General features: G+C 37.0%; 1 protein-coding gene across 1 annotated transcript; it reads left to right on the forward strand.

The window, feature by feature from the left end:
* The first annotated feature begins 298 nt into the window (after nucleotides 1-298).
* vap (RAS p21 protein activator vap) lies at nucleotides 299-46,378 on the forward strand. Its single transcript, XM_083140919.1, has 18 exons — nucleotides 299-549; nucleotides 10,014-10,163; nucleotides 11,500-11,706; nucleotides 12,590-12,792; nucleotides 14,247-14,467; nucleotides 15,464-15,575; nucleotides 16,175-16,296; nucleotides 22,789-22,950; nucleotides 23,373-23,485; nucleotides 24,107-24,226; nucleotides 24,800-24,920; nucleotides 33,110-33,330; nucleotides 33,605-33,809; nucleotides 34,583-34,698; nucleotides 35,516-35,670; nucleotides 36,503-36,669; nucleotides 37,411-37,536; nucleotides 45,243-46,378. Exons 1-18 carry the CDS (start codon nucleotides 362-364, stop codon nucleotides 45,318-45,320), a joined length of 2,787 nt encoding a protein of 928 aa, XP_082997045.1. The 5' UTR covers nucleotides 299-361; the 3' UTR covers nucleotides 45,321-46,378.
* Nucleotides 46,379-60,377: the final 13,999 nt, after the last annotated feature.

Genomic DNA, 60,377 nt, shown 5'->3' on the forward strand with positions numbered 1-60,377 from the left:
TGAACTTTGTGGCCCCTGTCCCTGTTAAATAATACAGCAGTTGGATTATCTGTTATCTTAATATAGTGTCATAGCTAAATCGTTGTGTCTGTGTCCTAATTCCTAGTCCTAGCCATCCTAGCTATTTCATTCATAAACAGAATAAGCTCGTTCATTTATTAATCACTATCAGTCATTCATAAAAATAAATATTGTGAATTATTTCCACGTGTGAAGACGAGTCCATCTTACATTTTCTAAATTCGACTGCAAGTTTGCTTGAAGTTACGTTTGCGCTGTATCAATATTCTGAAGTACTAGTTGACTCAAGCGTTTCAACTGGTTGCTGCTAAGATGGCATTAGTGAGAGGTTGAGGCCAACATGGCTGAATTTGTGCGGGGCGGTGCGGGTGTTATATTACCGAAGGAGAAACTTCAGGGTTCTCCTAGTACTGGAAGCGAAGAAGGACACGATGGAGCTGTTGGAGAGGAATTTGACCCATTTTTAGCGGATCCAGAAGAAGGAGAAGGAGCAAATGTTTCATTGTTGACAGCTCCTCCAGAAAGCCAGTGAGTTGTTTCCATTCATGTAAATCTTTAATGGAAAATAGTCACCTCATTGAGAGTTGCAAATAATTTTTCGCTTCATTAAAATTAAATATAAGGAGTTACTCTGTACTTCTTTTATGAAGAAATACATTTTGCATGACATCAGATCAGATAGAAAATCTACTATATCCTGTGCAAAAGCAATTCCTTAAGAAATGCGTGAGTCATTCAGTTGTGTCGACAGTTGTAAAAAAAAACTCTCATAGGGATTTTACTTTCGATAGTTTTTATTTGTGTAACCCTATCTTCATGGAACGACGAAAGACTTTTTGTTTCCATTCGGACGACATGCAAGTTATTTTCAGTTCATATTCGAATAGAGTAATTAGCTGTGAATTTCTCACGCAAGTAACGGAGACAGCCGTAAAGTTAAAAATAATAAATTTCAGTAGGTACTTTGTTTCCCCCCCCCCCATTTTTTTAAAATTTAATTGTACAATCAAGGTGTTATTAAGGGTCTTATATTATGCTAAGAACTTTATACATTCGGGTATTTATATGTATTGAATCAAGGCAATTCATTGCTGTACAAGATTTCCTTTTACTTCGTTTGACACTTGAAATTTTTTCCTCGATGAGGTTGAAAATGTATTCACATTAAATTGGTCTCACTGCAGAACATGGGCTGCTTTTTTCGTATACATAGACGAACAAAATGTATATCCCCTGAAAGTACGTACATTCTGCTTCTATTTTCCGGTGTTATTTTTTCGATTATATTTTTTTGCGAAAAAATGTTTTTCCTCCTACTATAAGCAATGCATTTCTCGGCTCATTTCTTCATTCGTTTGCGTCCATATTGTTTATGCCTGTTAGGTTAGATTCCAATAGCATAAATACAATGAAATATGTTTTCATGCTACTAAAAGCTATGCATTTTTCCATTCGTTTGCATCCGTATTGTTTACGTACAGTTTCTTTCATTATTTCAATGAGGAATGCCTACAAGGTTAATTAGGCCTGTTAGGTTAGGTTTCATTAGCATAAATACAATGACAAATTATTATTTAGGCTAAGAGAACGAAACCTAGCTACCTAACAACGTAGGCATTTTTTTGCTTTCACTAGATTTGTGCAGTGCCACGATTTCGAGAGCGCCCATCCTGAACTCTATTTCTCCTAACCTGAACTTGTATTTCTCGTTTTTTTTTGAAAATTACACATTTCCGCACCTTGAAAGTTACTTTTCCCGATTACTAACTTCAAACCATTACCATAAAATTAGGAATCACGTTCCTCCTAAGCAGCCCATATTCTGCATCTTACCTACTTACCAATTGTGTATTGCGAAACATAATTCAAGGTGCCATTATGCTTTTTACACGAAAACAAACAATTTTTCACATAGATAGTAATTTTTGTTATTCCTTTTTTCACTTCCTTGGCACACAATATGGCGAGCAAAACTTGACTACCCTAGTGGGTATGCAGTGTTTCCAACCTTCTTCACCGAAAAATACCTACTATCGTGTTCGTCACATGTGCAAATTGTACATTATGCATGGGTAGCTGACGGATAGCTCCACGAACCATTCCGATAAGGTTAGGTTAGACAAGCATAGTTAAAAAAAAAAAAAAGTTGGAAAAACTGACAGGGGATTACGTTATCAAACATATGCAGCATCCGGTTCACATAGGGAAAGCAATGGCAATTGTGCGTTGGTGAGATATTTTGGAACAACTTAAGATGACCGGACCCATCTCCCATTTTCTTCATATTTGGCATACCCACTAATTGAGGCCTCTTAATCACGAACCTGAAGTTAAAAGTTGTCGGAAATGTCTAGAAATTGCAAAATAAGTTAAAATACGGCGTTTAGTTTTCGAAATGGAAACAGTCGATTTTCGCAATTTTTTTTTTGTTTCGCAAGGGGTTCACCCGCCTGCAACTGCTATCTAACACTTGCAACGGTGCCGTGGGAACTTTAGCAGGCACTTTGAAGGAAGGAAGTATGAAGGGGTGCTTGTTTTTTCTCTACTTTTTTCCCCTCCTCAAGTGGAAAGAGGAAGCAAATATCTACTCGAAGAAGGACTCCTGATACTACCACGACACCAAATTGTAACTATATTTGCCTAACCTAACCGAAACTAACCTAACCACACATCAATAGTTTGTAGGGCTAGCATCAATGGTTCACAATTATTTTGCAATTTCTAGACGTTTCCGACAAATTTTAACTTCAGATTCGTCATTAGCAGGCCTCAATTAGTAAGTAAGTCAAATATAAAGAAAATCGGAGAGGGGTCCGGTCGTCTTAAGTCATACCGATATTTCTCTTGAAAAAATATGATTTCCCGGTCATGTGATTCCACGATGAAAGCAATGCATAACAGTGTTCATATTAAATTTATGGCATAACATTTAATAAATATTTTAAATAATTATTTGACATAATATTTAATGTAGTTGTGTAAACTAAAAGGAGGAAATGTGAGAGATTACAACAGCCCTAAAGAGATAGAGTGGTTAGTGTGAGTGTGGATAAGACATCACTGTTTACTTCATCGACATTTCTTAATATGTTTCATCAAATTGCCATTTACCTTGTGATTATGTGTACGATGCGTGTCGGCAACTGAAAAAAAAAAATGTGTAGGCTCAGCATCATGACAACAAGATGTGTGGCAGATATTGGGACTATTGTACCATGCCAGTTCCATCTAAAAAACGCTTAGGTACCCTTTACACTCTGTACCCCCTAGAGAAAGTTAAATATCTTGCATTGTTTATGAAGATTTTGTTGTTTATGAACGTTTTCAGCTGATTTTAGCTCTCGGAAATGTGTTATTGTGTAGTAAAGTACGTTACCTTAGCATGTTACTTTACTGTGAAGCAGAACAGCCTGAAAGCTTTCAACAAATCAATATAGCACCCAAAACGACATTTCACAACAGCAGCTATAATTTTACTTGGTTGGGTTAGGGTTGCTAGATTTGGTACTGATAGTTGTTTTCGACCTGTTCTTTCGCTCTTTTAGTGTGCATACAAAGAGTCTTTATTAACAAAAAGCAGCGAACATACTCTGATAATGCAAGTTTTTACTCTCACATACTTTGGGGTCAAATATATCCATTATTTGTGTTTTCCTAATGCTGGAACCAATTTTATATTAAGTAAAACATCGAAATCTGTAGATTAAACAGAAATTCGATGTAATTCTCGAGGGGTACAGTGGGTCAACGGCCCCAACACTTCTTGTGTGTGTTGAAAAGTTCTGCATTTTGTTATTATTTATTTATATTTTCTGTAATTAAAGTAACATTGTATTTATACTGCAATCTTAATTTTATTTTCTGCATGAAAAAAATACTTCCAATCATAATCTTGCTTCTTACTGCCTTATTTGTACTCTGTTGCAAGTGTATACATGCATCCATACAAGAAATGTGTTGGGTAGAAGCAACTTAAGAGTTTGGTCACTTGCCCAATTTACTTTTCATCACATAAATTATCATAAAATAATACTTCGTCAAATTTCAATTGTGCAATTAGTTTCTCCGAATGCTTTCACACTCACCTGCAGTATTCTAAAATATCATTATCCTCCTGTACAACTTCTGAAAAATCATTAAACAAACTGAACTTTGCTTCTCTAGAGTAAATTCCTGAGGGAGATGGGGACTGTAGAGACTCTCTCAGTGAACCTATCTCTGCATGAAGTGAACAGGCCCCCTTCCCCCCCACACACTTACTCACTCACTCACTCATGCTCTATCTCCCCTCATTATGCAGGCACTCACTAATATTTAACCAACTGCAAGTTAGATTTTTCTTCCTGTCAGAAAATAAAAAACATTGTTCTAATAAGAGAAAAAAATATATCCCTTTTTACCTTCATCTTGATAAGGCAGTAACTTAGTTAGGGAACTTGATTGCTTAAGTCAACTATATTCACAGAAAGGCTATTAAGGGCTAGGCATACAGTTTTAAGTGGGATCCGAACCACTGTGCAATGTGCCTCCACCGGGTATCGAACTTCCAGTGCCTAGACTGCACAATCGACCCTTGTGTTTTACTGTTTGAAAGTAAAAAAAAATATTGTTCGCTAATAGTATATATTTAACACTTCGAATTGCCACTGTGCATTTCTCAATTTGAAGTTACATTTCTATAAAATAAAAAGAATACTACTACATTACTTGCCATAGTTTCCTTGAACCTAATCCATGTTGTAAACACACAGTATTGCCAGGTCGAACTTTGGTTTTCAACGGGAATATATATGTGAATTTGCACTAGAATTCAACTTTTTTTAAATCATGTTTTCATTCGTGTTTTTTCATGTTTTCATTCAAAGGGACTATAGAAAAAGGCAGGGTAACGGTAGGGGGTGGTAGGTAAATTACCCCAGGGGCGGAGCCCGGAATCAGGGGGCAATTAATACTACTTTTTTTTTCCACTTACAATTGTTTCCTCACCTTAAACTTTACATTTCTGGAATCCTTGATTCATACTCTTTTCAGTGATGTATCATACATATTTCTATTAAGAAGGGTCGATTCGACGTCCTTACCCTTTCAGTTTTTGTAATTGTGTTAAAATGAGAATGTTGTTTATTCCAAACAGTAGTTTTGGAAAGTTGTGCGAGGGTGTGAAAATGAAAATTTGACAGTTTTGTCCACAACTATTTCCATTATTAACAGCTTTTCAAAAACTGAGATCTTGTCCACTCGACACAGCCACAGTGATCACAGTTTATTCAAAGGCACTGATATTTTGATCAATGGGCACGTAGCATGAAGTAAAAGATCTGTCTACTCAGCGAGCATCACTCGGATACTAGACACACCCCTGATAACAGCATAAATAACTATGAAGTACAGTCTAATATATGGCCATCTCTACTATATTGCTGCAGATTTTAAAATTTGGCTAGCAACAGTGCAAAAATTTATAATTGCATCTTTATTATTCTCATTGCATGTGATACAGAAAACACATGAACATTAAAAAAAAAAAAACATACTGTACTCATTATTAAGAAAGTGTAATGGATTTAAAAATTCAGTTGCCAGGTGAAAATTTTCAAGTGCCATGGCAAGATGTGTTTGGAGCTATTTTACAATACCGGACACTTCCCCAATTTTTTTTCATATTTCACATACTCATTAATTTAGGCCTCTTAATCACGAATCTGCAGTTAAAATTTGGTGCTCAAATCTAGAACTTGCAAAAGAAGCATGTCCGTGATCGCAACCAAAAACCTCGATTTATGAAGAAAACCATTGTTTATCGCAAGATTTTGTGTTTCGAATACCTAAATAAAGAAATATATATACCTAAGTAATGAAATATGTATTCCTGATATTACTGCGACCCTAAATTTTAACTATGTTAGCCTAACCTAACCGTGCATAGTTTGTGGGGCTACCTGTGCATTGTTCGAGGAGTGTAAGGCTAATTGTGACCACGGACCATCAAAATCTTCTGATAAACATTGTTTTTCTGAGAAATCGAGGGTGTCTGTTGCGATCACGGATCCCCTTGTTTTGCAAGTTCTGCACGTGAGCACCGAATTTTAACTGCAGATTCCTTATTAGGAGGCCTAAATTAATGAGTATGCGAAATATGAAAGAAATTGGGGAAGTGTCCGGTATTGTAAAATCATACCCTGTATTTTTCCACCCTTGGTCATATTACACTTTAATGTGAGATTTTAAAATTTTTATATAAGTGTATGCAATTCAGAGGTGTATGTGTCTTTTTGTACTTCCTGAGAATGTATGTCTTTGAAGACAAAGTTAATTACTTGAATTAATATAGTTCATTGTTGTGCTGTAGTGAAGTTCGAAGTTTACTTTGGAGATGTTTATAGAAAAAAACGATGGAAATAACCAAATGGAAGTAATCAGTCCTTCACTGAACACCTCTCCATCGTCCCACATATCGCTATACACAGTTCAATAATTGCCTCAAAAATCCAGATTCTGGATATTAAATAATTTGACCACTCCTGCCCGAAATGGATGTTATTGCATTGCTTGCATTTGATGTGGCATCACGTAGTTTATGATATTTTAGAAGAGAGCTTTTAGGTTCATTTGACACAGATTGGCTACTCTGGACCAGACCTACTGTTTAAAGTGAGACCTGAACTACTATGTGCCTTCACTGGGTATTGAACCTGGAACCCCTTGATTACAAGGCAACAACATTATGACTAAATACAGTTAAAGTAAAGTACATAAGGATGAAAATAGGTGTAATGTCAATAAAAGAGATGCAAGTTCTAGTAAGTAATTTTTTCTAATTCAGAATGGATGTGTAATTTTGATTTGATTTGATTTAGTTTATTTTACTTCGCGTTTTGTGCCTCTTGGCTAATTTGCGAAGATGGGGATAAGTGATGAAATGATGAAATTGATGAATGGACATTCACAAACAACCAAGCCCGACCGGGATTCGAACCCGGGACCCTTGGCATTGCAGCGCGATGTGCTAACCAGAATGGATGTGTAATGAGAGATGAAGTAAGTATCTTACATATCTTACCATTACAAAAAGACTATAATCTTATTTTCTATCTAGAAAAAAAACTAACTGAAAATTGTAACACAGCAACCATTTGAGGTCCAAGCAGCTTGTTGCATAGAATTCTACGATGCCAGGGCTCCCAGGTTTGAATTCTAGCGGTGGTCTTTGTGAGTGTTCCTTCATCAATTTCATATCATCTCACTCCTCATCTTCGCAATTAGTCAAAAATGGCAGAAAGGTGAAGTGAAATAAATCAGATCCAAGTGGCTTGTCATCCTATGATTGCTCATAATATCAAAACCTATCATCCCTGTTTTTTGGCTCTCCAGCGTGGTCATTTCGAAAGCCAAATTACAAATTTATATTTTGTGACATACAGATCAGATTCATGGCTAATGACGACAGCTGAGGAAAATGCTTTCCGTGCCATTGAAAGGAAAGTAGTTAGGATGTTTGGATAAGCAGAAGAAGAGAATACGTGGATAGTAATGAGGAGATTGTAGGAAAGCGTAGAGTAAGGTTAAGAAGTCATTAGTCATGTTGGATTATATATCTGAAGAACAATGGATAACGAAGTGTTATGTATGAGAATGCAAGGCAAGAGAAATGTGGAGGGAAAGATAGATGGGGATAGAAAAATAGTAGAGAATTATTTATGAGCCATGCCTTACAGCTTGCATTTTGTAGTTGTAGTTTCTAACACTTTGTAAGTGTTGTTTACATTTTAAACAAGTAGTAAATGGGAAAAATAAAAGAGGTTCTCTCCTGTTCATTATACAATACCATGAAGGCAGATTAGAGGCATGGAGGTAGGGCATCTCACATTCTCAGTCGTAGTCAAAGTGGATGTGATGTGTTCAGCACCATGCTCCAGTTGCTTTTCTCCTCCCCCCTCCCCATCCCAGTGAGCCCTAGTAAGATCAATAAAGACAATGTTGGTTCCACTACTAAAAGTGTAGAATCCAAGTCCTGCAATGTACTTGCTTTTTCTGTGTTAGGCTTACACTTATCAGGGCTTAATGCAAGACTTCTTATCAAGTACAACAGGAAGATGAAGCTGTGGTCAAGAGATAAAGCTTATTTTGCAGACCAGCTGTGGTGTTCCTTCTGTGCGTTGCATTATCTGCTTTGCCAAGGATGTTTGTTAATGAAGGGTTACACGTTCTTAAATATAGGTACCTCATTTACCAATTCTATATTATGTATTTTTTAGTACGCCTTCTTGCTATGCTAAATTGCATCAGTGAATTCTCTCTTTAGTTATGTTGCTGACAATCGGGGAAAACGTCTCATTTTCCTTGAGGATCTAGCAACAAAGCATTGTTTGCAACTTGTATTTGTCTTTGTGGCCTGTTCAAAAAGTATAAGGACTGTTTCTTCTCCTGCAATTCAGATGAGTAAGGGTTTCCTGATATAGGTCACCCCTTTGAATTTCTCTATCTCATGTATTTATATATTATAAATGTGAAGTGAGTGTTGTCATCACCAGGGTGTGAAATCATTGAAGACTGTTGAGGGGGAGAAGATCTTAATTTATACACACACACACAAATATACATATATGAATTATTACTTAGCACACATATTTATTATGTTATTACATATAAAAGTAAATTATACAAAATATTTAAATATATCTATTATTAAATATATGTAAAATAATTCATTTGTTACTTCTACAAGTTTCAGATATTTATACAGTAGTAAACCAATTGCTTTACCAGTTGTTTAAAACTGCTAAAGTTACAAAATAGTTGGAATGGTTTTAGTCTTATTGTGCATAAGTTTTCATTTAGTTTTTGCTTCTCTTAATATAAATGTATGTGATTTAATATTTATATTTGTCTTGCATTCTTGTTTTACTTTTATTGTGCATAAATAATGTTATTGTTGTGGATCGCTTAATGGTGTTTTTAATGAGAGAGAGAGAAAGAGAAAGCATGCATCACACAGAGATCCATACATTATCCTTAGTTGAGTATATGTAAAGTTAAAACTAATTTCTTATCTTTTGTTGTTTTAACAAGAACTCTCCCTCCCGGAAATTTTTGGAGGAGTTTTTTTTTTAAGATAAGATTATTGTTGGGGGAAATCCTCTTCCCCCAGGATTTTTCACCTTGATCATCACCTAAATCAGTTAGCAAATGTACAGGAAGGAAAGTAGATGATTTTTTTTTTTTGTATAAATTTACAATACCGGAAGTATCGCCGATTGCTTTCAAATTTTGCATACTCATTAATTTTGGCCTCGTGATCACGAATCTGCAGTTAAAAATTGGCAGTCACATCTAGAAATTGCAAAATTACGTGCAAATATTACCGCTATGATTGTCGATACACTAATATGGTAGCCATTTTTGATGATGTGAACAAGTGAAGTTCGCTATTAGGTACGCTGTCTGAGAAAATGGCATCTTGCATAAGGTGGGAAAAATGTTCGCCCCACGAACCATTCACGGTAAGGATAGGTTAGGTAAGCATTGTTAAAATTCAGGGTCACCATAAACATAGTTTTGGAACGCTAGTAATTGCAAAAAATAGTTGTTTTCTCATAAATCAAGGGTGTTGACTCCGTTCATGGACCCACTTATTTTGGCTTATTTTGCCAAATTTTAACTTTAGATTCGTGATTACGAGGCCAAAATTAGTGAGTATGCTGAATTTGAATGCAATTGAAGATACTTCCGGGATTGTAAATTCGCTTCTTTTTTTGTCTCTTTTTCTGCCACTTTGGGTTCATTGTGGTGATAAGATTGAATAATTTCATGAAATTAATGAAGGGACACAAAAGAGCACCTATGTCCAGGCCAGGACTTGAACCAGAAAACCTTCAGAGATGAGATCGTGAGGCAGTTGGTAAAAATAAATGCATAAATATACTAAATTAAGGAGCTGTGTGTGGTATGCTAAGTGTGACATGGCTAATCAAGTGTCTTGTTTCTTCTTGTAGGTGGTATCATGGTCGTCTTGATCGCTATACTGCAGAAGAGCGACTGTCTAAAGCAGCCAAGATGGGAAGTTACCTGGTTAGGGAGAGCGACAGAAAGCCAGGATCCTATGTATTATCGTACTTAGGCAGAACAGGAATAAACCATTTCAGGTAAAACACTTTTACTTCATAATAATTGATGAACTGAACTGTGTGAAAATTCAGAAGGTTAATTGTTTTCCTTGTGGAATTGCATTGCCAGCTGCCAGAACTTGATATTGATCTCTCTTCCATTTAGTGTACACTTGAAACTGCATCATTGCAGGCTATTCAGCTCTCCTGTTTCCTGCTTTTCTTTCCCATCAAAACCAATTCTATCCTCGCATTGCTTGTGTAGTGCCTCAGGTGATCAGCACCATGACTAACCAACCCAGTTTGTTCCCAAGCAATGATCAGTTAGAAGTGGCGAGTGAAACGTAGGTCTCCAAATATGGCTTGTGCATCCATTGTATTTAACTTGTGGGGACTGTTATGAGCACTGCCTTCTATGCATGTACCATGAGAATAAATTTCATGCAGAGACTATTCTTTTTATGAATATATATATATTATAATTTTAAATATAAATAGTGAGTAAACTCACAAATCCAGTATGTTTATGAATATAGTGTGAACTCTCTTAGTTTCAAGATTTGCCACACTTCCATATTCAGATATTTATTTTAAAAAGCAGAAATATCGAAATTGCAGTTGTAACATTATTACAGTGTACGTTGTGACAACTGCAATTTCTATATTTATGGGCCAGCCTCCATGGTGGAGTGGTTAGCACATCACTCTACGATGCCAGGGGTCTCTGGTCGGAATCCTAGCCTGTGCATGGATTTTTGTTAGTGTCCATTCATTTATATCATCACTCATCTCCATCTTCGTAAATTAGCCAAAAGTGGCACAAAATAAAAGTAAAATAAATCAATCAAGCTATATTTATGATTTAGAAAAAAATTCTGAAAAGGTGAAAATATATTTTCAGTAACCACAACAAAAGCTTAATATAGCAAGCAAGGCGAAACAACAACAAGAGGCATTCCCAACATTCATCATCAATGTTGAGAGGAGATGACAGTGTTTTAGCAAATGTTTTCTCTCTCTTTGAGAAGAGCAGCTCTCTTACACTGTCTGTGAGAAAGTATGTTTTGTGTATCTTACCCTTTTTTTAGTGTGTTATGTTTGTCCTGTGCAGGTCACTTTACAACTTTGCACTTTTTTTCTCAAGGGGCTCTTTACACCCCTTTTTTTAACTTTAAGATAAGGGCTTTTAGATTTTTTCTTGTATACTTAGAAGAGTGCAAAATGGCCATACGTGGAGATGCACCCAAAAATTTTAATTAATTCATTCTTCTTTTGACATTCCTCTTAGATATCTCTTGTTCTTTGCTTCCTTTCAAAACAGCCTGTAAACTCCAACACATTGTTCATGTGTTCATGCATTTATATATGATTTCAGGATAACTGCTGTGTGTGGTGACTTCTACATTGGAGGCAGACAGTTTGACTCGTTGTCAGATCTAATTGCATATTACACAAACTGTTCTGACCTGTTGAAACGAGAACGTCTAGTACATCCTGTGCCACCACCAGAACCTGTTAATGACAAGAAGCGGATTGTTGCTATTTTGCCCTACACCAAGATGCCAGACACAGATGAACTGAGGTAATTTTGCTGCAGTTGCTATTCTTAAGACTTTGCTGGACCTTTGACTCACACCAGCCAAGATGTTTTTGAAAATTCCCCTCCTTTCAAAAACTGCCATGATATTCTAAATTTTGAAAAATTTCATGTGCTTAGAATTCTTTGGAGAGCACTTGTATGATTTTTGTATTGCTTGCTTTTGCTGTTGTGTAGTTATCCATGATGAAAAATAGATTTACACAGCTACAAAAGTATTGTGAATACCTAGATAGTGAAAGCAAACCATGCTAAGGTTTATGTGAATAATGTACAATGAATTTTAAGCAGGTGGCAATTTTCGAAGGGGAGAATTTTTTTTAAAAAATAAAAAAAAAACAATATAAAAAACTGCTTGGCAAATGTGGACCAAATATTCAGTGCAGCCTTAATAAAAGGAGTGCTTAGTTAATGTTCAAAACTAAAAGTATATATATATTTTTTCTAAGTGTAACTTTTTGGTCTGTGTTGTCAAAAAAATTGATGTATGCTTAATGTAATTTTTTCTGTTTGAAAATGTTTCTGGAAATAAATAGTAATTTGGAATCAAACACTAATGTAAGAAAATGATTATTTTTTGTGCATATTTATTTGTTCAATATTTCAACACAGATACGCATGTGTCTTTGTCAAGCAAAGCATGATTTAAAAATGTAACAATGTACAAGAAATTACAAAACTTTGAGATAAAACAATAGATGAAATATATCCAATAAACAGTGGAAGCTTGTAGATCAATTGGAACATACATGTAAATTGCTGATTCTATTCTGATTACTGTAATCTTTCACCTTATGGATATTATTATTTCTCTTTATTTCTTGCAAATTGAGTATGAATATTTATTGTAATTCATTTCTGTTCTCAGTTTTCAGAAAGGTGACATATTTTTTGTTCACAATGACATGGGAGATGGCTGGCTTTGGGTTACAGCACATAGAACAGGGGAGCAAGGAATGATTTTCCGTGACTTGGTAGAAGATTTAGATGAAAACATTGATCCCAACACAGTTTTTACATGGTTTCACCCAAATGTTACTAAAAGTGAAGCAGTAGATATGCTAGTGAAAGGTAAGTTCCAAAACTGACTAATGCTGCTTGTATTTTCATTGTATAAATTTGTTTGAGAATTTAAATAGAGATGATATATTTTTTTTTTATTGAACAAGGAATAATAGAGACAAACATTACAAGCTTATGCTATCTAATGAGACAATCTTATTGACCGACAGTAAGGAAATAGCTGGATATGGCTTAATGGTGTCTAGTAAGTTTTAAGTTTTTCAGCCGTTTAACACATTTATCTCTTTTTACCCAATGTAATGTTATTTCATTCTCAATATTTAACCTTTAGATGCCAGACCTCTCGCTCACCTAAATTTTGAAGGAAGCTGGTGCCTTTTCAAGCGTGCATGCGTGCTTTTCAAACTTTCCATGAAATACAAAAAAAAAGAAATCATAACTCGAGAACTACTTACCGTGACAAAAATATTGAGCCCTCTGTTTACGTGCTTGTAAAATTGTATGTAGGTGGAAAAAAGTCAAATATACCTCATTGGAAAGCTTCAAGTGTCTATTTTTTAATAAGCGTCATCTGAAAATTATTCCTCGTTGTATTTTCTTATTATAATGAAAAATTTACTAAAAAGTGTAGTTTTTTCTTTCATTTTGCAAGAACAAGGAACTTAACAGAACTTAACATCATACAGTTCAACTATTGATATAAAATTGAGATTTTTTGTACTTAAAGGCTGATTATTTTGGCACCTCTGTCGAAAAAGTCAAATGAAGATCTTCACTAGATTCTTCAAAAATTGAAATTTTAGGCAAACTTGCAATCTTGAAATGCATAATTGCAAATTCAACAAAATTTTAAAAAACAGTTCATATGACATATTTGGTGCAAATCCAGAAAGAAATCTGTGTGGAGAGGAATCAGAATATTTTGAAGCTGATTAGGTAAATTTCAGTTTGAAATTCTCATACATTTAACATTTTTTTTAGTAGATTTGTATATCCCTTGACGTTTGTGACTTGTGTTTGTAGATGTATGTTGAGTCTCTGTGTGTGAAATGGCAAATGCAAACTCCGCACCTTAAATATGTATACCGTTTAATTGAATTAGACTTTTTGGATACATTGGAATCGCACAAATCCTTTGTATTGTTAATATATTTGTGTGTGAGTGGTGAGAGGCGGTAGTACATAAGGTTGAAATAGAGAAAACATCTACTTTTACTATTGAATTTTTGGAATTTTTGCCTTGAAAACCGGGAATACCTGAATTTTATCATGGTCGTAGAGTAGCTAGCCATCCTGAAAGATATTTCCAGGTATGCAATTAAAAGATGATGTGTGGCCCAAAAAAAGACAAAACGTGTACAGGGACATAGACAAGAAATATTTCTGAAGTTGCTCACTCAACCTGAAAGTACACCTTGATTTCCTACATGGCAGTCGAATGATGTAAAGTTTACACCCCTTATTCAGCATTATGCATACATATGTTATTTTTCCTGTTCCAGCTGGCCCAGGAAGTTTCCTTGTTCGTCCCAGTGATAATTCTCCAGGAGATTATTCGCTGTTTTTCCACATCAACAATCAAATACAACGCTTCAGGATTGAGAAGAAGGGTGTCCGTTATCTGATGGGAGGACGGACGTTTGAGTGCCTAGATGCTGTAATAAATCGTTACAGGAAGGAACAGATTGTGGAGGGACATACCCTGTCTCAACCTGTTTGTCGTGTAAGTAAATTATGTTTTATATTATAATTTCGAATAGCTTCTAACATCTGTTTTTAAGCAGCACTGCAGTAAACCATTAGCAGAATTCTTTGTAAATCAAGGATAATATAAAATTTATTGGCAGTTGATAAAAGTATGTAACTAGATGGTTCATGTAGGTGTTGCATATTTGGAAATGTATTTTTAAAAATCATGAGGTTTACAGCAAAAAGAAAGAATTATGTCAATAAGTTTAAGAATATTAGAAAAATTATTGGCAGTTTTACAGATAAACTAATATACCGTTATTGACCGATACTGTGATTCTATCCCTTGTTTATTCTACTGCAATACAGCGCTTTGCATTTCTATTTCATAATAGTTCATTGCAATTTTCACAACTTAATAGTGCATTTTTCACAACCTAAATAGTGGATCTAACATTTTGGACCTTGTTTTGTTACTTGATGCCCAAAAATGCAAAACTTGTCCCTTCCTCTACAATAATTGCATTCATGCATATTGTCATTGACCATGAAACATTTCAGGCTTAGGATTTTCTTTGAAAGATAATCATTTAAATATCTCCATATTTCTGTAATTATGTCAATAGTAGGGCTGTACCTGTTTTTGATACCTTCTTTACTGTTGCCAATCTCTGACTGTATCCAGCACTCCTAGTGCAGTGTGTGTGCGCTCACTGGTAGTTTTCCTGGCCTCTTCCTCTTCTTACATCTAAACCACCTCAACTGTCCCTGTTCTGTTCAGTCTTGCAGCTTCATTACCCCCAACGTTTGTCAATTCCCCTGTTCTGTCTCACAATCTTCTTACTTTCTAAGAATTTCATCTCCACTGCCTGCATGGTACTTCCATCTCTCCCCCTCCCCTCTTTGTCCAAGCCTTTTGTATGTCAATGCATTTCAAGAGTTGCATTGAATGCAATTCAAGAGTTACATTGAATTAGTGTGAATAATTATGTACAGTAACTTGAATTACATTTATTTTGTTCCGTTTTAGACATTAACTGAAAACGATGGTGGTGTGAAGTCGAAGGAAGTTCAACATGCAGAAAAAATATATGCAACATTAAGAGAATGTAGAGAACAATCAGGCTTGAAGAAAAATAAAGGTTTGTATCTACTCTCTCCCCTTGTTTTTCGTGTTTGTATGATGATGTACTTTATGAAGTAACATAACATATTGTTACCTATATTAAGAACAGGATAAAAACTACAAGTTCCAATGTTGATAATAATATGTTTCTCTGTATCACTTTCATTATAATTAACTTTCTTCATGGAGTGGACTGGTTCTGGTTCAGTGGAAAATGCAGGTTCCACAAGGACTCTACTGAACCATATGTGGTTTCGACTGATTTTTCACCGGTCGCTCTCTTGCCTGTGTGGAATTGTTTACAAAGTACATTCCTTGTGTGTTCCAGATTGTAGAGTAACATGTTTGTGAATTGTCTGTAGTTTAGTGTTTTTATGCTGTGTTATACATATACACAGCACTTTTTTTTTCTGGGAAGGAAAGTTTGCGGTACCCTTCAAGTTGCTTTGTTGTTTTTCTTGCATTGGTTTGTTATTTTTTATAATAAGAACTACTCAAAATATTGTGGTACGTTCTTGAATGATCATCTATGAAAAGGTGCCAGTATGGTGTATGTAACCTTGTCTAGTATTTGTCTGCTCTCATTTATCTAATCAAATAAAAATATTTTTTCAGGCATCAAAATGCAAGGTTACCTCAACAAGAAGAGTGAGAAAAATAAGAAATGGAAGTCCATGTATTTTGTTTTGCTAGTTGATGCTACTGATACCCATTTATACTTTTACGACAATCCTAAGGTAAGGTACAATGTTAATTTGATTATAGCCAAGTTTCTAATTCTAAGAGGTTTCTCTAAATCTAATCTGAAACTGATTCATGTAATTGTTTTCAAATTTTGATTCTGTTTCAGGTATCCTTTCTTGTTTCTTGCACACACGTGTGTTTTTTCAATGGAAATTCAAAAATGATTTTTTTTAAATGGAAAGTTTAGTCAAAACAGGAATAAATATATGCCTGTATTCATTTACAAAAATAGAGGAATCTTTTATTTTTTTAAAGAACTGAGATTAATGTTGATACGATACACCTCCTGACAAAATATGTAAATTTGAACCCACATTCTCAAATGCTAATACAATTACGTTTTTATTTTTAAAAAGATAACTGAAACTGTCAATCCTGTGCAATGTAATTATGTGCTAAAAATTTGTGAACTATTCCAAACTAAATGTCTTACCGTGAAGTGTATATTATTGTTTCATGTTGTATGTATTTACTTTGTGAATATGTAGTGAAAGTCCTGTCAAATCATTGTCTTGTCTGGAATATTTAATATCATAAAATATAGCATTGCTTTGGCAACACTTCCTATATGAAATGCAATTATTAGTTTAACTTAAATTTTTTGAGGTAATTTCATTTTTATAGAGCCAGGCATATTATTGTTTACAGTTACATGGGCATCATTACTAGGGACATGGGGGATGAAACCCTCCAATAATCTGGAAAAATGTGTAGGGTTGAACTGATGCCTATACTTTTTCCAGTTCACTCCAATACCAAACCTTGTAAAATGTAACAGTTAAAAAGTTGTTGCACTCCAATTATAAAAGTCAGTGTACCAGAATTTTTGCTTCAAAATATTCAACATTTAAAGCAGAATGTTGAAATACCTGTTATGTAATAACAAAATCCCTTTTTCACACAATATTGATACAAAATAAATGGAAGTTTTGAATTTTGCATCATTTTCAGGATAATTCTTCTTCTTATGGTGCTACAGTCCACTGATGAACTTTGGCCTCCTCTGTGATTTGTCTCCATCTATCTCTACCTTTTGCCACAACTTTCCAATTTCTATGCTGGAGCTTCCGAACATCCTCATCCACTCCATCCACCCATCTTAATTTAGGCCTTCCTTGCTTCCTTTGTCCACCTGGGCTATCCAACATCACTCTCTTTGTAGGGTCACTATCACTCGTGCGCATCACATGACCTGCCCATCTTAATCTTGCCGCCTTTATTGCACCAATAACTGTTGGTTCTTGATATAAGTCATAGAGCTCCTTATTAAATTGCTTTCTCAATTTTCCATTCTCACATACTCGTCCCAACATTCTTCTTAATATCTTTCTTTCAAAGGCCTCTACCAGCTGTTCATCTTTCCATGAACTGGTCCAAGTTTCCGCAGCATAGGTCAATACAGGTCTTATCAGTGTCTTGCAAAGTGTTAACTTAGTTGTTCTGGACAATATGGTGCTCTTGAAATGTCTCTGTAGTCCATAATAGGCCCTATTCGCTGCTATAAGTCCTCCTGTGAATCATTTTCATATGTCACAACAGAACCCAGGTAGATAAAGGCATCCACTCTATCAAAGGTATAATTAGCCATTGTTATGGTCGGTGATGCATTATATCCGTGTGCTTTACCTGCTGCCATGTACTTAGTCTTCCCTTCATTCACCACCAATCCCATCTTCTTTCCTTCCCTTTCTATGGCTAGAAATGCTTCTTCTACTGCATGTAGAGATCTTCCTACTATGTCCACATCATCCGCATATGCTAGTATCTGGATTGACTTATAATATATGGTACCCCTAATTTGCACCCGAGCTTCCCGTATAACCTTCTCTAAGGCAATGTTAAACAACAAACAGGACAGCACATCGCCTTGTCTTAGTCCATTTTCTATTTCAACAGGTTCTGAGAGTTGTCCTCCTACTCTTATCTTACTATTAGAGCCCTCCATGGTTATCCTCACCATTCTTAGTAATCCTATTGGAATTCCAAGATCTTTCGTTGCCAGATATAGTTGGGCCCTGTTTATACTATTGTATGCAGATTTAAAATCAAGAAATAGATGGTGCGTTCCTATCCCAAACTCCAGAGTTTTCTCCAGTATTTGCCTTAAGGTGAATATCTGGTTAATTGTAGATTTTCCTGGCCTGAACCCACATTGATATGGTCCAATGCACTTTTCTACATATGGTAGTAGGCTTTTATATATAATTCTTTCAAATACTTTATATGCAACGTTCAACAATGTAATTCCACGATAGTTTGCACACTCCATCATGTCCCCTTTCTTGTGGATAGGTACTATGATACCCGTCCTCCATTCACTTGGCATCTGTCCCTTTTTCCAGATTATGTTTATTATTTCCTTTAAGCCTCTAATGACACTCTCGCCTCCATGCTTAAGCAGCTCTGCTTGCAAGTTATCTATACCAGGTGCTTTACTATTTTTCAATATCTTGACTGCCTCCCATACTTCATCTAACTTTGGACTTGCTATGCTCTCTTCTCCTTCCTCTTCTTCATTTAATCTTTCTTCCAGCATACCTGCTACATCTGCACTGCCATTCAATACATCATTAAAATGCCTTCTCCATCGTTCTAAAATTTCATTACTGTCACTAATTATATCGCCTGTTTCATTTCTACAGACTGTTGTCCTTGGCTTAAAAACATATTTTGTATTATTTACCAGCATATAGATCTGTCTTACATTCCTCTGCTCATACAGGCTTTCCAACTGCTTCATCTCCTGCTTCATCCATTCCCTTTTTTCTTCCTATGGACTCTCTTCTCAATCCTTCTTTTCTCTTGATATTCATCCCTAACTCTCCTTGTTGCACTTCTTTGCTGCATCCTCTTATATACATCATTCTTTTCTTTGGTTACATTTTGACATTCCTCATCGAACCACGTTTCTTTCTTTACTGGCTTTTGTGTTTCAAGTATTTCCTTTGCTACATTACTGATCCTCAGCTTATATCTATCCCACCTCTCATCTACATTTTCCACTTCTGCTGGTTTCATCCCGACGAATCCCTCTTGTAGTTTACTTCTGTACCTCTCAACCACCATTGGATTTCATAACTTCGTGACATTAAATTTAATCATTTTTCGACTATTAGATATTTTTGCTCTAATCCTTCCCATAATCAAATAATGGTCGGAATCAATATTAGCCCCTCTAAAAGATCTAACATCAATGATATCTGATCTATGTCTACGTTGTTGGTTGATACACGTCTTCAATGCCTATCTGGGCATTAAAGTCTCCAATTACTACTTTTATGTCATTTTTTGGGCAATCATCAAATGCTTTCTCTAACGCATCATAGAAATCTTCTTTTACATCATCTGTGGATACTTCCGTGGGTGCATGTGCATTGATTATACTGTAATTAAAGAACTCTCCTTTAACTCTTAATGTCGATAATCTTGAACTTATAGCTTTAAATCCTATCACTAGATGTTTTAGTTGTTTATGTATTATAAACCCAGTTCCTAGCATATGCAACCTTTCATCACAGCTATAGAAGACAGTTTCTTCTCTCTTTTCCAAAACTCCTTTTCCGATCCAACGTACTTCTTGCAATGCCACTATCGCAGGCTTATAATTATTTAGTTGATCCAGCAACGTCCTCAATGCACCTGCCCTATACAAAGATAGCACATTCCAGTTCCCTACATATAGATCCCTTCCCTTTCCATAATTTGCTTGTCCATCGTCGGTAGATCTTTGAGGTCTCGTAACGTGGTTCCTTTTGTGGGATGGGGTTGTTGGCCCCATGCCCAACCCCATTCTTGGAGGACCAGGATTTGTTTAGGGTTTACTTCCGTAGTCCAGCTGGCTTCACTATGCCTTACGAATCTGCCCCACCCTTGGTTTTCTGTTAGGGTATCCTTCCCTTAGCCTTTGGGGATCCCTCCCCTCCCTGCAAGGCAGCAGGGGCTGAGCTTAGTTACTGGCGGCTCTCCTCACCACATCGCAGGATTTTCATCAGAGCCTTGCAGTATTTACCGAGATGCAGTTACCACTCCACATCTTGCTACCTCCTCCAATCTTGCTGCTGCTTGTCTGCAACTTTCCAGCTAGCCAACATATCTGCTGGCCGTTCCCCTATCCGCAACCTGGGGTTGCGGCTGGTGGCATACAGCTCTGCCTCTGGGAAGATAACCCAGCCGAAAATACCTCAAAAAATTTAAGTTTAATAATTGCTGGGGAATAACAAAATCCATTTTTCACACAATATTGATACAAAATAAATGGAAGTTTTGAATTTTGCATCATTTTCAGGATAATTACACTCTGCAAAAGTGTCACGTGGCATTTTTGCCGACCTTGCAATAGACCAAAATGGCAGAAAAATATTGGCCAATATTGGTAAATCAGGGTTGCTACGTGACTGGAAAACCTGGAAAACAGGGAAAAGTCAGGGAATTTGGTTGGTCAGGGAATAGTCAGGGAATTTTGCATATTTTCTGGAATTTACGTGCATTTTGGAGTTGCAGGAGAACCAGTTACAAAATGAACGAACGGTTCATTTCCACTTCCGAATTCGGTTCTTGTGATTCCAGTCCCCCCAAAAGATTCAATTCAGAAACTTGTTCCTCTCATCATTATGACTTCTGGTCTGTTACGTACAAAATTATGATTCATTCGCATTTTAATTCTATATTTATTTACTCTCGGGTCTAGGTTCTTGGATCCGTTCATTTTGCGACTCGTTCTTGTGAACCTGTTCAAGACCGGAATTTGGAGTGGCGTGAAATTTTTCCTTAGAGAACAAGCTACTCAAGACGAAATCTACGCACCAGCCATCCTCAGAATTTCTTGCGGAAAAAATGTTGCTTTAGCTTTGTGTGTGGTGAGGAAATTTCCTTTCTTCAAGAACACACCTGTTCGGAACCCGTTCTCTTTTGATACGTGAAGTGGGGCAGGTCTGTGTTCGGACAGTTCATTGGTTTTGGATCTGCAATAAAGCTTGAAGAGCAGAATTTCACTTAACTGGCTGTGGTTGACGTCACACTGGATGGGTGCGAACGCCGAGTAAAAACAAAGGGACTCACTACTTCGTCCCCCCCCCCCCCATGAACCTGTTCTGTGAATTTGAGTCCTTTGTTTGCGACCCGTTCAGAAGCAACCTGATCAACTAGTTCATTTGCTCGTTGTCGTAGTTTTTACATTGCAGAGATGTGTTACACCCGAGAAATTTGTGATTTTATGCAGTATCATTTATGTCTATTATTCGAATATGCACGTGTTTTGTGCATGTAGAACGAATTTATTTTTTTAAAACTGTGTGAAATAGAGGAATTAAACTTACGCTGGTCACACATCATTGTTAGGTTAGGAATGTTGGTTTGATGCCTATAGTAATTTTATGTATTGTTTGCGTGTAGAAAGAAATTATGCTAAAAAGTGGTGAAAATGAGCCCAAGTTCCTTTTGTTTTATAAAGATTTCATCATGCTACAAATGCAACTTTTACATGGTTCGATTTCGATTTATGTCTGTTAACACATACTGCAGAGTTTTAGCAATTACTTAAGATTTTGTGAATATATGCTTTTGTGGTTTGGTTGTCTTAGAATTAAAATAAAGACCGGCCCCATTCAAGTTCTGAATTTCCGTAATATGTACTATTTTCAATAAATTAAAAAATATAATCATTAAACTTATTGCATATTTTCTAAAGGTACATGACTTAATTTTATGTTGTTTCTCATTTGTATTGATATAGGCTAAATGAGGTTGTAAACAGGTTACATTGTAAAGCTTCGATATATGCCACTTTTTTTATTGATTTTTTACACCACCTTAATTGTAATGACTTAGCGAAAATGTTGCAGTACAATAGTTATTTGTTTTTTCATTGAATAGCATTATATTTAAACAAAGTCGTAAATAAATAAATAAATATTAATCACTTGGTAAATTTTCAGCTAATAACTGTGTATATTCATATTCATAATAATTAACGTGCCTGCATATTTAATTGAAAAACATGAGGTTCAAAAGCAAAAATCATGACGACAAACATGTCTGGAAAAATATCATTTCTGGTCTGGAAAACCTGGAAAAGTCAGGGAATTTCATAATCAAAAAATCGTAGCTACCCTGTAAATAAAATGCTTTCTGTTATCAATACTGACCAATACTGCATATGTAAGTTATTGACTTATTATATGCTAATATGTTCTATTAACTCAAAGGTAACAATATCAGTATACAGTTGGAAGTATATATATTACCAGATGTCCATCACTGTTTCCATTCATTTATGTTTTTCATTCTACAAGATTTTTTTAAAAATGGAATTCTACTGATGTGGAATGCACCTGTCTATGTTGTTATTATTTATTAATTATTTCAAAACAAACTTAATGAATATGGCAATGAACAGTTTGTTCCACACTACGTGATCATAGGCATTAGAGTTCCTCATCCTTTAAATTTTGTCTGCATTCTCTTATTATTCATATTTTATCTTTCAGAGAACAAAACCAAAAGGACTTATAGATTTAAGTTGTGCCTACCTTTACCAAGTTCATGACAGTGTGTTTGATAGGCCTCACTGTTTCCAGTTAGTAGAACGAGCTTTACCCTGCCTAGCAACTATTACTTACCTCTGTGCCAATTCAGCTGATTCTGCCCAGGTTTGTATGATGTTCATTTTATTTTTCCACATATGATGGGAGATATTCTATATATATATATATATTTTTTTTTTTGCTTCTGTTAATTTATTTTGAACATTGTTGAATAAATTTCAATTCTCTTGAATAGAAAGTGCAGTTTATCACTTACAACATAGTTATCAACATGCTGAAGATCCACAGAATGGAAAAGTCAGTACCTGTTTTGCCAAAACAATTGCGAACCGTTTCTTCAATTATTGCTGAACCCACTGCTCATCCTGGTCCATTTCACTGTAGACTAGTATTGTATGCATTATTGAATTGGAAGTGGCATTTGCAAGTAAGTTTCGCGGATATATCTTTAGTAACTCGCTTATGTCTTATATTATCAACCACGTTGTTTATTCCCCGTAACATGAACTTATCTTTGTTTGTTTCAGGATTGGATATCAGCCTTGAAACCTCTCTGTGTTACTCAAATGACTAGATCTCCTAAAGTACAACGATTAAGGGAATTGCGGTGTCTTCAGCTCAATGTTTTAGAGGCTCATAGGTAAGCAGTCAGAGTAACAAGACATTTCTAGTTATGCTACTTCCTGTTTTATCTAGCGAATATGTTCATTTATGCTAATGTTTCAAAGCTCTCTACATATTTTGTACTTTTCATTGTCTTGCTAATTGTATATGATTACAACATCTGCAGTGTTTGAATTGAACAAAAAAGGGTGTAAGCTATGGAAGTTCTTTATACCTTGAAAAATTAAAAATATGCTGAATATGATCCAAAAGATTGTTAAAATATGCCCTATCGAGTAGAAAATAAGTCAATCAAATTCATTTGTCCTACCAAAGTACCTTAATTGAACTAGGTTTTGTCATAATATGAAGTACTATAAATTTCAGAAACAAAATATGCAAAGTCCTAGATTTGGATTTTGTTTTCCCACTAAAATAAGATTCTAAACACTACTCCCACACCCACCCTTCAATTTGAACAATGCATCTGTATGATATTGTCATCTATTGAGATTCAATTTCATTAGTCATATTGTGAAGTTCATGGCAATTTTGGAACGCAAAAATGATTTTTAAGTTCTATCCAGTGTATATTGATTTTCTTACTGAGTATGACAGTGTCATATTCTTTCTTTTTATTTTTAATCTTTTTTTCTAGACTGCCATACAAATTGGTGCCAAACCCTTTTTGTATAATATCACTAAACCAAGTAAAAGTAGCTAGAACAAAGGTAAAGACAGGTCCAGATCCTGTGTGGGATGAGGAGTTTATATTAGAGTAAGTAGCATCATCACTAATTTCTGTAATATTCCCATGTAATTGTTCTATTATCTGGTCATGTTGGAATATAAAATCCTATGCAACTTTAAACATATTCTTACTGCTGCTAGTATCCTGTGAATGTTCCTGTTAAGTTTCTGTTGAACTTTTCAATGACTTTGTCAGAAATTCCTTGATATTCTAAATTCTGATTTGGTTAGAATTCCTTGTTATCACTCGTGAGTTTACATGCATATTGAATTCACTGTTGCTTAGATATTTGAAATAGTTACGTAGCACCATACACATTACACAATATCTAGATAACAATGAATTCAATCCACATGAAGATTTTCAACAAAGCTGTGGATTCAATTCTAAGATAGATGGGACTTTTGCTGATTTTAGAATATTGGCATGTAATATTGTACTACATAAAATAAAGACCTTGTTTTTAATAGCAAATTTATGTAGTTATCGGAGTATTAAGAGTTTTCCTGTGTAAAGAAGTCCATTTTTCCTTCTCAAATTTTTAATGTGAAAATAATATAATCTATAAAACATATTAAATGGTGGTAATATTAATTTCAGTGACATTCCACCAGATGTTTTGACATTCACTGTCACTGTGTACAATAAAGGGAAGAGATCAAAAGATACAGAAGTAGCAGAATTAACCGTTGAGCTATCCTCGCTTACAAATGGTGATGAGGTAAGATCATGTTAAATTTTAAGAAGCCATAATTCAAACCTGATACTGCATGTTAACTTTTAAGCCATTATTCAAACGAACTAAACTGGAAATAAGAAGTTTTATTTCTCTCCTCTTCTAGGCCACAGGACAATCTAAACGTAACAAAAAATTGCTTCACAGAATATATCACATTATGAAAAATTTACATGAACATATTTGGGTATGAGAATCTTTTGAATCAAAACATTTTAACACTTCCCCTTACTCAAATATGTATACTTTACATACATGTGACTATAATTATTTCATACCTAACTGTGATACATAATTTTCATGCACAATTTTAGATACAGGTTTTGTTAACAAATCTGCTATCATATCATTTGTTGGTTGATAAACCAAATGAAAATCTCCTTGTTGAACAGCATCCCTAATATAATGATGTCGTACATCAATGTGCTTTGTACGCCTATGGTGCTGAGAATTTTCAACAATTTTATGAGCACTTAAATTATCATTAAAAATTGTAATTGTCACCTTAATATCAATTATCTCTGATAACAAATTTTTCATGAATTGTGCCTCTTTGGCAGCATCACCCAAACTATAATACTCTGCCTCGGTACTTGAGTATGCAACTGTTCGTTGCTTCCTTGATTCCCAATTTACAATTGAGCCTCCAAATTTTACAACTAAACCACTGTATGACTTACGATCTACCAAATCATTAGCCCAGTCAGCATCTGTGTACACTTTTACTTCATTTCCACCTTTTTGAAATTTAAGTTTATAATCTAGTGTACCTGCCAAATATCTTAAGACTCTTTTTGCTGCAACCCAATGTCTTACATCATAACAAGTATTGAATTGACTGAGTTTACTACAAGCAAAAGCAATATCTGGTCGCGTACAAACTGCTAGATACATGAGACTACCTACCAATTGCTGATAGGGAAATTTGGTTTCACATTTCTCAGCTTTTTCTAATTTTACATTTAGCTCCATGGGAGTTGAAACAGTTTTGCAATTATTCATACCAAAACGTGTAAGTAACTGTTTAGTATACTGCTTTTGAGATAAAGTTAGAGTATTCAATTTCTTATTCCTGTCAACCTCCATTCCTAGACAATGTCTTACTGGTCCCAATAGTTTAACATCAAAATGTTCTTTCAGTACATGGATCAACATTTGTTTTTCACATGCATCTTCACTAAATACAAAAATATCATCAACATACAATGCTACAATCATCTTTTTACCCTTTATACATTTTGTATAAACACAAGGTTCACATTTTGATTGATCATATTTCATTTTGATTAATACATCATGTATTTTCTGATTCCAAGCTCTACTTGCTTGTTTTAGACCATACAAACTCTTTTTGAGTAGACACACTTTATTATCAACCTGATAACCTTGTGGTTGTTCCATATGAATTGTCTCATTTAAATCACCATTCAGGAATGCAGTACTTATATCAATATGATCTATGTCCATATTGTATTCCACACCAATAGCAAACAAAAGTCTGAGAGTAGAGTGTCTTACAACAGGTGCAAACGTCTCTTCATAATCGATACCGTATCGTTGCGTAAAGCCCCGTGCTACTAATCTAGCTTTGTATCTATCTACATCCCCATTTACATCTTGTTTTACTTTATATACCCATTTACATTTAACTACACTCTGGTCTTTTGGACGATCTACTAATTCCCAAACTTCATTCTTCAAGAGTGATTTATATTCATCATCCATCGCTCTCTTCCATTTGGAATTTTCTTTGCATGTTGTGGCATCTTCAAAACTTACAGGTTCCTCAAAACTCATAAAGGATGTGTCGGATAAATCATAATCACCCATCCAAATTGGTAATTGCTTATTTCTAACAGGTCTACCATTTTCTTGTTCTACATTTTGAGAAAAATCACTACCTACATTAGAACATTCAGCAGTTTCTGAATTTGTTACTTCTGATAATTCGCCGACATTACTATCAACACATAAAGTGTCACTTGACTTTTCTTCAGATTTCTGTCTAGCACCTACAATATTTTGACTGTCATTGTTTTTAACTTGTGATCCACTAAATGGTATCTGTACAGTCAGAGGTAAAATTACATCAGAAGACATGTCAGTGTTGACATCTGTCTTATCGACACATGACCCTGCAACATTTTCCAGGAATATAACACTTCTTGCTTTAATAACCTTACCAGAATTAGAAGTATCAGCTAATCTATAACCTTTTGTAAACTCACAGTAACCTACCATAATGTATGGCTTTGACTTACTATCCATCTTTTTTCGTTTATAGTCTGGTGTCAAAACATATGCTGTACAACCAAATACACGAAGATGACTTAGATTAACTTTATGTCCTGTCCACATTTCCTCTGGAGTTGCATCTTTAATTGCAACTGTAGGACAAACATTCTTCAGGTATACACCTGTTGAAATTGCTTCAGCCCAATATCTCTTACTGAGATTAGCATCATGAAGCATGGTTCTAGCCTTTTCTACAACTGTTCTGTTTAGTCTCTCGGCAACTCCATTTTGTTGCGGAGTATATGGAACACTTGTCTCATGGATTATACCATGTTCACTGAGAAATGCAGAAAATTTCTTGTTACAGTATTCTGTACCATTATCTGATCTAAGTTTCTTAATTTTTAAATTACACTGATTTTCTACAAAAGCTTTGAACTCTACAAATTTTTCAAATACTTCATGCTTAAATTTAAGAAAATATACAAAACTCTTGCGAGTATAATCATCAGTAAAAGTAACAAAATATCGTGCACCACCCCAACTTGATTCGGACATTGGTCCACAAACATCAGAATGTATTAACTCTAGTTTTTCTTTAGCTCTTTTTGCCACTCCCTTGGGAAAGGATGCAGTTTTCTGCTTCCCCTCAATGCAAGGGATACATTGTTTTGGGGTGTCATCATGAAAACATACTCCATCAGCTAAATTATCTCTCAAAGATATCATTCCTTTTAGATTCAAGTGACCTAAACGTTTATGCCATACATCTTGTGAAGCATTAACTGACAACATAGCTACTGTCTCTTCACAATTTTCAAGAGAATTTACAGTAGTACTGTTTAAATTCATCATGGACAAATTTTCAGCCTGGTCTAACTTATAAATGCCACCTACCTTTGTTGCTGTAAATTTTGGAGTAGCCTTTATCTCAATATCAGATACATTGTAACCACTACACCGTTTGTCATCGAAAAGCATAACATAACCTTTTTCAGTAACTTTGTTAACAGACAACAAATTAGCAGTAATATCTGGAACATACATCACTTTAGATATTAACTTCTGCACATTATTTTTGAGTTTTACTTTCACATCACCAATTCCATTACTGATCACCTTTTGATTATTTGCAATGGTAATTTCAGATGATTTAGAATTTGAATAATTATCAAACCAATCTTTACGTTTACTCATGTGTGAAGTACACCCTGAATCTAGTAACCAGTCATCATCATTAAATATTTTACTGGCATAAGCACTGTGGGTAGTCAACAAAAACGAATTATTGTGTTGCGAAGAACTTGGTCCTTGCTTCGTAACTGTAGGTTTCTTCATCCGCTTCTTAGACTTCTGTAGTTGAGGACATCTAGGCTTTATGTGGCCTTCCTTCTTGCAATGATGGCAAATAGGTACAAATGGACCCTTCTTCTTATCTGAAGCTAAATATGCAGAATCCTTGGAAACATTTTCACTTCGTCGAAAATCACCCTGCATGAGCCGTGACTTCACAAACTCGCTGGTAAGTTTCGTCTGTGTTCCTTCAATACCCATTACCAAAGGATTAAACTCTTCAGGCAATCCAATCAACATAATTTCGGCGATTTCTTCATCATCGACACTGCAACCCACGTCCGCCAACTCTTGTTGTAATGAGATTATTTCACCAAGGTACAAGTCCATTGAAGGAAAATCTTCATAACGCACTCTGGTCAGTCTTCTTTTAATTGCTAAGCGCATACTTATACCTTGATTTTCGTAAGCTGCCTTCAAATTTTTCCATGCTGCCTTTGCACTTGCAGCATTTCTAACATGTGGGTAGCAAGAAGAATGCACGCACAAACAAATCTTGGCATACGCTTTCTGGTCTCGAACTGGATCCACTGGAGTAGCTGCTTCGATACAGTCCCATAAACCACTATCGATCAGAGTTAATTTCATTACGAACTTCCACGTGGCGTAATTCTTAACACCTTCCAGTTTTTCAACGTTTGGCTGTCCACTATTAATCACGATTGGAGTCGTCATTGTAGTATCGAATTTGTTTCAATTTTCATGACACCGTAATTTTCGTACAAAAAAAAAATTACATTGCACAAATTTCGATTCAAAGCTTCACAAGCACTACATCCTATCATGTGATCAGTCATGAGTACATCACAAAAAATTTACGATAAAATTTTTCACTGTGATGAAGTAACTCCAAAGTACATTGCAGCACAGTTCATGAACACCTGGGCTGGGCCCATAACCTGTTAAATTTTAAGAAGCCATAATTCAAACCTGATACTGCATGTTAACTTTTAAGCCATTATTCAAACGAACTAAACTGGAAATAAGAAGTTTTATTTCTCTCCTCTTCTAGGCCACAGGACAATCTAAACGTAACAAAAAATTGCTTCACAGAATATATCACATTATGAAAAATTTACATGAACATATTTGGGTATGAGAATCTTTTGAATCAAAACATTTTAACAGATCATAAATAAAGTATAGTTGAGTTACTGCAAGCATATTTTACAAGAACAATAATAAACAACAATACTATAGTCAATTAAGCTTTCTGAATGGTTTTTGGTAAAATATGCATAATGTATAACTTGTGGTACATTTCATTTTTTACATAAGCATTTATAGTAATTTCCATGTTGCACAATTTAATGGTTATATTCTATTAATTTCGAAAACTCTGTCTTCATTCACTAAGGGTATGGCGTCTGGAGCGGAGATGGTACCGTGTCACTGCTTTGTTTGTTCCTGGACAGTGGTAGTTGCACTTTCTCCTGTTTGGTGGCACTGGCATGTGTTTCCTGGTTGTGTCATCCACTGTGTTTTCTGTTTCCTGTTGTCAGGTGGCGCTGCAGGATGGTGGTTGGGGGAGGGGGTTGTCTGCTGGGTCGTGCTGCTCGGTGTGGTGCAGTTCCTGTTCTCTGCATGGCTGGAGGGGGTCGAGTAAGTGCACCACATCTTTTCTTTTTCTGGTCTGGGATCTTTTGGAGGACGGAGTGCCAAGTCGGATGTGCCTGTCCATTGTCCAGGTTCAGAGCTGGTTTCTGTTGGATGATAGCATGGGTTTCTTTGACTGTGTTTTCTATGACAGACCCAGTAGGGTGAAGTGTGGATGTGGAGGAGATGGTGTGGTTTGTGGAGGGGGGTGTTGAGAAAGGCCTGATTTTGTTGTGTCTTTTTTGGCATCTTTTACGTGTTCATCAATCTGTTCTTGAACAGTGAGGATGGTTCTGTCAACGTAGCTCTTGAATTGGGTAGTGTTCTTCCGATTTGGGATGTAGGTTATGGAAAAGTGATCCATTTGGGATTTTGGTTAGGGTTATGTCTGTCTTGTGGGTGTCTGAGCTGCGCTTCTGCTTTTGTACACCACATGGATAGCTGGCGTTCGATATCCCAAATCAGAAGAGCACTACCCAATTTTAAGAGATACTTTCTACCCAAACTTGCATCTCCAGGTGTCTACAAGGCATGCCAATGCCACAACAGCTACATTGGCAGAACCATCTGCACGGTTCAAGAACGGATTGATGAACGTGTAAAAGATGCCAAAAAAGACACACCTAAATCAGGCCTCTCCCAACACCTCCACTCCACAAACCACACCATCTTCTGCACATCCATACTTCACCCAACCGGCTCTGTCATAGAAAACACCATCAAAGAAACCCATGCTATCATCCAACAGAAACCAGCTCTGAACCTGGACAATGGACAGGCACATCTGACTTGGCACGTCGTCCTCCAAAAGATCCCAGACCAGAAAAAGAAAAGATGTGGTGCGCTTACTCGACCCCCCTCCAGCCACGCAGAGAACAGGAACTGCACCACACCGAGCAGCACAACCCAGCAGACAGCCCCCCCCCCCCCCAAACCACCACCGGGTAGTGCCACGAAAAGCACAGCAGAGACGCAAGCCAGGATGCACATGCCAGTGCCGCCAAATGGGAGAAAGTGCAACTACCACCACCCAGGTACAAACAAAGCAGTGATGCAGTACCATCTCTGCTCCAGATGCCATACCCTTATTGAGTGAAGATGGAGAGTCTTAAAAATTAAATGGATATAACCATTAAATTGTGCAACGTGGATATACGAAATTTCAAAATTTCATGTAAATAATTCTAAACCGTGTTCACTGCATCCACCATGAATATGTAGTAAGTTAGTATACTTTCACCAAATCCATGTAACTTGCAAAAAATACAATTTTTCTTTGCCTGTCCATTTCAGTTCTTACTGCCACCCTTCACAAAAGTTATTTGTTTTGTACCTGTTGTATTTTGTAACTAGTATAAATTGTGATGTACGTAGATGTCACTTGTATTTATCCATTTTCTTTGTTATTAGTTTAATTTATTATTTCAGTTAAAATTGGTTCATAGATTCGACCCCCACCATTAGAAAAATAATTATTCACGTGAAGACGAGAGAAGAGCTGCTCTGTTGAAACATAGTGTTAGAATAAGTATAGTTAAAGTCACTAGACAATAAATAATGTCCAATTAACATTGCTTGATAATGTATTTGGTGTAGGAATTAATTCATGTGGTTGTTACGCACACATTAAAGCTGTAGTTCAAACACAAAATACATAAATACCTTTAGAAAAATATTGTCCATCGCGAGCCACCAGTTTCGTCCATCTGTCAGGCAAGTTACGGATTCCGTGGCGAAAGAAGTCCTCATCCTTTGAAGCGATCCAGTCAGAGACCCATTTTTCGATATCTTCTGAAGAAGTGAACCGCTGTCCAATCAAATCGTTATTCATACAATCGAACAAGTAGTAGTCCGAAGGAGCAACGTCTGGTGAATACGGCGGGTGGGGTGAAACTTCCCATCCGACATTTTCTAAATAGGTTTTGACCGGTTTTGCGACATGTGGGCGAGCGTTATCATCTTGAAAAATAAGTTTATCATGTCTGTTCTCCCATTCTGGTCGTTTCCTGGCCAGAGCTTGCTTCAAACACATTAATTGTTGCCGATAACATTCTCCATTAATAGTTTCACCCAGTTGCAGCAGCTCATAGTACACCACACCTTTCATATCCCACCATATGCACAGCATAACCTTTACACAGTGAATATCTAGTTTCGGTTGTGATGGACCTGGCTTCACCCAGGCCTTTTTTCGTTTCGGGTTCTCGTAATGGATCCACTTCTCATCGCCAGTAACAATGCGATGCAAAAACCCCTTTCTTTTCTGTCTTTGAAGCAGCAATTTGCAAATGGTTTTTCGTCTTTCAACGTCTCTGTCTTTCAATTCATGTGGAACCCAATGTGACATCTTTTGAATCATTCCCATGGCTTTGAGGCATTTGGAAACTGTTGTTTGATCAATGCCTAATGCTTCTGCAAGTTTCTTTCTGCGTTTGACACGAATCCTGATCGAGCAATGCTCTCAATTCTTCGTCTTCAAATTTTTTGGCTGTCCAGGTTGCTCTTGGTCTTCCAGGCCGAAATCACCACTTCTAAACCGTGCAAACCACTTCTGACACGTTCACTCAGCTAGCGCATGGTCACCATACACTTCCACCAAAATACGATGACTTTCGGTAGCACTTTTCTGCATGTAAAAGTAATGAAGCAGAAAACCCCGCAAAAACACTTTATCTGGCACGAACTGCGCCATGTTCAGTTGAGTACAAAATGCTGTTGTTGACGCGTCAATCAACTGCCCTATACTACGAACGATGCGCACTGACAGGAGTTTTCAACACATGTGTGGCTACACGGAACTGTGGGACGATACGCTCGTTACGCCATCTCTTGTCCAGATGCACAAATTAATTCCTAGACCAAATAGAACCATTGTCACTAATATTCAGGGAATTATGAGAGTAAATTCACTTAATTTTATACACAGCTAGCCATTAATATTAAAATGCTCTAACATTAATTGAGTGTGCATGTGTGTCTTGTGTTTTCAGAACGAAGATTGGTATGCATTATCAGGGATAACACCTATTGGTGAATGGGGTTCCCTAAGGTTGCGAATACGATATTTGCATGATCTCATTATGCCTCAAGAAGAATATTCACCAATGCAGCAATTGATACTAGATCCTAGCTTAGAAGTAGTGAGGGCCCTTGCTGATATCTGCCACATGGATAGATTCCGACTAGCCAATTCTTTATTAAGGATATTTAGGTAGGTCTTAACATTAGAACATTATATTGCCAATATAAAGTAAAATGTATGCATTATATTAAAAGTAATTATGGGGAAAATTGCAATATTTTGTTTCATATAACTTTTTGATATTTTTTCAAATCAGTGAAGAAAAAATTTAATTTTCTTTTCATTGATTAGGTTACAATTTTACTCTTAACATTTCCTTTTTAAAAATAAAGAAAATTTGATTGGTAAGCTGCTGGCGTCTGAAAAATTATAAAATTGATTCATTGTGATTACTTTCATACAGGTATGAAAGGAAAGAAGCTGATTTGCTCAAAACGTTAAATGACTTGGAGATCGAGAGAGAGGAAGAAACCTCAACGTTATTCCGGGCAGCATCTCTCACCACAACTTTAATGGATTTATACATGAAGTCAGTGTGTACAGGGTTTCTGCTAGCAGCGGTGCAAGACATCATCCTGAAGCTGTTGGAAACAAAACAGTCGTGCGAGGTAAGAACCACGGGTCGGTCTTCTCACTGTGATCAGATATGTTTATATTTCTCCTTCGATTTTTCTTATCTCACATTGCTTTTCTGCAACTTTTCACTTACCGTGAGATAAGGATGAATGATGATTGGACGAAATTGAAGGAACACCCTTAAATGGACATCCGTGTCATGGCCAGGAATTCATTGTTTTAATTGTTATTTTGTGGCACTGCTGTTGCTTTGAGCATCGTCTGCTGTTTTTTGGTGCCAGATGCTGTAAGAAATGAATCCAGGAGTGGTGTGCCTGTCTGCTGTCAATGTTTAATTCATGTTGTAGTCAGTGTGTGAGCTACGTGTCTGGTATTACTTGATTTTTGTGATTGGGCTAATTGATGAGTTTAGAAAGTCTGGTGTTGGGCTGGAAGCTCACCAAGCAACATTACACATTTCTGAGAGGATGCATTGCCCGCTAACATTAATTGAAAATAAAACAAGTTTCGCTGATAAGCAAGTACTTCGTTTCACATCAACTTGCTACTGTGCCTTTTTTTTTCCCTGAAGTATGAATAAATATTTAAGTCACGTACTCTCATTTTGTAAGGTAAATGTCAAAATAGAGAGTTTATTTTTTAGGGCAAAACTAAAAACAAATGTTCCTCAAACTCTTCTGGAACATTTGCTATTGCATATCAGTACTTTATGGTGCTTCCCTAACATACATTATCTCATAATTGTGATGAAAGTCAATCCTCCACATTTTTTAAAATTCTCATAACATTATGTTATTATTTTCAGTTAAATCCTATGAAAATGGAATCACCAGATGATGCCTGTGCCAATGCTGAATTTCTGCTTCAAGTTTTGGATGAGGTTACATTGTCTATTTATATGTCAGCTGAATCATGTCCCAGGTGAGTTGTAACAGAAATCCAGTGAAAGTTATTGACTTGGGTTTGAACCAAGGACCTTCAAGATTCAGAGATTCAGATTTTTCATAGGGTTTTAAGTATTCTAATGCTCAACTAGTCCTGCATACACAGTTACTGTGTTACCAGTTTTGAAGCATGGGTTCTGTAGGTTTGACTGTGCTATTTTATGTGATAATAGTTTGTATGTTGCATGTAATTGTTATGGAAATATTGAAATTACATACTGAAATTAATGTGGCACTACATAATACACAAAGTGGTTTTTCAGGATAGGGGTTGAGTTATAAGGATTCCAGCAGGTTTTTCAATAAGTCCCTAACAATATTGATTTACCAATAGTTTGAATATCACATTGAAAAATTTATATTTATTAACAATTACTAGAAATTGTTTCAGGATGTGCAATAAATGATAAGACAGCACTGGCACCAATATTTTGGTATTTAATTTACTGTGAATATTTGTAATTTATTTGTGTATTTTTGATCAAATTAGAAACTTCACATGCAAATTTAAACATTAATAGGTGACAACAAAAATTTTGCCTGTTTCATTTATAATTTTACAACACACAAGTAGTTTACATTGTAGAATATAAAATATTACACCTCATGGTTTTGATGCTGATGTACCAGAAGTTTATACACAGCATTAACTCATGTTGCATACTTTACTGAATATGTAGAACCTGAAAAAGAGAGTGAGTGAGTATATTCTGTATTGTTTTGTGGTAGATACAGATAGTTTTTATTCTGATTTTGGGTACTGTAAAATTGACAAGTTGCTGTCTATTTTGTAGAACATTGAGGTTTATCTGTGGCTGCCTACAACGAAGTGTAATGGCAAAATGGCCTCACGAGAGGTTAGTAAGAACAAGAGTGGTCAGTGGGTTCATTTTCCTACGGTTGTTGTGTCCTGCTATCTTGAATCCACGACAATTCAATCTTATATCAGGTAAGATGGATTTTCAAGTATTGTATTTTATATGAAGTGTTGCAAATTACTTTTGCCATAGATGACATATATTGATTTAAAAGTTTCTGGAAAATAAAAGAAAGTGTTCTTTTTCAGTGTGATAGTGTGTTATGAATAAATATATTTTTTAGAATGCATGTTAGTTTGAATCTGTAATTTAAAAATTCATGTTTCTTGTTACATTTTCTAGTTTCTATGAAAGACGGCATCAAAATAAAAAATGATTTAAATGACAATTAATTTGGAAACTTATTTTATCTGGAAATGAACATTCAAGAAAATATACAAAACCAGGCAGCACAATCCAGTGATAAATGATAAAAATTTAGTGTAAAAAACATGAGACCTGGCATCTAGGACACTATTCTGTGACACTGTATTTTGTTCACAACAAAGAATGATCTTGGAATTGATACATACTATGTAGTACACAATTAACATTATTCTTTCTACTCATGTGGGTCCAAAATTAAAAGTTTTTACAAAGTTACCTGTTATAAAATATTCAGTTTGCTGTTTATAAATATATAGTGAATAATATTATTATATTTCTAATTTGGTTATTTTATTTACTTTTTAATCTCGTGGTTGAATTGTGCTAATTAGGATGAATGATAAACTAATGATTGGATAAACACATTGAAACACTAACACCTGATCAGGGTTCAAACCTGGGACCTGTCTTCATAATGTCATACTGATTGCTCTACCATGAAGGAAGCAGTGTTACAGTTTAATTAGGTGCAAAGTAAATTAATTGCATAAGTAAAAGGTATCCTTGTAGATTAGACCACTGTTTTTCCTGTTTCAGAACCTCCACCAGCCACAACATCTCGCTCATTAATAATGATAGCAAAGTGTCTTCAGAATTTAGCGAATTTGGTAGAGTTCGGCGGGAAAGAGCCATACATGGAAGTGGTAAATCCTTTCATTTTGAAAAACAAAGAACGGATGGTAGTGTTCCTGGACCAATTTTCAGTAAGTATTATGTTCCTGTTCCATTATTTTCATATACGTTTTATCATAATATAATGTTATTGTCAATATCAGTTGGAATTTAATTGTATTCTTTATTATCCCAAGTAATATGGAACCAGCTACATTTTCACATGTTATTTTTAATTGTCCCAGTTTGTTGTTAAAGTCTTTGGTAGCAGAATGCAGTTAATGCCTGCTTGGAAGCAGAACTTGAACACCAATGGTAGGAGAATTCATGGTGGATCTTACTACTATCCGCTTCACAGATCCCAATTTTCTCTGATGCACAGAGCCATTCAAACTGCTTCTTTCCAATACCAATATCACTCATATCAGCAAATAAATGCTATCAAGTGATTCTGTACAGTGGGATGCATAAGTGTTACCAAGCAAACTGTTTACCACCATGTTTATTGTCTTTGTTTTACAATGAGAGAATTCAAGAACAAGAATTGAAACAAAACACCAGACAAGCTGCTGATGACCTCTGCACTAGCATATATAAAAATCCAATCCTTAAAAATATGTAGGATGATACAGAAGAATTAACAAAAGTAGTCATGGACAATTTGCCAAGCAGTATTTGAATTAGTGCATTCCACTGTACATACTGATACCTTTGAAACATGCAAGAAATTTGGTTCTAATTTTTATATATGATATTGAATTCAAACTTTTCCCCCTCATTTCTAGGTTAATGGTTAGAAAAAGTTGATAATTTTTACTGGTTGTTTCTTGCAGAATATAACAGAGAAACCGGAGTCCGAAGATACTCGAATAAAAGGTGATCCTGCCCGTGATCTTGGAACATTGCACAATATATGTGTTTCTCATTTGAAAGAACTACAAGCATTGAGCAAAACACAGGTGAGAATTTTTCCAGATGTGTGTCTGCATGGAGTGGCTAGGGTTCACCCAGGCCTCTAATAAATGGCTACCTGGTGGCAAGTCAGTGGCGTAGCATGATTCTATGAAAGGTGTAAGGCTTCCTTAGATAAATCTGACCTGAATATTGAATAAAGAAAACCCAAAGACATTTTAACTAAATAGAATCTATTTGAATCTAAGTCATGTATGGGCATACTTAATTTCAAACACAAAATGCACACACACTATGTTAACAATAATAGCATATGTATTACTTAATGAAAATTCTCATTTATACTGTAACTCGATCAGACGATCCTTTAGTCTGAACACCTCAATCACGTCGTCGTAGAATCGGGAGTTTCTGATCAATGTCTTTAGCAGCTCCTTTTCAATGGATCAGTAGAGGCACATATTTTTGGTAAATAAAAAAGGAAAATTTCTGTACAAAAACAGTCTTATTTCGGGTTCAAAAGCACTCAATAAAATAAAATTTTGGTGTTATAGCGGTGAATAATCACATCAAAAGTGCTATATAAAATGACATTTTGGTTTTAAAATTGTGAATATAATCCTAAATTTGATTTAAAAACTGCACTTATTACACAAAATAAATTTATCCCTTCCAATAGCACATTTATGTAGTTACCAGAGTATTAAGTTTATTCCTGTGTAAAGGGGTCCATTTTTGCTTCTCAAATATTTGCAGCAGTATTAATCAATTTTCCGTGAATTGCATAACTCACAGGATACTTCAGACTTCAGAAAGTGTCGCGTCGGTATATAAACAGTAAATTTCTTGTTTAAGAGCATATTTCGCATTTTGCAGTTCATTTCGCATTATTTCGTGATGAGACAGGGTAGGAAAATGCACCTCACACCTTTCTTCTGAAAAATGAATATTACAACATGTTATTTCATATTTTGTGTTTTTGTCAAAAACTAAATTTGCATGCCTCTAGATATCAGTTCCAAGTCAGATTTCCTTGCCTGAGTCTGTATGCTGCATTGAAATGTATGAATCCTCTACAGTGCAGAAAACTACTTTTCCACCGACGAGCTTGAGGCAGGAACAGTGAGGTTCAACAGTTTCATCCAAATGGGTAGTTACGCAAGTACTCATGAAGGTTAAACACACTTTACTCGATATTCAGCTTCAGAATAAATTACCTGTAGTTCAACATTGAACTGGTAGAAATTGAAAAATTTCGCATACAACTTAGTTAAGGACACAAACTCTTCTTTTCAAAACGTCATGTCATATTTTCATTCTTATTATTATTTTTCTTTCACTAAAATAGCCATTTGTGGGAAATGCGTAGGATACAATTTGCAAATGCAAATGCATTCGAAAATATTACTCATTATCATGGTTACGATATTTGCGCACATTTTGAAAATCATATCAAGCAACTTAGTGAAAGGAAAAGGTCAAAAAAATTCTGTATATCATAACGCTAAGTATTACTCGTATGCTTTTACATTATGGTCAACTGGGATGCACGCGCCAAACTTTGCAGGTGCTGCTGGATCTAGGATTGCCAGACATTCCTCCTTTATCTTTATCTTCGCTGCTTCTAATGGAGGTAATATCCAATATTAAAGCATCTACCCGTTTTGTTGCACCTCCCATCAAGCATTGTTGAAACAGCACGGGAGTCTATTTTCTTTGTTCTCTTCCGACCGTGGCAAACATATGAGTCATGCAGAGGCAACCATGCCAGCGTAAGCTTCACCTGCCTGGGGACAGAAATTCTCGCCAGTTAGCACCCACTGGTAATGCACCTTACATCTGCCTCAGAATCGGGGTGCTCTGTCATTGGCTGAGAAGATACTACATAAGCAAACACCTGCCATGGGCGAGTCCAAACCATTTCTTCCATTCCATTCCTCTGAAGTAGCCTTACAGAGAAACAACTTGAATCAAAACAAGTCCTCAATTGTTTCGTTAAAAGTTCTATTTGCAGTCTGATATTTCTGTGTGTTCAAGCAATAAATACGGGAATGAAAGACGTTTTCTTTAATAATTTCAACTTGTAAGGTGGACTTACAAGCCTTACGTGGGCACTATGCTGCTGTGGCAAGTATGTCAGTGTTTGTTATATTACGTGCATTACGAGGGTCACTATTTATATTTTGAGTCTAACAATGAAAAAAACAGGAATTTGGCATTGAAAACTGCTTTATTGTTTTTCGAAGTATTCTCCTTTATGGTCAATACACTTTTGCATTCGTTCGAACCATTTGTCAAAGCAGTTTTTCCAATCTTCTTGAGACGCCTCCATAATATGGTTTTTGAACGCATCAACGGCGTCTTCCGCCGACGAAAATCGTTGTCCACGCAATTTATTCTTGACATTCGGGAACAAGAAGAAGTCATTGGGTGCCAAATCAGGACTGTACGGCGGATGACCCATCAATTCGATTTTTTGACTTTTCATAAAGTCGGTTGTTAGACGAGATGTGTGACAGCTGGCATTGTCTTGATGAAGAATGATCCGACGGCGTTTGTTTGTTTTCCGTATTTGACCGAAGACCTCTGGCAAACAAATTGTTGTGTACCATTCAGAGTTGACCGTTCTAGGTTCCTCTAAAGGCACAGTTGCCACATGACCAGTTTTCCCAAAAAAACAGGCGACCATTTGTTTCGATGTGCTTCGAGCGCGAACAACTTTTGTTGGATTGGGTTCATCTTGAAACACCCATACAGTCGACTGGTGTTTACGTTCCGGCTCATATGCATATATCCATGATTCGTCACCTGTTACAATCTTATATACGTCTTTTGAAGCACCACGATTGTATTTATTGAGCATTTGTTTGCACCAATTGACGTGAGAGTCTTTTTGAGTTTTTGTCAAATTGTGTGGGATCCAACGAGAACATACCTTTCTCACAGCTAAATGATCATGTAATATTTTATATATGCTGGTGGAACTAATGCCTATGGTTGCCTCAATCTCACAGTATGTCACATGATGATCTTGCAGTATTAGGTTTTGCACAGCATCAATGTTTTCTTGAACAACAACTGATTTTGGACGACCTTCGCGAATCTCGTCGGTGAGCAAATGGCGGCCACGATTAAATTCGTTATACCAGCGTTTCACAGTGGCAAAGGATGGGGCTTCATCGCCAAATGTGGAAGTAAGTTGATCGATGCCCTCTTGTCTTGATAATCCACGTCGAAAATCGTAAAACATCATCGCACGAAAATGTTCACGAGTTAATTCCATTTTATTGTTGTCGCGCAATCTCCAAGGCAACATAAACAACACAAATGAAGCTATTGACAAAAACATTTGAAGTACGTTATGGTCAATAATGCCAGACAATTCCGTGCAAACGTCAAATCGCACCTAACTTCAATCAGTGTTGGCAAGGCTCAAAATATAAATAGTGACCCTCGTATAAGGAATTTAAATAATGTTCGTTAGTATTTCACTAGCCAACTCAGTATATCTGAATTACTTGACTTTCCAATACAAAATTCTTGTCTTGCCAATGCTGTCAAAGTGTTAATATAAAATTGCAGATTCTTATAACTAATATTAAAGATACAATTTTTTTTAAATGAAGAACGTGAATTTTTTAATCACCTGCTTAGTTTATGTATATCACCATGTCTGATGAATTTTGCCACTGAAAAACAAAACTGTGTATTAAAAATTTGTTTTGCAAATTTTCAGAACTGCGCTCTCATTTGCTGAATATTTGTAGAAATATAGGCTCATAGCCAAGGTTGTTAAAGGTCCAGGTATTTTAAATAAATTCAATTCCCATCCTGGAGAGAAAATCCGCAAGCGTAAATGGGTTCTGGACTGTAAAGAACATTTTTATCTGTCAAGTATTTCAATTCGGTCCAGGAACCTTTTTTCCCAGATGAATTTAAATACGTTCCCGGAACCTTTTTTCTGAACCAATTTAAATTCGGTCCAGGAACCTTTATTCCAGGAACAATGGAAATACAGTCCAAGAACCACTTTTTCCGAATCAGTTTAAATAGGGTCCAAGTTCCGTTTTGAAATGAAACAATATGCAACTTGGATCGAATACAGACCTGATGATAAACAGTTATCCACTTGTGAGCATGAAAGACGAATCCAGGTGCTGGCTGTCTTGAGAATCTAAGGTACAAGGTTGAAATGGATGAAACGCAAACGCTTCAGTCGCCTTACCCATCTCCATGCAGTCCCATTGTATTGTGTGCGTTCCTTCCCTTGGTTGAAGCAACACTGCCCGTCTCTGTTGTGATATCTGCTAGGAACACAGCAGCCTCACGTTACATCATCCAACGGCTTATATTGGCTGCGGTTCCCCGGATTGGATGCCGGAGCAACACGTGACGGGTTTGTTTGAACTCAGTATATTGCCACACTAATATAGTCCATTGCGTTATGTACAGTAACTCTTCGACAAGGGACTTTTTGAACGTGACCCACGAGAGAACAACAGCGTTATGATTTATTTCCTGCAATATGGTTTCTACGACCGCAGTGTGACATTCCAGTGTAAACGTACTTGCGTTCATTTTTGGAAGGCAACTTTTAATTGGTCAATCCTGGTCTACGAATTGTAAAGAAATTCAATCCCTGACTGAGTGAGAAAATCAGCGAATGAATGATTTCTAGACAGTGTATAATACAGTGCGTCCATTTCCATCTTCAGCCGAGAGATCGGGAGAAACGTGGCGGGCGGCGCTGGCGGAGATGCCGACATTTGCGGCTGTAATGACCGCTTATGTTTATGGACATATGCAGACAATGATATAAATATTGCAAAACGAGCACTAACCTGTGTTATAATTTATCATTTGTAATTCATCCAAGTTCTGCTCTTATATACACATAAAATACGCTTTAGAAACGATGTTAAGAGCCACAGATAATAAAACATTTTAATCATAGTTTTGACCAGTAACGTCCTGCTTAAGTTCATATCCTTGAAAGAGTTTTGTGCCGATGGGGATCGTTTGGAGGTTTTGAATGTGCAACACTGTATCAAGATTACGCTGTAGACGAAACCGTTAAAAGTCAATGGTGTTCGTGAGCTTAACAGAAATTGAGGGTATTTGAAAATAAGATCCTTAGGAAAATCTTTGGACCTAAAAGGGATGAGGAGACAGGTGAGTGGAGAAGGTTACATAATTTAGAAGTACATAATTTGTATTCATGTCCAGATATTATTAGAATAATTAAATCAAGAAGACTTAGGTGGGCAGGCCATGTGGCACGAATGGGAGAGGAAAGAGGAGTTTACAGGATTCTTGTTGGGAAACCTGATGGTAAGAGACCTGTAGGAAGGCCAAGACGAAGATGGAGGGACAACATTGAGATGGACCTAAGAGAAATCGGTAGGGATGGAAAAGAGTATATAGATCTTGCTGAAGATAGTGAAAGATGGAAGGCCTATGTTGCTGCAGCCATGAACCTTCGGGTTTAAGAAGGCTAGGGAGTTAGTTAGTTAGTTCGTGAGCTTCCTTGCAATCCGAAATCTCCGAGCTCGAGTTTTTTGATCCTTCGCGACAGCGACGTGAATATAGTGGCGAGCAGATGTAAACCAAGAGCGTGTTAATTTCGTACTGTGCGCAAGAGTTGATTGATTGATTGATTTAGTTTATTTTACTTCGAGTTTTGTGCCTCTTCGCTAATTTGCGAAGATGGGGATGAGTGATGAAATGATGAAATTGATGAATGGACATTCACAAACAACCAAGCCCGACCGGGATTCGAACCCGGGACCCTTGGCGTCGCAGCGCGATGTGCTAACCACTCGGCCACAGGGTCGGGCTGTTATTATTGGTTACTTGCCGTTACTTGTTTGTGTTATTGCAGTGTTTATGTGTATTGTGTCAGTGAGAGGATTGGAATGCCAGCTGCAAGGTTCACGTTACGAGGGGGTCTGATATGTTCTCAGCCCGACCCAGAAGGACTTTAGCTACAGGCACGAAAGTTTCAGGCTATTCAACGTATTCTCCCCGAAAGTCCACACACTTGGCACTTGGTGGATATCAGTTTGAACAACTCTTATAACACAAGTTAGTGCTCGTTTTGCAATATTTATATAAATGTCTGCATATGTCCATAAAAATAAGCGGACATTACAGGCCGCAAATGTCGGCATCATGGTCAGCGCCGCCCGCCACACTTCTCCCGATCTCTCGGCTGCAGATCGAAATGGACGCACGGTATCTTTTCATATATAAAGCATTTCAATTCTGTCCAGGAACCTTTTTTCCCAATCAATTGAAATACGGTCCAGGAACCTTTTTTCTGAATGAATTTTAATTTGGTCCAGGAACCATCAATTTAAACACGGTCCAGGAACTTTTTTTTCAATGAAACAATACGCAACTTGGACCAAATTTAAATTGTTAGAAAAAAGGTTCCGGCCCTGCATCGGAACCCAATAGTTCCTGGATCTTTAACAACCCTGATCGTAACATTAAATTCTCAGGTCATTAAAGTACCAAATACACTGATCTGCATTTTTTTATTGTTTTATATATATTGGGACTTAATCTGATATTGACCAATTATTAGAGGCACATATTTTTGGTAAATAAAAAAGCAAAATTTCGGTACAAAAAGGAGTCAATTTCGGGTTCAAAAGCGGTAAATAAAATGAAATATCGGTGTTATAGCAGTGAAAAATTGGATGAAAAGTGGTATATAAAAATACATTTTGGTTTTAAAATTGTGAATATAATCCTAAATTTGATTTAAAAACTACACTTATTCCACAGAATTAACATTTCACTTCTAATAGCACATTTTTGTAGTTACAGGAGTATTAAGTTTATTTCTGTGTAAAGGAGTCCATTTTTGCTTCTCCAATATTAACAGCAGAATTAAACAATTTTTCGGGAATTGCATAACACTCAGGATAATTCAGACCTCAGAAGGTGTCGCGTCGGTGAATAAACCCTAAATTTCGTGTTTAAGAGTTAATTTCGCTTTTTGCAGTTCATTTCGCATTATTTCGTGACAAAACATGGTCACAAAATGCATCTCGCACCTTTCAAAAACATGAAAAATTAACACTACAATGTGTTTTTTCAAATTTCGTTTTTTCGTCAAAAACGAAATATGCATGCCTCTACCAATTATGCAAGCTTTTCTTACACTCAGATTTATGAAGTTGCCTAGCCTTAGCTATTTTGCACATAAGTTTAGACACTTTTTCACTAGATGTGTCTTGTGTATAAGCAACAACTTTGATGCCAAATGTGAAGAGAAATAAAGAGTATATTTGGTTTTTGTCCTGTATTGTTACATTTTTGTTATTGTCATGGCATATTTTGAATACGTATTTTTGAAAAAATATAGTATGCTTGTAATGTAATTACTAACTATAGTTCTTAATGTTATCATTCAGTGTCTGGATTGTTTCAAATTTTGATATTTTTCGTGAGTACTGCATGTTACTAAATCATGAAATAAGCCAGGAAAGCTGCTGAAGTAATAAAACTTAATCAGATTAAGTGATAGTCTCGTGGTCTTGCCATCAAAGATTTGTGGGTTGAGTTAAGCTTTCAAACATAGGGAATTGGAATAAGTAACAGGGAATTAATATTTATTTATATAGTAGTAAATGCTAACAGAATTTACAAAGAATTATACAGGGTGGGTGAGAAATAACTAGCCATTGAACATTTGCTATAGTTTTTGTGTGTAACATGTTGTTTCCTTTCCTTATATTTTCAGCCAACAATAAAGAAGTTAGTGACTGTGACCGAAATGCTCAGTAAACATAAACAAAAGTACCTGGAAATGATTAGATAGTTGTGCTTCCTGAAGATATGGTGCTGTGTGTGGGATCATGTCGTAACACTCCATTTTTTATTTCAGTTTTTTAAAGCAAGATCAATATCTGCAGAAGCGAATGGTTATTTGAGCAGCAAGGCATAATAGACAAACTTATCATGTGTTCATTATTTCATATACAAGTGTGATTATGTTCAAAGACAAATTAAAGAATTCCTAGGATTTTAAATACTCTTATATATATACATATATGAATATATTAATCTTCAAGTGCATAAAAGGTTCAATTTTTAAGAGACATTTTTTTAAAAAAAATTTGTTTTGTAATTTGTGTCAGATGAGCATGTATATGTGTGTGTACAAGGGTGACTGTTGGATGATGTTGAGTATTTGATTGTATAATAGATATTGTACATATTTTCATGCATGTTGATATATGCATTTTTGTACAGAATGGCATTACTCTTGAAGCAGTATATTAAAAATAGCATAAACCTTTGTAGGGCTTTATTAAAAAAAAAATCATATTTTCATTTCATTATTGATTTTGATCTTCTCGTGCGATTGTATGAAAGTGTCTTTTTTGAGAAGAACAGTCATTGTCTGTGAAATAAATGAAAAGCATTGTGAATAGTTTCAAATATATCTGTTGTATAAATAGTACCCTCCTGCAATCTGCAAATGCATTTTACAGTTAGCAATAAAGATGTATTTTAGATATTTGAAAATTTACGTATATTTTCATTCTGGAAGCAGTTTAGCTGTTTACAAAAAGACTGCTTCAGCACCTTCATTTGTTTATTTGTTTGGTACATATACATGCATGTCAAATGTCTGAAAATGTATTTTGTCGACCTTTGTAGTGGAGTGGTTATCAGAGCATGCTTCATTCCTGGCCAAGGCATGGGTGTTCTTCGTGAGTGTCCCACCATCAATTCATCATCATCACTCATCCTCATCTTCGTGATTAGATTAGCCAAAAAGTGGCAGAAACTTAATACAACATGTGGCCATGCATAACAAGAAATACAAATGTTGCATCCCTAACAACTGGAATCTATTACTTAAATATATCCACCCAAACAGTATACTGTAAACAGGATTAGGTAAGCTAGAACATTAGAGAATGGGCTGGAAAATTTATTTTAAAATACCTGAGTCTTAATGTATTTTGGCAAAGTGAGTGGGAGTTCCTCCACTGACATTTATGAAAATGGTTTAGAATGAATCCTTACCACATGTAACATATTTTAGCCGGGGATGCTGGTGAAAAATTGGTAAAAAAAAATAAATTGTTAAACTCATTTTATATCTCCTATGTTTAGTTGCCTTGGCCTTCTACAAGAACATGATTAATCCAGCACATTAGTTAATATGGTTATAGATCTGATTTTTTTTCACATTTGATACAAATGCACTTTGTTTTAATGTAGAATATGAATATTGCATCTTGGATATGTCTGTTGTAATTCTATTTCAGATTTTCATCAAAACGATTACTTGCTCCACAAGGAAACTTTTCCCCTGCTCAGGTAAGATTCCACCACAAATATAGCTTCACTGTATGATTTGAATGCCTGATGCTGGAGGCAAATGTCATGGCATCACAGGAGAGAAAGTTTTTGTTATTTTTGGTATGAAACTCTGCATTATTTCTAAAATAAATAAATAATAATGCAAGGAAACCATGTGTAATATATGTTTTTCACCTGTTACAATGTTTTAATGAAAGTATTGATATAAAAACTAGAGCTGAGCCATTATCCAGTATCAGCTGATACCAGTGGTATTGGTATCTGTAAGTTTTGGTTGGATTTTTACTAATACTTGTCAATATTGGCAAGTACACCAGGAAGCTAACGTTCTGCAACCGCATCCGTATCCATCTACAGTATTGGTTGATCAATAAGGGAAATTGCAAAAAGTGAAATAAATGATCGGTCTGCTCCTTTAGCACCCCTGCAAAAGTATTAAATAAATATTGGTACAATGATTTAAAAAGTTTAAGCACTCTGAACTAGAAAAGCAGCTGAAAGGAGAGAGTAATATGTTGTACGAAAATAAATGTTGACACTTTGCATGCGGTATTATTTTAGAACTTAGATCTGCTTATGTAATTGTGGTAACAAGTTTTCTCTCACATTTCGGCCTGTGTATGGGACTGTGAGGAAATTGGGGATCTAGGAATGAGTAGCTTAACCAGGTCACTGAAACATACGACGACTGAGTTCATCGTACTGACCACACGTCACCCCATAACTGGTTGAATGATCTCCCACCTCGGCAGTTGGTAGGTAGGCCCTGGCTCTCATGGGCTCCTGTTGTACCTGTATACTACATGCCAAATTCATGTAAACCTAAGTCAATTTAATTTAAGAGATGGCATTTTATCTGCATGAAAGTTGTGCAAATTACTCAAGTTTAATATATATATATTATTAACTTAAGTTTTGCGAGTATCGAGGTAACTCCAGCGATGTTTTAGGATGCAACTGCTCCCTTCCTCAAGCTGCTCACGTTTAGTTTATGTATAAATCATAACCACGTCGAACTCCCCATAAGTACAGGATATAGGATTGGTAAAAGGTGTGTGGTTAAAAACATTAAAAATCTGAAACCCATTACAAGTGCACGTCAAACTACCATGCAGTTTTCCCAATTAGAAACTGCTCCTTGAAATGTTAAAACTTTATAACGGTGAATAGCCACGGCCCTGGTTTGAAACTGCATTGTCCCTGTAGTTTCAAAGTCGACCATAGGATGGCGCGGGAAAACTCGTTTCCAGGGACAAGTTTCTAAGTTGGCACTAATTAGAGATTGGTTGGTATCTTAGAGTATGGAAGAGAGAGCCTAATCGTGTATTCTGGGTGAGGTAAAACCAACCATCTTGGGTATCACACTGATACAATGGTGGAAGTAGTGATTTGAGCATGGAATGTTCGTTTATAATGCATAATTTTTGTACATTATGGTGACATTGCGAGTAGATAAGAAATAAGAAACCGTGACACACTGCGCAGTTTTTGGATGCAACAACAGAAGTGACAATATTGTTGTTATATAAATTTGAAGACTTTGCCATTTGATCCATTGGATCAGTGAATATTGAGCGCAACTGTTTTCCATTATTATCATCATCATTATTTTACATTTTAGTGAACTGAAATTCGTAGTTGTTCTATTTTATTATTAACTTTTGCTCAACTTGTTCAAGAAAAGGCTTGAATAAAAGTTGGGGGAATCTTAGTCTTAAAGTTTTTCATAATTGGGAAAAGAGAGACGCGGTAGTATATAAATACGGAGAAACTAGTACTCACTTTTATCCGCGAAGCTGTTTTTTCTTCTTTTTCGATTAATTTCAGTGGCCACTGCCACCATCCTCGTTGGAACTTGCTGCACTGCACTGAAGAAAAAACAGCTTCGCGGATAAAAGTGAGTACTAGTTTCTCCGTATTTATTAAAGTTTTTGTTGCGAGACCTTTAACATGAAAATATAATGCGGTTTCTGTGTTTTATTCTATTTCGATACTAACTATTTCTTCTATTAACAATAAAAATAAGAAGCTTTCTGCTTATTTGTAACTTCATATGAATGATGCCCCCCTTCCCGATGCCCATGGTGTGTGTATTTTAAATGTGTTCCATGTAGTTATTAAAAATATGTTGAGGATGATCTTCTGGTAAGGTACCCAAAAGTAAACTTCCTCATAGTACATCCCGGTAACTACTGCTTCTAGGGTGACAAGGCTCTGGCATCTTGACCCATGGCCAGGATAATCCCCTGTGGAGTTGACACCCTGTGTTTTTCCTTGCGTGTGCTGAGTACAGCCACAGCATTTAACAAGGTGATGGAGATTTTATCTTCGGGGATAGTGTACTTTTAGTTCTTGTTAATCCATTACATTACAGTGTTTAAAAATTGACAAACTTTTCAACAGACATATTTTAATTTCTTGTTGGAGCCCAATTGTCAGTTTTATTTAATTAATGGGCTTATCACCGTATTGCGTGACCTGCAAAAATTGCCTAATTACATCCCATAGAATAAGATTGGAAGCCATGTTAAAAGTGTAATTTTAATATTTAACAAGATATTATTGTTACAAGAATGTTAGAGTTTCTGACATTACAATTATTTTCGCGATAATATTCGTTCATAAATTTTAAAATTACAATACGTTTAGAACACTCGGGTTTACAGGACAGCTTCCTCAATATATTTTATCATATTGTAAAAAGTATGTACGAGTTATTGACTTTCCTGCAGAAACGACAATTTTCTTTAGTTAATATACATAGTTTTCAAATTTATGTATTTTTCCTACTTTTGCGTCACTTTTCTGTAACCATTGCTAATCATGGCATCATCAGCAGCAGCCTTCGCAGTTTCCTGCCTCTGACTGGGTTGGCATAGAAGTCAAGCCTCTACATTATTTCCTGGTCTTCCACCACTCCTCTCTTTTCACGGTGTTACAATCTTGTACTCTTCTCCTATCACTCTCCACTATCTGCTCTTTCCACCGACATCTTGGTCTCCCCTTTGGCCTTATTCCCACTCCATGTGCATTATAATCTCTTACTGGTAGTCTTTCTGCATCCATCCTCTTCATGTGTCCGAACCATCTCATCTGTGCCTCCCATAGACTCCTTAAAAATTTCATGTCCACTACCTGCATCTTTTTCTTGTCTCTCTATGTCACGTAATTATTGGCACATAGTATGTGTTATATACACTGGTGAAAACAATTAAAGGGACAAATGGTTTTTAATGCAAAAACAAAAGATAACAACGAAATAACGTCAAACGTGGCCACAATATCATCCCAGAACAAAACATTAGATGAGAAAACAAACATGGGTACAACCACCACCCATGAAAACAAAAAATGCCAAATGTCCAGCACAGCAGCTGACCGACGCTCTGTCAGTTAGGCCAAAAAAAACATGTCTAATAGGGCGTATGATCGCCCCTTACAGCAATACAACTCTGGCATCGGCGATGCATACTGTGTACGAGGGTCCTTAGCAATTCCTGTGGTAACCGCACCCACTCTTGCACTAAGGCACACTCGAGCTCATCGATGGTTGTTGGAGCTGGTTGGAGGGTTGCAATTGAGCATCCAAGGGCGTTCCATACGTGTTCTATGGGATTAAGGTCAGGGGACATCGCAGGCCACGGCAATCGTCGAATATCCTCTGATTGAAGGTATTCATCCACCAACTGCGCCCTATGTGGACGGGCGTTGTCGTCCATAAACATGAACTGCGGTCCATATGCTCCGCGGAAAAGTTGCACGTAGGGTGCAAGGATCTCATCCCTGTATCGCTGACCTGTCAGAGAACCTCTATCGAAACATGAGCACCGTACGCCCGCCTGCCATGATGCCCGCCCACACCATCACACCCCCTCTGCCATAGTGGTCCTTTTCGACAATGTTTGAGGGCCGATATCGACTCCCCGTTTCTCGCCAGATGAGAACACGTCTTGAGTCGCTGTCCAGACTGAATCGCGACTCATCACTGAAGAGAATGCGCCCCCAATCATTATCCGTCCAATACAGGTGTTCTCTGCTCCATGATAACCGAGCCCTTTTGTGCTGCACAGACAAAGGGATGCACACTACAGGGTGCCTCGCATACAACCCACCTTCATGCAGTCTCTGGGCGACTGTTATGCGTGAAATTGATGTCCCTGTTGCATTATACAGGTTTCAAGACAGCTGTGTTGCTGTCGCGGACCTATCCCTCTTGGCGAGAAGTCGCAAATAACGGTCTTCAGCCGGCATTGTAGCCCTTTTGCGGCCTTGACCACGTCGGCGGACCACTGTTCCTGTCTCTGAGAACTGTTTCCACAGCGTGGACACCACATTTCTCAGAACCCCGAGGTCCCTACAACAGGTTGCCTGTGATTGGCCTGCCTCGAGTCTTCCAGCTATCCTCCATCTTGTGGCATCATCTAAACGATGCCGACTCGCCATACTAACGATGGGTAAACACAGAAATTCAAAACACACAGATTGCCCAATGCTACGGTGTTTCACAACGTACTGCGGCTCCGATCCACGCCGAGCAACTGAGTACCTCTACACACACGCGATCACAGCGCCACCGCCGTACGACGTCATCGACAACTGCGTGGCACGGTTTGTGCGCAACACACGTAGCTATCGTCTGCTCCCTTCTTTGCTTCTCGCCCTTCCATATTTTTATTTTCTTTTAAGAAATACCATTTGTCCCTTTAATTGTTTTCACCAGTGTATTATCTTCTTGCATTTCATAGGTACATACATCCCTGTTCCATATTAATCTTCGAATGCTTTGATATAGTCCACCACCCATTTGTCCTCTTCTGTTTACCTCCTCATCTATTCTTCAACTCTTCTCAATCATGACAATGAGGATGAATGGTTTATTTAATTATTCTCTTATCTATAGTCACTTTCTGCCACTTTCGGCTAATTGTGAGAACGAGGAAGAATGATGAATGATGAGCAGTGTGGGGATGGAGGAGCAGGAAGATCCCATCCTTCCAACTTGGCGTCTTTCCTAGTTTTTGTGTTGTCTATTTTATGCATAGATAAGCTGATCAAGACTGGATCCAAGCCACTATGTGCCTCTGGTGTAAAAATAAGTAACTGAAGTAACCCTGCTTTCAAAATTATTGAATGGCTGGAATCATGATAATAAATAACAGAATCTATTTACCAGTGGTCGGTAATTTTTTTAATATCCACATGGTTATTTTTAATTTTTTAATCCAGAAGTAGCGGAAAAAGTAGCGAGCTACTTTTTGTAGCTATAGCGAAGCTACATTTTGGAAGAGTAGCTGTAGTTGTAGCGAAGCTACTTCTAAAATTTAGCGTTCTGATCACTGATATATACCCGTCTGTGTATTCAATTTATCTGAAGCCAAAAACTCTAAATGAGTTTCCGAAATATTACATGCTTCAAATCAGCTTCTGCGATGTCAGAGGACTAGTCCAGTATAATCAACATTTAACACAGTGAATTGTAAAAGCATTATATTTAGTTTTCTGACCTAATCATCCTTTTTCTTGTTAATTCAGAATGTTGACTTCCAGGGACGTAGCTAGATTGATTAGTTTGGAGGGGGGGGGGGGGCAAACGTAAGATTTTTTTTCTATCAAACTATTATAAATTAACTATTTATACCCCATATAGGCTTATACTGTATACATACATTATATATAGTATATATATATATATATAGTCTTAGAAAGGAACAAGGGCCTCACCGATGGTGCATGGTAGCATCGTCGCCTTGTAATCAAGGTGTACCGGGTTCAATACCCTGTAGATGCTCATAGTGGTTCGGATCCCACTTTACACTATAGGACCCGTCTTGATTAGCCTTACTGTGCATAAAGTGCACTTAGAACACCAACTCAATCAATCAATAAATTGGAAAGGAACATAATTTTCTTCTGTAGCCCCCCAAAAGTCTACGGATATAGACTTCACCGCCATTATTCAGGAAACTAAATGCATAATGAACTCGTTAACTTAATGGATGATACACCAAGAACAATGTTGTTAGTCTTTAGATTTGTAAATTTGCTCGAAGAAAATTTAGAAGTAGATAAATTCCTTTTAGATATAAAGTGCTGGAACCAGGTTTACAAGTATTGACAACAGTTCAAATATAAAATGTGTGTAATAAGTTCAAGCTAGGCATCTCACGTATAGGCTACAGTTTGTACCGGAATCGAATCCGGTATATCTTAGTTCAAGGCGACCGCGTTAAGCACTATTCTGTAGGGCGAGCCCGAGTCTTCTATGGCATCTGATTTTTCACTTGGAGAATGATGACGTTAAGAAATTTTATGCACACATCTAATTTCTTAAAATTAATCTTATTTGTGTGGAAAACTGAATATATGATGGCACTGGATAAAACAAAGTTCCACACGTTGAAATGATCATGCTCTCGTCTTTCGTTCGGCAGGTTCAACAAAGGGACCCGGGTTTGATTCCCACTTTAAACTTTAGGTCCAGTTCCTATTAGTCTTACTGTGCATAAAGTTGACTTAAAACACCAATCAAAAGGTTCAAGGTTCGATCCCTGGTGGTCAGGCTGGTAGCCAGAATTTGATTTCGGAAGGGGTTTATCCCTTATCGGCAGCCGCCATCTAAAGGCAAAAAGGTTGGGGGAGGGGTAAATGCGCTAAAGATGAATTTCTTGGTACATTGCAACTCACCATATACAAGATGTTTAATCCTGTTAATGAAGTAAATTTAATTACTACTACACATTATTTAAATCAGATATTTGTAGGATTTCGGGAAAGGACTGCAGCCCCGAGCCCCTTCCCTGGGTACATGCCTGCTTGTATTAGTTCCAAAATTTCTGTGCTGTCCCAACATCATGAGGACAATTTGGGAAATACTTGAAAGCGATATGGAAGCAAATTCTGCTCTCGAAACTAGATGGGACTCGATGTGATTACTAGGGAACGGAACTTTATGTGCTAAAAAACTCAGAAATATTTATTTTCTTATGTGTCATAAATGTTGAAAATATGTGATAAAAACAGGAAAATATGTGACAAAAATGAAAAACATTTGGTAACAAAAACAAAATATTACATGCATTTTAACAACTGAAATCAGTTTCTAAATGCTTACCTCCTAGCGAGCTATTTTTTGGAAGAATTTCATTGAATCACCATAGTTTTTCCAAATTCTCCGCTGTAAATCTGTGACGATTATCTCTAAAAAGCATCTTATATTGTGAGAAAGACCGCTCCACGTCACAAGAAACAATTCTTGCATATTTGAAGCACGAAATGCCACTAACGCTGAAGTTTTCCAAAGCTTCCTCTTCCTCTACTTCAGCTTCCAAAACACGTGCAATTTGGCACAAAGTTTGAAAACCTTGTTTCTTCCCAAAAAAATTCTGTATATTTTGACATTAGCACTTGTGCGTTAGATCCAGTGGTGGGGGTAATATTTTCCCCCAATAGGATCGTAGGCGAGACGCCAGAAGTCTGCCAGCGAGCGTGTTCAAAGACAAAACAAACATAGAAATCTCGATATGAAAGAGGTGCGGAGAATAAACATTTTTCCTTCGAGGATTTCGAGGTAGATGAAGCCAATAAGTGATTTTATGTATTTAAAATAAAAATTCGAAAAATATGTATTTACATACGGAAAACTGGAAAATATGTGTTTTTATGTAAAATAAAATTTGCTGTGTTGACATATAAGGCTATGATCAGAATTTTGGCAAAAACGAGGGTCTCTATCTTATCGCAGAAAAAACATTTAATTACCTAAAGTTCCGTTCCCTAGTGATTACCAAGCCCAACCGAATGAAAGAACTCTTATCAGGCCTTGTTCCTCAATATTAATTATACTGAGTAATTGTAAGTTTTTCTGGGCCTCGTCGATGACGCAGAGATAGCGTCGCCGCCTTGTAATCAAGGGGTCCCGGGTTCGATACCCGATGGAGGTACATAGTGGTTCGGATCCCACTTTAAACTGTAGGTCCAGTCCCGATTAGCCTTACTGTGCATAAAGTGGACTTAAAACACGAATTCGATAATTGTAAGGTTTTAGAAGACCTAAACATGGCTTTTTATGCATCGTACAATTTTGCTTTCTTTCACCTTACTGTTACAGTTTTTCTTACTAAGAATTCCACTGAGCAGTGACGTCGTTAGGGGGGGGCACTGGCCCCGGGAAATGGTTTTGTGGTCCGCCCCGGTCAGGGAAGTCTGAGACCTATTGAAAATGCACTTTTCCTTCCTGCTGCACACCAGATCCAGGATCCCCCCAAAACCCGCACTTTCTCTTCATCTGGCCCTGCACTGGCACCATGGGCGCCGAAAGGATGACACAAACAGGAAGATTTAGCTACGGGTGGCTAGAACTTTCTGGGTTAATTATTTTATGGTTCAGATAAGATATCCACATGAGTTTCAAATTTCAAGAACAGAATTCTATTGCTTGTCCCTTTTTCGGCACGGGAATGAATGACAGCGGTTCTTCTCACATGCACTCAACTTTCCTGCTAATGACCTGTCCTACGAAGGAGGGGAAAGGCCACTTTCTGAAAATTCGGAGAATCGTCGAAGCGGTCGGTTCATCTGTTGATTTGGTGGACAATTGATATCTGTCAGATAGTTTGAAGTAGGATTTGTGGTCCGAGCGGTGGTAAACTTCTGTAAACGCGAGAAGATAGAATCACGAAGTGTTTGTGATCTCGTTTTCCTACATCGCGAGTAAAATGTCAAATGACAAGCTGCCAGATTGTCTTTCTCTGGAAACAATGGATCAGGATCGACTGATCGACCAAATATCCAACATATTGGCATTCTAAAAGAGAGTATGACTACCACACAAGATCCTGGGTTGGATTCCCAGGGTGGTTGATCTCATGTATAATGAAAAATAAATAACGTTTCAATTAAGGAAGGAAACTAGGTATGTAGCAATTGTTTTTACAGCCGTCTGCATGCTCTATAAGTATTATGATACAAAATTTGTTTATATTTCTGACTTTCTGTGATTTTTCTTCATTTAGCCTCCACCTGTAAATGCGACAGCTGTTGCTGCTTAGGTGCTAGGTTGGCTAGACATACAAATATAATTAATCCCTAGTCATACAGCGAATAATACTTATAATATAGTCATGAGTTATGGAGAAGCAAATTACTTATTAAGCATTTTCTGTTTCTATTTGTTGTGCAGTGGTTAACAACGTGCATTACGATGTCAGGGGTCCTGGGTTCGAATCCCGGACTGGGCGTTAGTGTTCTTTATGATAGTCCTATCATCAATTTCACATCACTCATTTTCATCTTCACGATTAGCCAAAATGTGTCAGAAAAGCGAAGTTAAATAAACCAAATCAATTATTTATATATTTATATATTTCGCCGCTTTTCTATCTCTTGGGTTAAATGCGACGATGAGGATAAATGATGAGCCGAAGGAATGGCGATTGGACAGACATGATACAACCATACCTGTCCGAACCTTGGACCTCTGGTTTCGTAGCATGTTATACTCAGTGGAATTCTTAGGAAGAAAAACTGTAAAAGTAGGGTGAAAAGAAGCAAAGTTGTACGATGCATAAAAAGCTATGTTTAGTTCTTCTAAAACCTTCCAATTGTCGAGTTCGTGTTTTAAGTCCACTGTATGCACAGTAAGGCAAATCGGGAATCCGAACCACTATATGCCTCCACCGGGTATCGAACCCGAGATCCCTTGATTGCAAGGCGGCGACGGTACCACTTCGTCATCGAGGAGGCCGAGAAAAACTTACAATTAGTCAGTAAAATTAATATTGAGGGACAAGGCCTGATAAGAGTTCTTTCATTCGGTTGCGCTTGGTCATCACATCGAGTCCCATATAGTTTCGAGAGCAGAATTTGCTTCCATATCGCTTTCAAGTACTTCCCAAATTGTCCTCACGATGTTGGAATAGCATAGAAATTTTGGAACCACGTAATACAAGCAGGCACATACCCAGGGAAGGGGCTCGGGAGCTGCAGTCCTTTCCCGAAATCCTACAAATATCTGATTTTAAAAATGTGTATTAGTAATTAAATTTACTTCATTAACAGGATTAAACATCTTGTATATGGTAAGTTGGAATGTACCAAGAAATCCATCTTTAGCGCATTTACTCCTCCCCCCAACTTTTTCGTCTCTAGATGGCGGCTGCCGATAAGGGATAAGCTCCTTCCGAAATCAAATTCTGGCTACCGGCCTGGCCACCAGGGATCGAACCTTGAACTTTTCGATTGATTGATTAATTGAACTGGTGTTTTAAGTCAACTTTGTGCACAGTAAGGCTAATCGGGACTGGACCTACAGTTTAAAGTGAGATCCGAACAACTATGTGCCTCCATCGGGAATCGAACCCGAACAGGTTGTTGAACATGCCGAACCAAAGACGAGAGCGTAATAATTTGAGCGTGTGGGAACTTTGTTTCATCCAGTGCCATCATATATTCAGTTTTCCACTCACAAATAAGATTAATTTTAAGAAATTAGACGTGTGCATATAATTTCTTATCGTCATCATTTCCCAAGTGAACAATCAGATGCCATAGAAAACTCGGGCCCGCCCTATAGAATAGTGCTTAACGAGGTCGCCTTGAACTAAGAGATACCGGATTGTATTCCGGTACGAACTGTATACATGTGATGCCTAATCGGGACCGGTTCTACAGTGTAAAGTGGGATCCGAACCACTATGAGCATCCACCGGGTATCGAACCCGGAACCCCTTGATTACAAGGAGGCCCTTTCTCCTTTTCTTTCCAAAACTATATACCGCGTGAAGCACCTAAAAGTACCACCTGAAATAGCGAAGAAACCAGAAACAGTAGCGATGTGAGGTTTGCGGGAAACAATAATATCAAATGGGGCTCGTGAATCGGAGGTATGGGGTGGGTCGAAAAATATCGACAAATGGGGCATCTGGAGCAAAGTCATATTTTTTAAGTGGAACGATATGCGATAACATGCATAATATAAAAGAGCACACGCAGAGAAACACAACGCCGTTGGTCTCATGCATCTACTGCACATAGGAACGAAGATATGGCCATGTGAAAATATGTAAACAAACTAACAAGTGGCCCACTTGACCGTCAGTACCACGGCACGAAAACCTGTCAAAGTGTGTGTTCAAAGTGGTGGCCGTCAGCTTCGATACAGGCAACGAGGCGCCCACGCAAAGATCGTTGCACAAAATGTAGCATCTCGTAGGGAATGTCCCTACAGGCCGCAGTAATGCAGTGTTGCATATCCTCTGGAGTTGTTGGCACATCCCGGTAGACAATGTCCTTCAGCTTTCCCCACAGGAAAAAGTCTAACGGTGACAAATCTGGGGAACGAGCCAGCCATTTGACAGGCCCTCCACGTCCAATCCAACGATTTGGAAATGTATTTTCCACACATGCTGTCCAGCGTCTTGCACTGTGAGCTGGGCACCCGTCATGTTGGTACCACATGTCCCTCCTTGTCTGAAGTGGTATGTCCTCCAATAGTACAGGCAGTTCATGTTGTAAAAACTGTATGTATCGGTCAGCATCCAGTGTCCCTTGTATAAAAAAAAGGGCCAATGAGATGTTCACCCACTATACCACACCACACGTTCACACTCCATGGGCGCTGGCGTTCCACTTGGCGAAGCCAATGTGGATTTGTCACCGATCAATAGTGCATGTTCCTTAGGTTGACATTTCCATGATTGGTAAAAGTTGCCTCGTCAGTGAAGAGGATACGTGACAAATCGGGTGTGTCGTGTCGTAATAACCATGTGCAAAACCGAGCACGATCTACAAAATCATTCCCGTGAAGTTCCTGATGGAGGGAGATATGATATGGGTGAAACTTGTGTGTGTGCAGAATGCGCAATACACTTCGCTGACTCATCCCAGCATCCCTGGCAATTTCACGGGAGCTAACGTGCGGATTCACAGCAACAGCGGCGAGAACATATGTTGCACCTGCCTCACCTGTAGTTGGCTTGTTCCGCACACGTGCTCGTGGTGTTACACTTCCGGTGTCTCTTAATTTAATAAATAACTTACCAAACAGACGTCGAGATGGCTGTCGTCTGTCCGGATATCTCTCTGCGTACACACGGTAGGCTTCTGAGGCATTCTTTCGGCATTCCCCATAAATCAGGATCATGTCCGCTTTTTCTATGTTTGTGAACACCATAATCTTCGCTCTTACCACTACGACTGCTTGCTATGAACTAACACGATCTCGTAGACCTGCTATCAAAACTTGATCTGCGTAAAGGCAGTTCTGTCAGGCACCTGAGAATTCTTACATGCCGTGGTACTGACGGTCAAGTGGGCCACTTGTTAGTTTGTTTACATATTTTCACATGGCCATATCTTCGTTCCTATGTGCAGTAGATGCATGAGACCAACGGCGTTGTGTTTCTCTGCGTGTGCTCTTTTATATTATGCATGTTATTGCATATCGTTCCATTTAAAAAATATGACTTTGCTCCAGATGCCCCATTTGTCGATATTTTTCGACCCACCCCATACCTCCGATTTACGAGCCCCATTTGATATTATTGTTTCCCGCAAACCTCACATCGCTACTGTTTCTGGTTTCTTCGCTATTTCAGGTGGTACTTTTAGGTGCCTCACGCGGTATATATATATATATATATATATATATATATATATATATATATATATGATAGACGCATGATAAGAGGAAGAAGAAGAATTTGTATTCTATAGCATGTTATTGATTGGTTGTTATAGTAACTGTGTATAAGATGTACGTGAATGGCTTCCAGGCATTAAAGTTATGTTGTTAATTTGAACCTACGTGTTTGTATGTCTTGTAAATGTATAGATAAGAATTCACACACAACAAAACAAGGCTTACATCTATGGCGCAGTCGTACAGGATGTTCTTGGTGATTCTTCGTAAGAAGAAGTATGGATGAAGACGTCACGAAGAGTACGCGACGATCATCATTCCAGCATAGGTTTATGCAAGGAGAAATTGTGTCGGCTTTATCAATTTCTACGGTAAGAACCAAGATTACACGGTTTGTATATTGATTACAATAATTGTACAAGGCAAATTCAAATCAGTGTGATACGGATTGTGTTTACGATATTGTGATATTTAGTTGACCACAATTATGAATATGTTCGGTTTGAATTTATTCTCTGAGTTCCGGCCAGATTCGGAAGAAATAGAAGATTATTTAACGAGGTTCGAACAGTCTTGCTTGGCTCATGATGTTAATGAAGCCAGGAAGGTACCCATACTGATTGCAGTTATAGGGTCTGAAGCTTTCAAAGTGCTGAAGAACATCCTTGCACCTGAACCAGTCGATCGTCAAACGTATTCGACTCTCAAAGACAGCCTGCTTAAACATTATGGCCAGAAAATAAACAAATATGTGGAACGTTTTAAGTTCAGGCAATGCATACAGGAAAGCGTCGAGGATGCAACACGATTTATGGTACGTGTTAAGCAACAAGGACTTAAATGTAGTTTTGTCCAGTACTTACAGGAAGCCATTGTAGAGCAAATAATTGTAGGCGTTCGGTC

Source organism: Lepisma saccharinum, chromosome 19, assembly GCF_977018435.1.
Source record: "Lepisma saccharinum chromosome 19, izLepSacc3.1, whole genome shotgun sequence".
NCBI lineage: Eukaryota > Metazoa > Arthropoda > Insecta > Zygentoma > Lepismatidae > Lepisma > Lepisma saccharinum.

Excerpts from the sequence above, each read along its gene's own strand:
- vap (XM_083140919.1), top strand. The coding sequence starts at position 362 with ATGGCTGAATTTGTGCGGGGCGGTGCGGGTGTTATATTACCGAAGGAG. Across the intron at positions 16,297-22,788 it reads ACTTTTACGACAATCCTAAG|AGAACAAAACCAAAAGGACT; the intron begins GTAAGGTACAAT and ends TTTATCTTTCAG. Across the intron at positions 35,671-36,502 it reads ACAATTCAATCTTATATCAG|AACCTCCACCAGCCACAACA; the intron begins GTAAGATGGATT and ends TTCCTGTTTCAG.